The sequence below is a fragment of the Conger conger genome, chromosome 9 (genome assembly GCF_963514075.1).
Source record: "Conger conger chromosome 9, fConCon1.1, whole genome shotgun sequence".
Taxonomy (NCBI): Eukaryota; Metazoa; Chordata; class Actinopteri; order Anguilliformes; family Congridae; genus Conger; species Conger conger.
Window position 1 is genome coordinate 15,762,350 of NC_083768.1, and position 68,779 is coordinate 15,831,128.

Sequence of the window (68,779 nt, forward strand, 5' to 3'; positions counted from 1 at the left end):
TTCGCCCAATACAGCGTTGGGAAAATATTAACTGGGATTAGATATCGAGAGAATCTGTACTGGGTTGCTCAGTAGTCGCCTTGAAGTGAATCGCATCGGATGCGCTCGGGATACATCGGTGATATCCGGCTCTTCAGTCTGTGCTCAGCTGAGTTCATTTTAAAGTGGCATATTATCAGGTTGTCAAATAGATAATGTTTTTCATTCCACATTGTATTTGGATCTGCGTAAATAAAGAAAAATAAAGAAAAGGAAATAGCATGTGCATATATAATGTAATTACTTTGCCGAGCAATAGTAAAATACATTGCAAGACACATTTAATGTGCGGTAATATGCGGGCAACATCACGCACCAGAATGCATTCGTTAGGCTGTATTTTGCGTTGTTGTGTTAAAAAGCCTATGGAATTGTATATAGAACAGTAAACTATAAGTACGAATAAATAGTTACTGCATTATGTCGATACATTTATCTAGGTTATACCAATACTGTAACGTCTCTTTTTCATTTGCCCTTGCTTTTGATCAGTTGGAGGAGAGTGGTTTGTTTTTTGCAGGAGCCCTTCAACGAGGGCGAGTCAATTACCCGCCTGAGAGGCAGTTAATTAATTACCACAATAAGAATTTTTCTTGTTCCGTAAATCGGAAGAATTCGCAAATTAAATGAAATGCTAAACAATGCTGTGGGAACTACGTTTTGATATTTCTCGATTTCACGTCTTTATTCTCAATCGTTACACAATCAGTAGGCCTAATGGCAGTGTTTTCCATTGCTATTTATGATTGCTTTGGTAGGAGCTGCTAACTATCTTGCTAGCTATAATAACTCACTTTAAATGGGCTGGTTTAAAATTATTCCACATTTGTTAGCAGTGCCTAGCGAATGAATTTAACATAATATCATGTAAACCTTTGTTTGGATGGTAGCATGTCAAGAGGACAGTTCAACCTACCTCAACCAAAATTATCATTATTTCTTAATCTTTGTCTTGGGAATATGAGGAGAGATGTGGTTGGAGTTATGCAAGTAAAAGCCTGGCCCTGTGAAACGACAGACTCTGCCTTTACATAATTTATTGACTTAAGGCTGACGAATATGGCTCACATTTTACCAACACATACAGCTGAGTGTTTCATGGAGCTGTTTTGTGTTCCCCTAAAATGACCAAGCATTGGCTGAGGTCACACATTTTGGGAATCCCTGATGTACAGTTGTAGACTAAAAGTAGTGTACTGGAACATATCATGAAATAGACAGTCAGTCTATGTCAGCATTTAATCATGTTTAAATGTGTGTCTTGGTCTTAAATGTACAGGACTGAGGCAAGGTATGTGTTTGGTTCTGTACATGTTTGGTTCTGTACATGATGCCTATAATCAATTGCTCTTAAATCAATCGACACAATGCACATGTTGCCACAGTGAAACAATGTGACTTTGTTAATTGCAACATATCCATTTATAGCCAAAATAACATCAGACACTGCTGTTGTAGGCTACCCTTGAGCAAGGTATTTAACCTGAACTGCTTACAGTAATATTAGTAGATTGTATGTCAAATGGTGCATGTGAAAATAAGACGGTATTGTTTCAACACCGCTCTCCACATATCAGTACAGTACAGGTACCTGTTCCTCGCAGTTGAGGAGTTCCCTCCCCCCTTCTCACACACACACAAACACACCTTTGAGGAACAGAGAAATGTACAGAGACAGTGTCATATTTAGAATTTGCTGGAAAAACACATCATACAGACTAACACTGTTACTATATGTGGAGACAGTGAATGGCACATCATTTGTAGATCCTGTGAAAGGCACTTTGCACTATAAATGAGTCAGACAACTGAGAGAATGGTTGAGAGAGGGAGAAGCAATATGTAAGGCAAGTCATGCAGATGGTGAATTAAAAATGCAGATATCGGTTGTATAGGTGTGGTTACCACTCTGCTGACAGATCATGGGAATCAGCAAGCTTGCTGTTTACCCATCTCTTATGTCAATTGTGACTAAACTGAATGGCACATGACAGTTTATAAAGGAAAATTGAAAATTACCAATATTACCAATAATATTACCAGTAATGTACATTTACAGCCAGTCATTTCTTAGCTCAAATGTATTTCTTGGGACACTGCTAGTGTTAGGTTCTGTGTTTTTTGTTGTCTCATTTTTATCTAAGTGGTTAGCATTTCCGTGTTTTATTACCCTCTCTGCTCACTGTAGTCTATCTGTCAGTTCATTCATTCCCTGTCATTCGTTTCACCTGTCTCCCACTTCCTGATTGTTTCCACACCTGATTGTAATTCCCTCTCGTTACCTATGTATAAAAAAAAAAACCCTCTGTTTGTGCAGTTAGCTGCCAGATTGTCATGAGCCTTAGCAATACTCGCCAATGTTATTTTCTGATTGACTCCTGTTTTGTTTAAGACCTCCGTCTCTGGACTTACCCTTTTGTTCTGATTTGATCTATTTTGGATTTTCCTTTTGTTCGGACTGCCCGTGTGTTATCAACCCTTTGCTTGTAGCATCGGCCATGTACTGGATTATCACTGCTGAACCTGTTTGGTTGTGTACCGACCCTTTGCCTGGACTCTTTTTTGAACTGACTGATCTGTCACTACTCTTTGCTGGATATCGACCCCTAGCTGTCTGACCTGTGCTGAATTTAATGAAGACTTTAACGTTAACTTCTGTGGTCTCGCTCTTGGGTTCAGTGTTCTGATTCCTGACAGCTAATTAAAATGTCCATTCATCATGAGTGTACTTGTAAATGTATTGCATTCTTTGTTTGTTTTTGGACTAAAGATGGATATCTCGGCTTTTAATGAGTCCTGAAATAAATCCTGACCCTCCCAATGCTGTGGAGGGGAGTCCGGAACAGTCTGGGAGCATACTGGCTAATTGCTGTAAAGCACTCTTGCCATTTTATTGTTATGTTCAAGATTGAATATGTGGCTGCTTGTTCTGTTTATATTTCTACATATTACACTTGACAGCAGAATAATTGACAGCAGAGAGCTTTTCCATTTTTAGAATGATGTTTTTATTGACCTGGGGAGACTGTTTCCTTTTGATAATTCAATGAAATAGGTTTTCACTTCATTGAATTGTAATTTTATACACTAAAATGTAATGAAAAATAAATCTGATCATTGTTCATGTCCACTTTCCTGATGGGCATAGCCATAAAGATTACAATAAGATTCATGGTCACTCAAAAGCGACTCATACCATATAAGACACATTTTGAACTACCCGTTACCATAGCTGTTGTAGTAAATCTTGACTTAATATGTACTTCGATTTATAACCTTTCTTTTTCTGCCTGCAGCAAGCTGATTTATTATTGGATCAATCTATGTTCTGGTTCATTCACCCCAATTTCTTACCATATGTTTGTCTTGTGTAATGGATGTACAGGGTGCAGTCTACAAGTCTATATTCAATTTCAGCTATCACAAATTCACCTTATGGCCATTTCATAAAAAACATTGGACATGGAAAATAATCAGTAGCTTCAACATGCAAATAAAAAACAGGGAGTGATTTATTGCAAGATGAAAATAATATGACATTGGCAGAATTCCTTCTACGTCTCCTAGCCGTTTTCACACATTCTGTTTCAGTGAGATTCACCCTCTGACTACTTTCTTCCATTATGGCACCATTCTTAGTTTGATATTTGCGCTGATGGTGAGTCATTTTGTGTTCCTCTCACCCGTGTTTATTCTGACCCCATTTAACTTGTGATGTCACTCATCCATCATGCTCATAGAGCAGTGATATCACTCACATCATGCTCACTGGTTGGTTGGGCTTCAGAGTGAACAAAAGGCTTGGTGAACAAAATATGGTGGTGGAACAAGAGAAATGGAAAGAAACCTTTCTTTATGTGGTTTGACACTGTCTCTCTTGACTCTTCCCCAGTTAATATAGCTGGTTAATATAGCTGGCTGAAATGTGTTTTTGGATTTTGGGTCATTGGTTGACTTCAGTCTATTAATCAAAGGCTGATAACCTGGCTGCTCGTTTCAGTTTACTGCAATCCATGGCAGCAGCATAGCTATATTGGCATATATTGGCAAATACTGGCATAGTTGGGCCTGCATAAAACTAGGTGGGTCAGAACTACCTGGACAAGCATTCACAATTGGTTGTCATGGTTCAGCCAAGGTAAATTGGTGTACCATGATACAGTGGCTTCAGAATTGCTTCAGCTGGCCAAACCATGTTGAGTACGGAGCTGGGCTGAACTGGTCAACCAGCTACAAGCTATTACAAAACCAAACTTGAGCTGATTTTTTCAGCAGGGAGGATCAGAGATTACACATTTCCTGTGTCAGAATCATAAAAGGAGCAGTTTTATATTAATTTTATATGTGAATTTAGATTTAAGTAATAATAATAAAAATAATAATAATAATAATAATAATAATAATAATAATAATACATTTTATTTGAAGTGGCGCCTTTCTAGACACTCAAGGTCATCTTACATTGGGCAAAATACAAAATAAACATGGTAAAAACATGCAACATATCCAATTAAAAAGAATTTACAATGAACATACAATTCATATCAAACAAACAGACAGCAGACAGAGATACAAGAACATGTAAGGGAAGGAAACAGTCAGGGATATGCAAGTGAGAAGTTTTTTGAAAGATGACAGTGACTCTGTATGGCGGATGTGTATGGGTAGAGAGTTCCAGAGCCTGGGTGCTGTAGAGCTGAATGCTTGAGCACCCATAGTAGAGAGTCGGGTGGTGGGGATAGACAAGAGGCCAGCTGAGGAGGGACGGAGAGTGCGAGTTGGGGTGTAGTTGTGAAGAAGGTCAGAGAGATAGGGGGGTGCAAGGGTGTTCAAAGCCTTGTATGTGAGTAGGAGGATCTTGAAATCAATGCGCTGTTGCACTGGTAACCAGTGTAGCTGAGTGAGGATGGGTGTGATGTGGTCATGAGATTTTGTGCAGGTGAGGATTCGGGAAGCAGAATTTTGTATAATTTGAAGTTTGTTTGTGAGTTTGGTGGGGAGTCCTGAGAGGATGCTGTTGCAGTAATCCAGCCGGGAGGTGACAAAGGCATGGATTAGAGTTTCAGCACTGGTGTGGGAGAGTGAGGGGCGGAGTCGGGAGATATTGCGTAAGTGAAAAAAAAGCAGTCCTTGAGATGTTTTTTATGTGGTGACCAAAGGATAAAGTATTGTCCAGTATGATGCCATGGCTTTTGACTTGTGTTGACAGGGGGACAGGGAAACCATCAATGGTTGTCAGGAAGCTGGGTTTTTTGGACAATGTGGATTTTGAACCAATGAGCATGATTTCAGTTTTATTGCGTTGAAGGAGGTTTGTAATCATCCAGGTTTTAATGTCATGAAGACAGCTGAGGAGGGACGGGGGACAGGGGACGGGGGCAAGGGGACAGAGGGCCTGGTTGAGATATAGAGTTGCGTATCGTCTGCATAACAGTGGAAGTTGATGTGATGGTAACGCATGATACGGCCAAGGGGGAGGAGGTAAATGATGAACATGAATAAATGAATAAAAATGAATCTAGCCTACCTCTCGGCGGACTGAATAGTTGCAAATAACAAAAAGAGGAGACGTGTATAGATTGGCTACTTCACTGGTGAGCTGGGTTTGCGATAGATTAGTCTTGGTGGCTAACCATGAAGCTAGTGGCTAGCTAGCATTCGGTAACATTAAAGTATTTAGCTGCCGTTATTAGCTAGCTAACTAAATTCCATTTCGTACATCAGCTGGTGGGCCAAGATAACTGGGTCACACTGCCCAGCACTACTGCTTATATATTTTGGAGATTCTACTGTCTCATTTCCTCTCCTGAACAGGAAGCTTATGTCTAGCTTGCTGGACTTTCAGAAGACGAGAGATGTCTAATAAAAATAAAAGCAACAATGAGTTGATGTGTTTGTGAATATGCGTGCTTAAATGATACAGAATTGTGCTTCCTTCCAGGCAGGCTAGAGATGGAATGAAATCCACTGATGTTAGCAGTGGCTAGTGTCACCAGCTATATGGCTTGTGTGGAAAGTGACTACTAAAGCAGATGTTTTACAAATCATATTAAGGCCCGGACACACCAAACCGACGGCCGACGGTGGCGCCCTGTCGGCCGAGTCTTTCCGGTGTGTCCCGCACGCCGACACTCCGTCGCCGTGTTTTGGAGGGCTCCGACGCCCCCGAAGCCGTCGATGAGAGAGAGCTCTCTGATTGGCTGTCCAGCTAGCGAATCAGTGCACGAGAAGAGAAATGGAAGCGACGAAAGCAAGCCATTCCAAAGTTACTATCACTACCAGACATAATTTTCGATTAGTATTACTAAATAGCGAGAGAACAAGGAAATTGCTGCAAACTGTTTGTTGTGAGCGAGACAATGGCTGCTTCTAGATCCAACGCAATGCAAACGCATTCCCCGGTCTTCCGGTTTCCATTTTTTGAAAGACAAGAGTTATTACCTCTCACACAGGCGCAGAACGTACGTGCAACTCGGCCGTCGGCGGGCCGTCGTTGCGGTGTGTTTGGCACAGCCAACATTAACGACGCGTATCGACGCAAGGCGATCTTTTTCGGCGCTCCGCGGCCGACCGTCGGTTTGGTGTGTCCGGGCCTTTAGACTGCGGTTTACATTACATTGCTATCACAACATAGTCTGCAACGGCCATAACCATTACATTGCTATCACAACATTACATTACATTACATTACATGGCATTTAGCAGACGCTCTTATCCAGAGCGATGTACAACAAAGTGCAAATCAAACACAAGAACAAGTGCAAAGAGGACCTGAGAGGACAGTACAGTTCCGAGTCCTAGTGTAAACATACAGAAAATCAGAACCCTTGAAGAGTACAATCATCTTTCAAACTAGCATACCACAGTTGGCAGCTAGAATACAACAATATAACAGCCAATAAAAAACAACAATACCTATACAAGTAACAATATCTATACAATCTATACATAAGTGCCATTACAGTCTAATCATGGTGGTGAGTTGGGGAGGGAAAGGTGTAGCCTGAAGAGATGGGTCTTCAGTCTGCGCTTGAAGGAGGACAGAGACTCTGCAGTTCTGACATCCACTGGGAGGTCATTCCACCACCGTGGGACCAGGACAGACAGCAGTCATGAGCGTGAAGTGCAGGTGTGGCGAGGAGGAGGCGCCAGACGGCACGAAGTGGCAGAACGGAGGGGTCTTGTTGGTGTATAGGACTTGATAAGGGATTGAATATATACAGGGGCTGATCGTTTAATTGCCTGGTATGCGAGCACCAAAGTTTTAACTTTGATGCAAACCATAACAGGCAGCCAGTGGAGGTTGCGGAGCAGGGGGGTGACATGTGAATGTCTGGGAACATTGAATACCAGACGGGCTGCAGCATTCTGGATGAGTTGTAGGGGTCTGATGGCAGATGCTGGAAGGCCAGCCAGCAGAGAATTGCAATAGTCCAGGCGGGACAGGACCATTGCTTGAACAAGGAGCTGAGTGGAGTAGGTGGTGAGAAAGGGTCGGATTCTCCGGATGTTGTTCAGGAAGAATCTGCACGCCCGGGTCACCGTAGCGATGTTCTCGGAGAAGGATAGCCTGTTGTCCATCACCACTCCAAGGTTTCTTGCACTAGGGGATGAGGTCACTGTGGTATGCCCCAGTGAGATGGAGAAATCATAGAAAGGAGAGGTTAAAGCAGAGATGAAGATTACCTCCGTCTTACCTGGGTTGAGCTTTAGATGGTGGTTGCCCATCCAGCTCTGGATGTCTCTCAGGCAGGCGGAGATACGGGTAGAGACCTGTGTGTCTGATGGGGGGAAGGAGAAAAAGAGTTGGGTGTCATCGGCATAACAATGATAGGAGATGCCATGAGCAGAGATAACAGGGCCAAGGGATCTCGTGTAGATGGAGAAGAGGAGGGGTCCGAGGACTGAGCCCTGGGGGACTCCTGTAACAAGGGGGCGAGGGGTTGACACTCCTCCAGCCCAGGACACCTGGGAGGACCGGCCAGAGAGGCTAAGAGGATGGAGTGGTTGACCGTGTCGAACGCCGCAGAGAGATCAAGAAGGATCAGGACAGAGGAGAGAGAGGTTGCTCGTGCAGCCTGAAGGGACTCATTAACAGAGAGGAGTGCAGTCTCCGTCGAGTGGCCAGGTCTGAAGCCGGACTGGTGGGGGTCCAGCAGGTTATTCTGTGAGAGGAAGGAAGAGAGTTGGTTGGAGGCGGCTCGTTCAATGGATTTGGATAGAAAAGGAAGGAGAGATACCGGACGGTAGTTTTGAATGCAGGAGGGGTCTAGAGTGGGTTTCTTTAGGAGCGGGGTGATGTAGGCCCTCTTGAATGATGAGGGAAAGCAGCCAGAGGACAGAGAGGAGTTAACAAGGGAGGTGACAAATGGGAGGATGTCAGGCGTGATTGCCTGAAAGAGGTTTGAGGGGATGGGGTCCAGGGCACAAGTAGTAGGGCGGTGGGAGAGCAGGAGGTGAGACACATCAGCATCTGTAAGGGGACAGAAAGAGGAGAAACAGGGGGCAGACACAGAAAGGGAGGCAGGCATAGAAGTGGTGGTGGTCGCGAAGGTGCTGCAGATATCTGCAACCTTCCCGTCAAAAAATACCACAAAGTCATCAGCAGTGAGCAAGGACTGAGATGGTGGGGGAGGTGTGCTGAGGAGAGAGGAGAAAATGGAGAACAGTTGACGAGGGTTAGAAGTGGAATTCTGGATTTTTGTTTGGAAGTAATTTATTTTGGCAGTGGTGATAGCGGAGGAGAATTCCACCAGGAGAGACTGGTAGGAAGACAGGTCCGATGGGTCTTTTGATTTCCTCCACTTCCTCTCAGCTGCACGTAGGCTGGCCCTGGAGGAACGTAGAAGGTCAGAAACCCATGGGCTGGGAGGGGATAGACAACATAGTCTGCAACGACCATAACCATCTACAGCAGGGGTCTCCAACCCTGGTCCTGGAGAGCTACTGGGTCTGCTGGTTTTTGTTTTCACCTTAAAATCAGCACCTGTTGAGACCCAGGTAACCAGGTGAGGTGAGTTAATTAATTAAATTAGAGCAGTTGATTATAGTTAATTGCAGGGTAAGAACGAAAACCAGCAGACCCAGTAGCTCTCCAGGACCAGGATTGGAGACCACTGATCTACAGGGTGTCCGCCGGTGAAAAATGAATAGAAATTATTTTCTGAACCCTCCTAGATCAACGATAACGTTTTACGAAGACTCAAAAGGTATGCCTTACTTTTCTAGGCGTGTTTCCCGGACTATCCCTTAGGAGGTGGATTAAAGGTAGGCTACAATAGGTAAGGTTTGTGTGTTAAAACATTGTTACAAGACCATTCCATTGTAAATCCCTTCCTATCACTGAAAAAGGCTCACTGACATGTTGACTCACCCTCTGCCAGTGTTTATAGTCCTTAAATTTGGGTTTCAAAGTGCACATTTATAGGGCCATCAAATGTATCAAAACATTGGACAGCAATTAAAGCTCAACTGCCACAGCCAATGGCATTCTGGGGGCGTATTCTGATTGTTCGTGTAGCTGCCAAAATTGCACTCCAGACAAGCAATCATTGAAACTCTGTGTACTATTGCTTATTATCCAAGCAAAGACTACATATCTAGTTATAAAACAATACCAGTTTGTTATCGGTAGCAACAAACAAATTAGCTTTAGTTAGTTTAGTTACTTAGTTAGCTTGACGGATTTACAATTATCCTCTTACGATAAAATATAGGCAATACGAACATAGTAGCAATTGCACAAGCGGATATTTGTACATTCAGGAAGCTAACTAGTAATCTCTCATTTGCTTGTTATAGTAAACTGGTATTGTTTTCTAACTAGATAAGCAATAGTATCCAGAGTTTCAGTGATCACTTGTCCGGAGTGCAATTTGGGCAGCTATATGTTCCTTTTGTCTCTTCACGTGTTCAATCATCCATATACCTTTATTTCTCTCAAACTGTAAGTTGCAGTTGCATCATTTGTGGTAGACTATCATATCTTAGTTATATATCCAGCTAGTTACACAGCCAAATAACTTGCTTGCTCACAATATAGTTGGTTGGCTAAAGTGAAAACTATGAATAGTGTTGTGTAGCACACCAAGTCAAGATCTCATAAAGTCACTTGTTTGGGGAACATTTTCTTACTAGAACACTACGAAAAAACGGCAGGCTCTATTGCGTTTGTCACTATCAGCTTTCCGAAACAGTGCACGAGAACACTGAACAGTATAATAACGATTTATATTACACGTATTTGTCATGTCATCTTTGTCATGGTGCCTTAAATGCCATTGCAATCATAGTTGATTTGCTAGAAGCCCCATCTTATTACTGGTGTAATTCACTATTTTCTCTGGTTGGCACCAACACGCCAAACGCACCAACACGAAAACAACATAAGCTATTGCGGAAAAATCACTTTGGGAAATATCATTTAAAAGGCAATTAGGCAACTTGTTCAATAAAGTGCAACATGCATCTATCGTAATGTACCGTTTTATTCTTTGCATGAAAACACGGCTAATAATGTGCTATTTTAGTAACATTATTACCCAACTACAACTGTGGAATTATTAGTGTACATATTGCTTAAAGGTACAATAGATAATTTCGGACTTCTAACGCTCAATATAGGAATAGCAGCAACAAACACCTTTAAACCACAACACTGTTTATCCCGCCCCCTTCTCTGTAAATGCGCGGACGTTGAAACGCCATTGGCTGTGGCAATTAGAACCTATTTTCAACCAATGATCTTGAATTATTGTACGGTTATGGGGCCGTCAACAGTACATCAACAGTACATTTTGAAACCCGAATTTAAGCACTATAAACACAGGCAGATGGTGAGTCAACATGTCAGTGAGCCTTTTGCAATGATAGGAAGAGATTTAAAATGGTCTTGTAACAATGTTTTAACACAAAAATCTTACCTATTGTACAGATTGAGATGAAACTTAGAGCAGTTTACTGCGCTTAACAAAACACAAGTAGTTATTACACAATTCCAAACGCCAGAGGGCGGACGAGTGCTTCCTCACCGTGGGCGTGGCATACTGCGGAGAGAGAGGTGGAGAAACAGCCCTTGACGTAAGGCAGTTGTAAAATTTCTCGTTTGCTAAATATTGGACAAGCCTCCACAGTCTGTATTTATAGATCCAGCCCACGGTTGGTAAGTTATGTCTGTAAATATATATATATTCCGAGTGTGTTTAAATTATATGATTCATCCTTCTCACTTTGTGGAACCAAGGAATATCCAAGTTACTAGTGGCATTTAGCCAAAAAGCTAACTACTTAGCTAGTATTGTACGGTGACGCTGGCTAGCGAACGTATTAAACTAGGGCTTAAGCTTCGCTAAGGTAGCTGGTGTAACTGGGCCTCCTGTTCGTTAGCTTCGTTAACGTTAACCACATTAGCTAGATTGGTGGGCGTTGGTATACTTACAGAAATTGAGTTGCGCTATGCTAATAACTGACTGATTGCAGGGTTTGTTGATGTTACCGTTACTGTTACTGTAAAGAACAGCGTGGATATTGTAGCCCTTTGTAGCCCTTGTATACAATTTGTAGCCCTTGAAGCCAATGTGTCGTCTTGCTAGCCTACCGCTAACTACTTTGTTCGATATTAGCTAGCTAGCTAGTTAACTAACTTACACAGCGTAGCTAGCTAGCCATGAGATAAATATGGCTATGGTGTTGGCAAATTATAGTTGAGGTGGTTTTAGAAAATACAACGAATCGCATAGATGACAAGCTATTACCAATGTCTCCCACAGCTACTTTAACTGTATATACTGGTTAGCCTACATCTGTTAAACTATTGACAGAGAGTCAGGCACGAAGTCATGTTATCTGCTTAATTAGACTTTAAAAAATAACATTATTTCAATTTAACCGAAATTCAACGATAACCCATTTACACGCTGTGAATTGAGAAAAGCCATGTGGATGTTATTCAACTCCATTCTTGATACGCGCTTCAGTTAGTTAATGTCAGTCTACTTGTGGGTAATACCCACCGAGACAGGTAAGAACGCTAAGGCTAAAATCAAAGTTAATCAAACCAAAAGAACGCTACTGGCGGGCGCATTGGAAAAAATGGGCGTGTATGCGGACTAATGCAGAAGGATAATTAATAATATCGGGTCGGACCTTGTTATTTGAAGTGAATAAATGGCTACCTTTTATGTTTACATCAGCATCAAATGTATTCCACGGATTACACATTTCCAGTTTACCAATGAGATTGATAAACGTGTTTACCTTCCCCAGAACACAGATGGACAGGTGTGTTTATGTAGTGATCTTGCTGTAAGTACGCCATGTATGGTGTCACTGGCTAGCTGGATTTATTTAGTAGTTGGTTGTGCTTTGGAATTGTGGAATCAACCTGGTAACCCTGGGAAAGTTATGGTGTGTTCAGACTAGTAATTCAAACCCCTATTTAGAATGTGTCCGTACTAAGTAAAATGTATCCACAACATCAAGCATCTCCTTCTGTAGACGACCGGGGCCTGTACATCAGACAATTGTGCATTGATTTAAGCTCGCTTTATCAGCTACTGTGTCAACAAGCTACTGTGTCAACGTTAGAGTAGTGCATGCATGCACATTCCTGATTTCCTGTGCGTGTTGAAGTTTTCTGACATTACGTGCTGCACATGGGAAGAGACCTTCAGCAGGGCGTAACAAAAATTGCATCGTGTGAATTGCACATAAAATATAGTGCCTTAATTTATTATTTAAATTATGTTTTCTTTAAATTAACACTTTTTTTGAACCCCTCGTCATATGGCTGATATAACACTGGCATGTACATGACATAGCAGCTGTTCAAGTAAGGTGTTACTGAACAAATTGTTCAGTTATGCTCTCCTATCTAGTAGAGTATCTCTTGTGAATGGAAACGCCACTTTATATAATTGAAAGAGATGGTTTGAAATGTTGTTGTTGGGAATACATTGATTTAATTAATACACAAAAAACTCTGCATGGTAATGTCTGATTTGTTCTGCTGTGGAATGGGTTTATTGATCTCGCTTTTGCTGCTCTGGCAATTGACCTGGGTTCGTCTTAAACTTCTTTTGGAAGAAGGGAAAGCCAAGCCCATCAATAAAATGGTGGGAAATAAAAAGCAGCTACATGACTGCCATGAGTCACTGTCGACTTTGACCTGCACATCGTGAGATGTAGTGCTGGTGGCAGCATCTTGGCTCTTGGTGAGGATCTCTACATTTATATTTTCTTATGACGCTTCTCCATGCATTAATACCTATACTATACATGACAAAACTTTGTATATATACTCCCCAAAATGCACTGTGCTTGTGCTTGACCAGTCCGTACAGAAGGTAGCCCAATTTGAAATTCATACAGAATTGGAGGCATTCCGTTAGGACTGCAGTGATTGTCAATGCAAAACAGAGCATCCTTTCATATTGATAACAAACTAATAGAATCGACCCTCCAAACACAAATTTCTCTACCAGCGAAAGGGCCCCCAAAACAGCACAGGACTGAGCGATACACTGTGGGGGGGGGAAAAAACAAAATCACCCTGTGAACTCGGACTTACGAACGGCCAATGTGCTCCTCCACTGCACAGACAGTCAGAGACCTGGACACTTCATCGCGTGGAGAATAGCCTGAGACACCGTGCACAGGCACTAATTCCTCTCTAGGCCCGGCTGCTTTGTTTCGGTTTAGCTGTGGGACAAATTGACTGTGGCCTTCATCTGCATTCTACACCACTCCTGCTTAAAATGGCTTTGAAGAGAATGAACTTGAAATGTTTGACCAGGCCCTTGTGGTTTGAGAATGCCCATTAAGACTTTTACATTTGTTTAATTTAATGAAATTACAGTTATGTGCAGTCAATTAGTACAGCAGGTTGACAGACTGCGGACCAAATGCAACCTTACACAGATGTTCTTTAACTTATATTCTGAATTAGGTGTGGGGAGAGTGGGGTCAAATCCATCTAATATTGTGACTCTGTCCTGGTGTGAGTGTGTGGACCATCCCTACTAGTGACAGACTAATACAGTAGTACATTATGAAGCCATATGTTTTGTGTCATATGTTTGCATCTACAGTACTTTTGTTCATAGTGTTTCATAAGTAGTGCAGGGAAAATATTTGGCCTGCGTACACCAATTTAATTGGTCCCCCAGGAAATATTTGAAGATCCAGCGTAACTCCCTTTTGGTGTTGGTGCCTGTACACAGTCCTATTTATATTGACACATTTGTACATTTTGCAGTTGCTGCCCTGAGTGAAAATGTTCTACACCTGCGGGCCAAATGAGGCAATGGTGGTGTCGGGTAAGACTTCCTATTGTGTGTCAGTATCGCCGCATCGTTAAGACGGTTGAGATTTTACAATTGCTGATAACTGATGCATCAAAGTTGCATAACAAAAGAAGTTTCCTTCCCTGCGAAAAACCGTTGTTTTCATCACTGCAATTTGGTAATGGTGCTGCATTTTTTTTTTCCTGTGTAAGATTTAGACCTAAATGCCATGGATCTTAACATGTATTTCAATGATTGTTGCTGCCAGACAGGGTGGATTGAGTATTTCTGTAACTGCTGATCTCCTGGAATTGTCAGGCACAACAGTCTGTATAGTTTGCAGAGAATGGTGTGAAAAACAGAAAACATCTAGTGAGCAGCAGTTTTGCGGGCAAAAACGCCTTTTTAATCAGAGAGGTCAGAGGAGAAGGGCCTGTTATGCAAATAACCATGCATAACAACAATGGTATGCAGAAGAGCATCTCTGATTTTAGATTTGAGCTAATCTCAGTCTAAATGGACTATATTGGGTGTCTCGGTGGCGCAGCCTGCAGAGCACTGACCGCATGCTCATTGTGAGCCGCGACGTCAACGGTTCGAATCCGACCGTCTGACAATTTGTCGCATGTCTTTCCCTCTCTCTCGCCCCCATTCTTCCTGTCTCTATATACTGTCCAATAAAGCTGAAAAAATATCTTTAAAAAAAAAGAAAAAAAATGGACTATATTCTGTCATTCTGTCACTGTGGTGTAGTGTCACAATTAAGAATAACAGAGATTGGTTGTGTCTTGGTGTCACCAAGCCTTAAAACAAAACATAAAATGACACCTTACTGAGCACAATAAACAAAACCAAGCATCTTGAGTTTGCCAAACCTCATTGGAATTATGACTGGGAGAGAGTGCTATGGTCAGATGAGACCCATGGAAAATCTAAGCAGATTACGTGTAATGGAGTTGGTGTACTTGGTTTACAGGTCATTTTCTTCAGGTCTTAGCATAGCCCATATATCTGAATGCATATTGTTTTTTGGCTTCTCTCTCAGGGGTCTGCCGCTCCCCTCCTCTGATGATCGCTGGAGGCCGGGTGTTTGTAATACCCTGTATTCAGCGGATCCAGAGGTACGCGGGTCACCACATATCCTTCGACATGTGAATGTGTTCATGTTTGTGTGTGAAAGCATCCGTGTGTGCACACGTGTGTGTGTTTGTGTTCAGTCCATTAACCCTTTCCCTTTCTTTCCTTCAGGATCTCCCTGAACACCCTGACTCTGAACGTGAAGAGCGATAAAGTGTACACCCGACACGGAGTGCCCATCTCTGTCACTGGCATTGCCCAGGTCTCATCCATTTCCTCTTTTCTTAAGGCATTAGCCGTCAATCAGCATGTATTCTGTGATATCTTATCATTATATTACATTACATTACATTAATGGCATTTGGCAAAGTGCATACCCATAACCAGGGATAATTATTTTTATTTTAAACATTACATTACATTATTGGCATTTGGCAGACGCTCTTATCCAGAGCGACGTACAGTGGATTAGACTAAGCAGGAGACAATCCTCTCCCGGAGCAATGCAGGGTTAAGGGCCTTGCTGAAGGGCCCAACGGCTGTGCGGATCTTACTGCATTTACACTAGGATTTGAACCCCTGACCTTGCCTGTCCCAGTCATTTACCTTAACCACTACGCTACAAGCCGCCCCAAACAAACAAACAACAAAGCAAAAGTGACCAAACTTAACTAGCCAAACACTGCTTACCTGGCCAAACTAAAAATACCAATACACAAAAAAGTAAATCACAGAAAGACAACAATTAAGGTTCACAGGGAGGTAGGGAGGGACGGGGAGAGGTTTGCGCTTGAAGGTGGGAAGAGATTCTACAGTTCTGACCTCAATGGGGAGTTCATTCCACCACCGTGGAGCCAGAACAGATAGTCAGTGTTAATGTACTTTGTGTGTGCTGTTGATGTTCTCAGTGTTAATGTCCTACAGTGTGAGGTAGGTCAGTGTGTATGCTGTATATGTTCTCAGTGTTGATATTCTGAAGTGTGTGTCAGTGTTAATGTCCTACAGTGTGAGGTAGGTCAGTGTGTCTGACCTGCTGTGACCTCTCCTCTCCAGATGAAGATCCAGGGGCAGAATAAGGAGATGCTGGCAGCTGCTTGCCAGATGTTCATGGGGAAGTCAGAGCATGAGATCGCCCAGATCGCCCTGGAAACGCTGGAGGGCCACCAGAGAGCCATCATTGCCCACCTCACTGTGGAGGCATGTGACTACACCAGCTGATGAACAACTAGACCGGACACTACACCACACTGAAGCATAACTACACACTGAGACACAATACCACACCGAAGCATAACTACACACTGAGAGACTACACCATACTGAAGCATATCTACACACTGAGACACAACACCCTACTGAAGCATATCTACACACTGAGACACAACACCCTACTGAAGCATATCTACACACTGAGACACAACACCCTACTGAAGCATATCTACACACTGAGACACTACACCCTACTGAAGCATATCTACACACTGAGACACTACACCCTACTGAAGCATATCTACACACTGAGACACTACACCCTACTGAAGCATATCTACACACTGAGACACTACACCCTACTGAATCATATCTACACACTGAGACACTACACCCTACTGAATCATATCTACACACTGAGACACTACACCCTACTGAATCATATCTACACACTGAGACACAACACCCTACTGAAGCATATCTACACACTGTAACTGTACACTGAGACACTACACTCCACTAGGGTTGCACTGTGTGCTGATAATACCATACACCCTGGTATTACTTTCTTTTCCACAATATCCCATTTTCAACACCAGTTCACCACATTTGCCCCCATCCAAAAACTCTCAAACAGACCTTTCTCGTGCATGTACGGCCAACTCAGAAGTTTACAAACAGAAGCTTAATATGACCTTCATAAAGTTGTCGTTTGCACCTCTGCGACAAACGGCACCTCTGCGACCTCCTCGTTCTTTTCAGCATGTTTTTTCATTAAGTATGTTCATAAACTAGTGGAGCCAGCTTGCCTGCTCATGTTTTTACCTCTTCCCCTCCCCCAGGAGATCTATAAGGACCGCAAGAAGTTTTCGGAGCAGGTGTTCAAAGTGGCCTCATCTGACCTGGTCAACATGGGCATCAGTGTTGTCAGCTACACGCTGAAGGATGTTCATGATGACCAGGTGGGTCCATGTCTTCCCACTGTCTCTGCATGGCCATTGGGTGTTGGGTTGAATGAACCATCTCTCACACTTCTGGGAGTGTGTGTTTTGTTGGGTGAGAGTGTATGCATGGTGTGTGTTTTTTTTGGGTGAGAGTATGCATGGTCTGTGTTTTGTTGGGTGAGAGTATGCATGGTCTGTGTTTTGTTGGGTGAGAGTGTATGCATGGTGTGTATTTTGTCGGGTGACAGTGCGTGTTTGGTGTGTGTTTGACTGGGTTAAGTGCATGTTTGGTGTGTGTTTGACTGGGTGAGATTGCGTGTTTGGTGTGTGTTTCACTGGGTTAAGTGCATGTTTGGTGTGTGTTCGACTGGGTTAAGTACATGTTTGGTATGTGTTTGACTGGGTTAAGAGTGCATGCGTGGTGTGTGTGTTGCAAGGTGAGCAGGCATGGTCAGTGTGTGTAGCTGAACTCTCTCTCTGTGTCAGGATTATCTGAACTCCCTGGGCAAGGCTCGAACAGCGCAGGTTCAGAAAGATGCCCGGATAGGGGAGGCCCAGAACAAGAGGGACGCCGTCATCAGGGTGAGTCTTCTCCTCTTCTCCCTCCCACATCTCTCCCTCTCTTTACCTCTCCACCCTCCACATCTCCAGCCTTTGGACTGTGTGAACACACAGACACACATGCATATGCACAGACATGTAGACACACGTTTGCTCTTCCTCCCTCTCAATCACTTCTCTCTCTCTCTCTTTGTGTGAGCAGGAAGCCCATGCAATGCAGGAGAAGATCTCTGCTCAGTATTTGAATGAGATCGAAATGGCCAAAGCTCAGAGGGACTTTGAGCTGAAGAAAGCTGCCTATGACATAGAGGTGCACACCAAGCAGGCTGAGTCTGAGATGGCCTACCAGCTGCAGGTACGATAAACTGCACAATGTTAAGACAAAAACTGCACAACGTTAAGACAAAAACCGCACAACGTTAAGACAAAAACCGCACAACGTTAAGACAAAAACCGCACAACGTTAAGACAAACAGCACAACGTTAAGACAAACCGCACAACGTTAAGACAAACCGTACAACGTTAAGACAAACCGCACAACGTTAAGACAAACCGCACAACGTTAAGACAAAAACCGCACAACGTTAAGACAAAATCCGCACAACGTTAAGACAAACAGCACAACGTTAAGACAAACAGCACAACGTTAAGACAAACAGCACAACGTTAAGACAAACAGCACAACGTTAAGACAAACCGCACAACGCTAAGACAAACCGCACAACGTTAAGACACAGCAACGAGACACATGCAGCACAGCAATACAGCACAAAACTGCTATAAAACACATGCAGCCCTGCCCCCTATAATTTGTTTTCTGATTTAGACAATTCCAAAAACCAATGACCATTTTGGTTTAATAAAAAAATCATAAATTTGAAATTGTCCTATTCTTTGAATTGAGATGGTGGTATTGAAGAGGTCCATTTTCTGGTCATTAAATTTGTCTCTTCCTTGGCTCAGTGGTTTCTTATTGGTTGTTATTACTCCAGCCCCATTACTTGTGTGCCAAATTAAAATGATTCTCTTGTAAGTGGTGAAACTTTTCACTTCGCTTAACATTGAGTCAGCACTGTCTGAACTTTAGGTGTTAGCAAAGCCAGCCGTTTACTTTAGTTGTGTATTTGGTGTTACTTTAGCCGCTAGTGCACGGCTAAAGTAACGGACCTTGATGCAGGCATCAGTTTGTTATAGTACACATTACAGTACACATACAGTGCACGTTACTGTACCCAGGGCTAGACAGGGTTCGATTCCCGGTCCTGCCAAAGCTGAGTTTGGCCAGCTCTCGTGGAGCGGCATAATTGGCTCGCTGATAATTAGCTCCGAGGGAGGGACTCCACAGGGGTTATCAGGATCTCTGCGCACAATATTTGTTAACTGTTGGTGGTGGTTGTGGTTGTGTGGTCTTTAATATGGCTGGGATAATTTTGGCACAAACTGCGCTCCATGGTTTTTTGCTTGATCTAGCCCCGGGTGCCTGTACCACAGTGTGCAACAGTGTGACTCTCTGTCGCCTCCAGGTGGCGAAGACGAAGCAGCGCATCGAGGAGGAGAAGATGCAGGTGCAGGTGGTGGAGCGCTCCCAGCAGATCATGCTCCAGGAGCAGGAGATCACCCGCAAGGAGAAGGAGCTGGAGGCCAAGGTGAAGAAGCCGGCGGAGGCCGAGAGATACCGGCTGGAGAGGCTGGCTGAGGCAGAGCGGTGAGTTCTCCCCCTCCCTACGTCTGGCTAAAGCCCTCCTCTCCCCCTCCCTACGTCTGCCTAAAGCCCTCCTCTCCCCCTCCCTACGTCTGCCTAAAGCCCTCCTCTCCCCCCTCCCTACGTCTGCCTAAAGCCCTCCTCTCCCCCCCTCCCTACGTCTGCCTAAAGCCCACCTCTCCCCCTCCCTACGTCTGCCTAAAGCCCACCTCTCCCCCTCCCTACGTCTGCCTAAAGCCCACCTCTCCCCCTCCCTACGTCTGCCTAAAGCCCTCCTCTCCCCCTCCCCCCGTCTGCCGAAAGCCCTCCTCTTCCCCTCCCTACGTCTGCCTAAAGCCCTCCTCTCCTCCCTCCCTACGTCTGCCTAAAGCCCTCCTCTCCCCCCTCCCTACGTCTGCCTAAAGCCCTCCTCTCCCCCCTCCCTACGTCTGCCTAAAGCCCTCCTCTCCCCCTCCCTACGTCTGCCTAAAGCCCTCCTCTCCCCCTCCCTACGTCTGCCTAAAGCCCTCCTCTCCCCCTCCCTACGTCTGCCTAAAGCCCTCCTCTCCCCCCTCCCTACGTCTGCCTAAAGCCCTCCTCTCCTCCCTCCCTACATCTGCCTAAAGCCCTCCTCTCCTCCCTCCCTACATCTGCCTAAAGCCCACCTCTCCCCCCTCCCTACGTCTTCCTAAAGCCCACCTCTCCCCCTCCCTACGTCTGCCTAAAGCCCTCCTCTCCCCCCTCCCTACGTCTGCCTAAAGCCCTCCTCTCCCCCTCCCTACGAGGAGGTGCCGCAGCACGTCTGCCTTTTCTCTTCTTCATGTAAACTATACACTTCTCTTATAGGGACGACTGTTGTAAATTCATTTAAAATATAAACCTTCTCTTCAATGGATGAGTGTTGAAAGCTAGTGTAAACTATACCCTTTCACTTCTAGGGACGAGTGTTTAAAACTAGTGCAAACTACACTTTCACTTCTTAAGAGTGACGGTTCTCTGTCCCTACAGGATCCAGCTCATCATGGAGGCTGAGGCAGAGGCCGAGTCCATCAGAGTGAGTGCCCTCCGTCCCCCTGGTGCTAGGCCAGCAGCCGGCCTCTCTCTGAGCGGGCTGTGCTCCCAACCGTCTCTCCATTTCCCCTGCCTCACTCTCTGTCCTTGTCCCTCCGCCTTGGATTTCTCATTTAAACATTTTTTGACGGCAGCGTTACTCAAGATAGGTTTGTACGCGTTCTGTCCCCCATCTTTTTTTCTAATGCTTCCTCTCTCCCTCTTGCTCTGTCTGTGGCGTCTCCCTCAGGTGAAGGGCGAGGCAGAGGCCTTTGCTGTGGAGGCTAAGGGCCGGGCGGATGCGGAGCAGATGGCTAAGAAGGCGGAGGCGTTCCAGCAGTACCAGGAGGGGGCGATGGTGGACATGCTGCTGGAGAAGCTGCCCCTGGTGAGAGGCCCTCCACACAGGGCGGCTGTGGGCCCGTGGGACCGCGGGTGCGGAAGGGCTCTGACCGCGTGTCCCTCCCGTCCTCTCGTAGATCGCCGAGGAGATCAGCAAGCCCCTCTCCGCCGCTCAGAAGGTCACCATGGTGTCCAGCGGGGGCTCGGAGGTGGGCGCGGCCAAGCTGACCGGAGAGGTGCTGGACATCATGACCCGCCTGCCCGACGCCGTGCAGAAACTGACCGGAATCAGCATCGCTCAGGTGAGACCGCACGGAGACTGACCGGAGTCAGTATCGCGCAGGTGAGACTGTACAGAGACTCGACAGGGGCAAACACCTCAATGTCTCCCTCTAGTGTACCCCAGTGCAGCGTTAAATGCGTCTCTTTGTGTGTTTAGGCGACGACGCGTATGGGCTGAAGAAGACCGCGGGCAGACCCCAGCGAACGAACATCAGCGCGTTTCACCACTACCCTGTCTGTCTGTATGTGCGACTGTGAATGCATGTGATTAGAATCACAGCCTACCCTTAAAGCATAGCTCTGTGCTCCTTCAAAAACACTTCCCCCTGTCTGTCTGTATGTGCGACTATGACCGCATGTGATTACAATCACAGCTTACCCTTAAACCTAAGCTCTGTACAAAAACACTTCCCCCTCTCTGTATGTGTGTGCACGTTTCCCTGTCTGTCTGTCTGTTTCTACACCCCTTCTAAAGAATTGCCTCTATCCACTGCCTTGCTATCTAACTAACCCAAAGTGCATCTTATATTCAGATCATGTGAACGCACTATCAACATTTCTGTCTGATATCCCACTTCTACACTCATCGTCTTGATCAGCAAAGGAAGAAGTGACCAGTTCAAATCCCACCTGTAATGTAATTTTCCATTCACAACCTCTGTTCATTTTCTACGGGTTTGACTGGAATCGAGAAATGGCTTGCGTAGATGAGGGCTAGAAACACAATAGATGCATATCTGTCCGTGAATTTCCTGTTTTCTGAGCCTTTTTTTGTTTCATTTTTTTAAACTGCAAATCTAACGAAGGAACTGTCGTGCTCAGGCTGAGGACATGGTTGATTATGTTTTAAAAAATATATATATTTATCTTTTAAAATTATTTTTCCTGATTTCTTAGGTCATTCTCTGCATTCTGTGTGGAGACTCTTTCCCTACAGACATTGTAATCATGTTTTTGTGTTGCTTAGTTACATTTTGAACGTGTCGGTTGCTTATTTTTTTCTTGCCATTTCCCTTTCCCCTCATTCTCTGCTGCTATGCTGTCTCATGGTGCCGACCACAACCGCATGCTAGCCGGCTGTGTCTGAGGGACTTATGATATGGTCTTATTCTGTAAAAATCAGAGGGACTGCATTTTTATACCAGGAATGTGAACATGTTAGCGACAAGCGGTTCTTGAAGCAGGCAAGAGGTCATGCTGGAAAGAGAGGGAAGGAAGTTTAATGAACAGAGGACCAACAGGTGTTTGTAGTGAAGGCTAAAAAGAGAGCAAGAAGAAGAGTGAATATGGAATGTGTGATGGTACTGGAATAACTGTGCTGGCTATTTTAATCTCTTTCATAATGAAGGTCAGGTGCTAGCTACTTGGTCACTGATGCAGACAACTGTTGCGCTCTCCCGTCGCACATTAAGCATTTTAATCACTGTCCACCAGATGGCAGCAGCACGATCTAACCGCGAGGGGTAGTAATTTCCAATGCTCCACAGCACGGCTTGAGTGTGTGCTGCCACCAAATGAGAGAAGTAACACTGGTTACTTGAAATAATTTCCGCAGGGTACCTCAGATAAACATTTCATTTCACCTTGCCATGTTCACAGTCAAGTGCCTGGACCCAGTAACCAAACTCATTATGTCCTCTCGTACTAATATTAAAAACTAATATAGTGAAGTAGTCTGTTTATAGATGTCAACGGTGTGATTTTGAATTCTGTGTCTTAGTTTGTGTGCTTTGTGACTCACCTTCCTGCATGCTTTTATAATTACTATTCTTGTTTGTGCATTAAAAACATTCAAAATGAAAAGAGGGAAAATAAATGACTTATCTGGAGATAATACAAAACCTACCAGGAATATTCAAACTTCACCTTTTGGAATTACTACTGAACTTACAGTAGGTATGGCAATCGGGAAAGAAGAAAAATGATGTAGAGTACGGTGTATTTAACAATCAACTGACTGTTAGGCTTGATTGATTACAATAAGCTGACTGACAGTTTCTCAGTTCACCAGGATGATCTATTTCATTATGCAGTTAAGATGTATGTATTCTAGATATGAATCACCTTTGACCACGTGTCACCGTTATTTGCGTTTGGTGTTACTGTAACTATCTTCAAATGGAAACTAAAATAGACAAGAAAACTAGTTACTCTGCTACTGTTACTAGTTACATAGCTATACCGAGTAGCACTAGGCTAATGGTTTTGGGCTTGTGGCATTCAATTTGTAATTTTGAGATGTTAAATCGGAATTTGAAAGCTATTTCATCAGTTCTAGTATCCATATTTTCACTTTATAAATTGTATTGCACTCGCTTTTGTTTGTGTTGTTAGCTTGATTGATTTTTTTTTTTTGTACTTGGATGACTTGCCAAATTGGAATTTGCCTTTGTGTAGTATTGAATCTGTTTTTAGTGCACTGGGATATCGAATATTATTACATGTGTGTATTTTTAGGAAATATTACCATCTAATTGCATACAATACACAATCTCCATGGTAACTGAATTACTGCTCTGTAGTCTGATGTCTTTCTTTTCGTGTGCGCATGTATGTGATGCAGTGTGGCATTTAGATTGATTAGTCCACCATAGAATATCTACTTTGAGCACTTTACTTTTCTCAAAGTCCAAGTGAGATCACTCGATTTCTTACATGGAAATCACTCGCAAAAACATATCCGCACCAACTACGCAAGCTGTGCTGCTGCAGTGATGCTTATGAAAACATCATGGGGTTCTAAGGTCAGTTCAAAATGGAAATATGATTTTCCCTATCACGTATTGGAATTTTCATTATCTGAACCACTGTGCTTAAGAGCTATTCCGGTTTCTGTGATATTTGATACTGCTTCTCACACTGCACAGTATATCAACCAGCCAGTGAAAACAACTAATGTTGCCAAGCTGTAATCTGGTCACAGTTAAAATAGACACCCAAAAATGCAGAAGACGGACTCGCACGACAAGGAACAACTTGAAATGTTCAATTAAAAAAATAAGCTATTGATAAGCAGTATACAGTGCATGTTTTACAGAGGAGCAGATACACTCCACACAATCCAGCCTCGTGCTGGTCCGGACCCAGCCAAAAGGGGGGCATCCGCTGCCCCTGCCAGTGTCAATCCTACCTGGAAGCTCACAAGCCCCTACTCTCCCTGCCCTCGTGTTGACTTCTGGGAATCCTCCAATGCCATCTTATCCTGTGCCAGCACTGGCAGAAGCCATCATTTCATGGCTATTTCACAGCCATCGCAGTACAGCACCACCTGCCTGTAATGTGAGAATAGGATTTCCCTGTTAGTGCGAGCAGTCCTCTGGGTTCCACACGGCGTGGTCCCGGGCTGACCTGTGGGGGCTGCTGCTGTCCCAACACGCCCCTCCGCCAAGGAGCCCTGTCCAGTCCGGGATTAGACGGATTCCCTCTGTATTGGGTTTCAGAGGTCAGAGGCCCAGGGACTGCTCCCCTGCATGTGTGTGTGTGTGTGTGTGCCAGTTAATATAGTTCCACATATTTTATACTTTTGGGTTTTTGAATCATTGCTGAATTTTCCCCTACTTATCCTTTCAGATACCTTTAGTTTCCTCCACTGTCCATAATTGGTTGTCATGGAAAAAGAATAGGATAAACAAGGTTTTTACCCGATTGCTTGTCATTTTGGTTTACAGCATGAAAATTCTCATCACACTCTACTGTCAAATGTTTCCTAACTCGATAACTAAACTAATACAGTTTGACAGAACCCCACATGATTAAACCATAATGTTATATAGCAGTTCTTCATTACTGAGATTTTATATATATATATATAAAAGAAATCTCCTCCACTTCCAGCTCTGTCTGCTCATCTCATGGGCTTTCAGCTTTGCCTGTGTGGTGCAATGTGTGGTGTGACCATTAAGTGAGTATCACCGCAGTACAGTTAAACCCCACTCTATTAATACACACATCACAGCTACATTCACAGGTCACAAGGCTCTCTCGTGTCCATGGCAACGTGTTCGTATGCTGTGACCCTAGACTCCGCCCCTTGTCTGCACTGGACATTGTGAGAGGATCTTCTGCTCCTAGCAGCTCAGATCTGGTCTAATTGGGGGCGATAAAAAGGATACTGTCAGGATTACCCAAACCCTGCCAGACCCCCTCACAGCTGTACGTCTGTCAGCGGTTGTGAACTCTAATCTGCTTTGTGGCATGCTGGAAAGACCCTGCCCTCACGCGTCTCTTGGCTCCGTCCACACACTGCAGTAGCAGTGCCTGTGCTCCCAGCACACAGAGCTCATTTTAGAAGAAAACATTCACAGATTGGGTGAGGCACAGGGCCTCTGCTCAATTGGGATTGAGTTCCCTGGTGAAGTGACAACACAGGACTACCAAACCCAGGAGACAGACAGCATTTCCCAGAAGGCTAACATGACTTTTCCATGACCCCTACTTCCATCTAGTGGACATATTAAGCAAAAAACTAAACTTCAAATGTTCCCTACAGTAACTAATTATGTTGACTGAATGGTGATAAATATATAAAGAATACTTCCTGGCTTTATTATGCACAGTAAGATTTGTATTGATTGGACTGGAGTGTGAGAAGTCAATGCACCTAAAAACAGGCAGGCTTTGTTGCCAACATCATTTGCCAAACAATGTGAATAGCACAATCACACCACAAAAGAGAACAGACGTGGCTAAATGAAGGTGTTGGATCCGTCAAACTATGCCACACTGAAGCTATTTGAGAGCACTGAGCAGTCCAACGATGAACTACGGCCTGTAGCGTAGTGGTTAAGGTAAAGGACTGGGAGACGCAAGGTCGGTGGTTCAAATCCCAAATCTGCACAGCCGTTGGGCCCTTGAGCAAGGCCCTTAACCATGCATTGCTCCAGGGGAGGATTGTCTCCTGCTTAGTCTAATCAACTGTACGTCGCTCTGGATAAGAGCGTCTGCCAAATGCCAATAATGTAATGTAATGTAACAAATACAGTCAATGTTGCAGGTCTGTTTCTGCATGACTTTTTATTGTCCTGCCAGGAGAAACAGCTGCTTTAGGCGTGTCAGTCTATACAGCATGGAGAATCCATGAGAGTACTGCGGTTTATAAGTAATAACAGTAATAAGAGCAATAATATTAATAACAGTAATAAGAATACTGAGAACCATGTTATATGGAAAGACACTTAATGAAATACTACAAGAATTATACCTAACAAGAATCAGCCAATTACAACCTCACAAAGTTCAAAAGGGCTTACTGGGGTTGTAGCTGGCAGACCTCGAGATACATGTCAATGATTCAGTTATTTTAGATATGTTTTTGTTTTTTTTTTAGAAGCAAAATCCTCCCATTTTTTGAAGGTTTTTTCTTAGATATATACACATATTTTACAATAAAGACTAGTTACCTCCACCAGATGAAGATAATGATGAATATGCAACTACAGTATGACAGCTGTAATAATTCTGTCAGTATAAGTAAGAGCTCAAAGGAAATTCATGGATAGTACCTGATAACCAAAAATTGTCAGTGTTGTTATCATAATCACCATCAGCCTCCACCTGTTTGAGCACCATCATCAATATAGCTCTTCAGAAAAGAGGTAAAAATATAAAATGACAGATTACAATAAAACGTAGAAGAGCTTTCTTATCCTCACCCATTCTCTTCCCAATTCCTCTCTCACACGTCTGACAGACAGTAGAAAAATACAAATGAAATATTTGAGGCAAATAATGAAAAGGTGAGAGAGAGAAAGAAGAATAACACAAAGTCCAGGTTCTGCTCTCCTTCTCTCCCCCGTCAGGGTCTCAAGTCCTCTCTCCGTACGCTCCAGACCAGTTCCTCCTCCTGCATTCGGTGAATAAAGGGATTCAAATCCATAGGATTAAAAATCCATCTTCCCAACAATTCCGCAGATGTCATAGATTCCCATCATCAGCCTTTTTTAAGCCTGCTTGAGAAAATATTGTCAACACCCCCCCCCCCCCCACATATACAGCCTTCCCTTTGTTTACACAAGTCTCTGGCCCAGCCACGTGCAGCCCTGGCCCAGCCACGTGCAGCTCTATGAGTTCAGGTGCTCCACTTGAATGGCAGAGGTGGAGACGGTGAGACAGAGGTCCTTGTGGGCGGCCAGGTCAGCCACGCTGACGGGTTTGTACTGGATCTCCCCGGCGGACACCGTCTTGTACTGGTGCAGGTCGAAGGGGCAGGGCACGCTGTCGGACTGGGGGTAGGCGCCGGGGGTGCTGGCGCTGCCCTGGGTCTGGCCCTGCCTGCCGCCCCCCGCCCCGGCCTCCGGACGCTCTGCCCGGCCCTGCCCCCCTCCCTGCCCCCCTCCCCGCCCCCCTCGCGCCTGCTGTGCCTGCTGGGCCGCCACGGCTGCAGCCACCGTCAGCGCGTCAGGGCTGTGCTTCCGCATGTGCTTCATCAGGTACGTCTCCTGTGAGGGACAGAGACACAGTCACACACCTGCAGCACACACACACACACCTGCAGCGCAGCACACACACACACACACCTGCAGCACACACACACACACACACACACCTGCAGCACACACACACACACACAAACATGCATACACACACACACACACACACACCTGCAGCACACACACAAACATGCATACACACACACACAATTATGCATACACACACACACACACACATACACACACAAACACGCACACATATACATACACCCACACAAACACACACACAAACATGCATACACATATACACACACACACACACACACACACACACACACACACAAACATGCATACACACACATATACACACAAACATGCATACACATATACACACACACACACACACACACACACACACACAAATAACAAACGGAAACGGAACGGAAAGGACTAATGGATATGCAATGGGGTTGGACATGAGTAATACATTTTCCAAACTCCCAATAAACCAATCTGCTTACGCACTAAAACTACTGTCTGATTTCTATACTGATTAGGCCACTTAACTTCAGGATTTGGGAACTATTGTTTGGGAAACCTATAAACATGCACATAGGGTATGCCTGCACTCACAGAATATAAGTCTTGGATGTTTAATATTGTTCACATTTTTGCCTTTCAACAGTTTATCAATGAGCTATTTCTGTTCTTTATGGGCAATCTAAAATGGCTGTAAAAGTCTGCCTCTATAATAAAGGACACAAAAGACTCCTTGTATCCCACTGGGTTGTTGTCAGTACAGCACAATAGCTAGAGGATAGGTACGGGTTTATAACCTGAATGAAAGGATCAGGGTGGCAGTGAATAGGCGGAGCTCTGCAGGGAGGCAGGGGGAATGAGCCAATGAGGAGCTGTGAGCAGTGCGGCGCAGGGGGGGCGTACCGAGGTGTAGGAGCGGTTGCACAGACCGCAGGAGTACAGCTTGGCGTGCTTCACCGTGTGTGTGGACAGGTGCACCTCCAGGCTGGCCGAGTCCGTGTAGGCCCGGTGGCAGTTGTAGCACTTGAACGGCTTGTCCTTATTGTGTTGCCGACGATGAGACTGAGGGTGCGACGCAAATAAGAAAGCAAGAAACCACAAGCGTGAAAATCACCGATACAAAAGCGTCAGCATGCCAAGGGTACATTTTGTTGCTATTGGAGCGTATCAAGAGCAGGGCAGAAATAGCTGGCAGTTTGGAACTGCAGGTATCTGGACTTTAACATGTTTTATGAACCTGAACGTGAACAGATAAGATTACCTGAAGGTTGGAGAGCTGTGTGAATGCCTTCTCACAGCCAGGGTGCACACACTTATAAGGCCTCTCCCCAGTATGAATCCTACAGAGACACAACCCAGAATCACCATCTATAACCTGCAGATAGAGTGTGTACAATCCCCTCCAAAAGTATTGGAATTCCTTTATTTTTGTAATACACTTAATACTTTTGTTTAGATGCATTTCCCTGTAAATTGGCAGACAGAATGTTTTTGTAGCTGAATTCATCCTGCTGCTACCATCATGAGTTAGATCATCAATAAAGTGAGGCCACTCCAGAAGCAGCCATGCAAGCCAAGCCATGACATTTCCTCCACCATGCTTCCCAGATGAGCTTGCATATTTTGGATGATGAGCAGATCCATTCTTTCTCCACACTTTGGCCATTCCCTCACTTTGATAGAGGTTAATCTGACTCATCAGTCCATAACACTTTGTTCCAGAACTTTTGTGGCTCATCGCTGAACTTCTTTGCAAACTATAATCTTGCCTTCAGATTCTTACTACTGATGAGTAGTTTGCATCTTGTGGCATCTATATTGCTGCTCTTCTTCGAACGGTTGATTGAGATACCTTCACTGCTGCTTTTTGGAGATTGTTTGTGATGTCACTGGCTGATGTTTTGGGGTTTTTCTTCACAGCTCTCACAATGTTTCTGTCATCAACTGCTGTTGTTTTCTTTGGTTGACCTGTTTGATGTCTGCTGTACAAGCTGTACCCAATACTTGTGAAATGGCTCTAGGCTGCGTTTCCCGAAGCCTTCTTAACGCTACGTCGTTCTTAAGTTATACCTTAACGTTTCAGCATGTTTCCAGAAACGTTCTTAGCTAAGTACGCCTTCTGTAAGTCGTCTGGACCACTCTTAGCTATACCTTATCGATGTTGTCAGCTCACTCCACTAGTGGCCACCACTGTTACGACCACAAGCTTCTGAAATCAGCTGTTGCTCTTAGTTACATCTCAAACTGTTAAGCAATATGTACACTAATAATTCTACAGTTGTAGTTGGCTAATAATATTACTAAAATACCACATGAATGGTTTTCATGCAAATAATAAAATTGTATATTTTGAAGGATGCATGTTGCACTTTATTGAACATGTTGCCAAATTAACCTTTAAAATGATATTTATGAACTGACGATTTCCCACTCTCTTTGTGGGCAGGAGTGATGTTTAACCATAGTTTTTCTTTGTTTTGTAGGACACCGCTTTTACTGAAAACGTCAGCTAATCAGAGAAAACAGTGAAATACACCAGTAATGTGATGGTGCTTCTGCCAAACCAACCCTGACTGCAAAGTCATTTAAGGCACCACGAAAAAGATATTAAAATAATGTAAATAAAGCATGACATGCCAAAGAAGGCGTATTGCTAGCTGGCATAGCGGGACGAGGTGTGATACCACAATCTGATTCTAAGCAACCGCCTAAGGGATAGTTTGGGGAATACGCCAAGAGAAGTAAACAACTTTAGTAAGGTATATCTTTCGAGTCTTCGTAAAACACGAAGAGACACCGTTAAGCTTTAAAACGGCTTGCTTTTCTCCCAAGGACTGCTCTCTGGTCTTCATGTTGGTTTACCTTTTCTAACACAAATTGTGGCTTCACAGACAAAAACCAAGGCTAAAACCAAGAGTAGACATTCAGAACAATTTATTGTTTAACCAATCAATCTAACAGGACACATCTGGGCAACAGTAAACACCTGTCAGTCACATGTTCCAATACTTTTGCTCACCTAAAAATTGGATGATCTGATAAACAACTTATAATATATGACCTTTTGTAACAAATCTCGATTAAAATATCAGGACATAAAAGATGAAATTCAGATCTGTCATCTCCTGTACATATTTTGACCTCAAACTCAATTGTCTTGGTGTATAGCAAAAACAAAGGAATTGACCTTGCTGTTCCAATACTTTTCGAAGGGACTGTATATAGTCTGCAGAGAAGTGTACAATATGTACTCTTACTGCAGATCATACATAGTTTGCAGAGAGTAGTGTTCACTATGTACTCTTACTGCAGATTATATATAGTTTGCAGAGAAAAGTGTTCACTATGTACTCTTACTGCAGATCATATATAGTTTGCAGAGAGTAGTGTTCACTATGTACTCTTACTGCAGATTATATATAGTTTGCAGAGAGAAGTGTTCACTATGTACTCTTACTGCAGTGAGCACAAATGCAGTATGCAGAGCAGTGTGCACTTTAGACTCAATATTTTGTTTTTCTATCTTACTTAGATTTATCTTTTACCGAAAAATTGGTAGAAAATATTCGTCATAAAACACTGTTCTCAGAGTCACTTAATGTTTACCGAGGACGTGATCAGCGTAGACAAACAAAAACCAATATCTGCAGGAAGCCTAGCCCACATATCATTTGTATGTGGACCCTTAAAGTGCAGTACTCTGTGAGAACCGGCAAGACTATTCATTAAAAGTTTGCCGTTAAGTGGAAGGAAAAAAAAGACACAAATACGCAGAATACAATGAGAGAGGAAGAGAGAAAGAGAGATGTATGAGAGACAGAGGGAGGGAGAAGTGTGGGTGTTGTTAGGTCAGTGTTCCCTGCTGGTGTTACCTGCCGTGCTGCTGTAAGTGGCTGAGCTGCCTGAAGGTTTTCTGGCAGTAGGAGCAGGTGTAGGGCTTGGCCCCGCTGTGGATGCGGATGTGCTGGGCCAGGTAGCTGGAGTTGGCGAAGGATTTGGAGCAGTGGGGGCACTTGTGCGGTTTGGACTCTGTGTGGTTTCTAACGAGAGAGAGAGAGAGAGAGAGAGAGAGAGAGAGAGAGAGAGAGGTGAAGCACCCGGGTCAAATCGGCCGTGAGCCCAACAACAAAACCTCCTGTGTCTATAGTCGTGACACGAAGGACACAAACACACAGCAAGCACATCCACCTCTCCATCTCTCTCTATGTCCCGTCCCCCCTACCTCCCTGGCTCCCTCCCTCCCTACCTACCGGCTGCTTTCAGATACGGAAGCTCCCGATTCCAGAATGTTCTACGGGCAGTATGGAAGGACAGACCTGCGCCTATTTGCCATTTGAAAGATGAAAACGAACGCTGTAACGTTCCAGACACGCAAGAGTGAAAGGTCCTGGAGGAGGTGCACTTGGGGAATGAGGCTGAGTTTCTTCAGGGACAGAATTTTTGAGGGAAACGGGAGAAAAACACAGAGGGTATGGAGGGAAAAACAGGGATGAAATATGTGAAGCGACAGATGCCACAGCAGACGCTGCTAATCAATTTATTTTCTCGCTGTAAGACGTGAGATGTGAAGAGAGATGGGAGGAGGGCAGGAGTGGGGGAGGGGAAAGAGAGGGAGGAGAGGAAATGGAAAACTTGCATTCTGATCTCACAAGCGCTTCTCTGTGTATTTCTCCAATATTTAGAATGGACACTCCGGCTATGTTTGAATATTTGTGTCTTTGTGTTTGTATACATTAGTGTCAGAAGTGGCATCGAGGGAGGAAGGGAGGGGGGAGAAACAGAGAGAGAGAGAGAGAGAGAGAGAGAGAGACAGAGAGAGAGAGAGAGATGCTGAACTGAAACACAGAACACAGACTGACAGGAGCAGAGAAGACGTTCCATGCAAAAAACTAATTGTTTCTAAGAGCCGATTATATACAACACCACACAAATGTGTACTCTTAATAGTTTCAACTTAATGAATAAAAAATGCATTTGTGTGTGTATTTGCATAACACATATGCTTATGCAAATACACAAATATTTTAAAATGAAGCAGAAAGAACAGAAAGTATAAGTCTTATTTATCTTAGGGATGTGACATTTTAGCATTTTCTTCAGATGACGACTAACTTGCATCTAACTTGAGCACTATCCTTAAAGGCGTTTCTACAGCAGCAGACCCTCTCAAAGCGTCACAGAGCCTGCGTCGCACAGTGCTCTTTGATAAGATAAAAGCTTGGTTTGAACGGTTATCAAGTACAGATCTAGCCTTTCTGCAATCCCCAGTGGCACTTTGGACAGAGGGAGGGGGGTATCGGGGTTGGGGGTAGGAGCAGTTGTGGAGCAGTGAAGGGGGGTGGGAGACATAGACTGGACCATAGCTTTGACCCTTTACTATCGCAACATCAGATTTTCAGATTATGTTTTTTTGTTTTGTTTTTTTATGATTAAGAATGTTCCAGCCAGTAACCGTTTACTCAAGTAAACAGTCCCACCCCTAATATATGTAGTAATAGCTATATGTAGCAATAACAACGCACATTGAAAGTTAATGTCTTGATAAGTCAAAACAATCAATTGCACATTTCATGTGTACATTCATTTTACACATGTAGAAATTCCGGACCTTCCAAAAGCAACTTGTAAGAACACCACACAACCCACATCCTGTGCAGAGTAACACTCCACTCACGCAATACACAGGCACACAGAAATCTCCAGTTACACTCCACACACAAACGCACTCCACACAGTCACTACCACCACCTACTACAAACACACACACACAATTCACATGCGCACACACACATACACACAGGCACAAACATACACACACACACACACACACACAATTCACATGCACACATACATACATACACATAGGTGCACACACACAATTCACATGCATACGCACAAGTGCAGGCAAAAACACAAACACAATACACATGCAAACACACACACACACACACACACACACACACAAACCACCCACAAACAAACACGTACACACGCACAAACCTACGCACATATGCATGCACACACACACACACACACACATACCTGTACACACACACACACTCCTGTACACACACACACACACACACACACACACACACACACACACACGCACACGCACACGCACAAACAAACAGACGCAGCCGTGCAAAGGGAGAAAAAGGGGCACAGAATCACGGCCTCAGCAGGCACAAAGGCAAACCCTCCCTCAGAGCTTGCGTTAACACATAATTACAGTGGGCTCCACAATTATTGACAGCCTTGTTAAATATGCACAAGAACTGCTGTAAAGTAAAGAATCATAGTTATTGACATAACCTTTATTTTCCAACTTGCGGAAAGTAATGCGCTCTATTAATGATTCGATGGAATCAACTAAAGTCTAAGTCTGGTTGTGGTTTTTACTTCACCATTTCTGTGTGGATTTTGATGTATGCTTGGAGTCATTGCCCTGCTGGACAATCTACCTACTACTAAGACTCAGGTTCTTACCAGAGGCAACCAGATTTTCTGCTGGTACTTTGTTGAATTCATTGTGCCATTGATCTTAAATAATGCCCCTGGACCACTGGCAGCAAAACATCAATGACCCACCACCATATTTGAGGGTAGGCATGAAGTGCTTCTTCTTGTATACAAACACGCAAACACGTTGATAGTGTGTATGGCCAAAGTATTCAATTTTGGTCTCATCTGACCATAGCACTCTTCCAGTCCTAATTCCAATGGGGTTTGGCAAACTCAAGATGCTTGGTCTTGTTTATTGTGGGTTTTCTGGTATGGAGGTGCCATTTTATGTTCTGTTTTTTTACTTGGTGACCCCAAGACACAACCGATCTCTGCTATTCTTAAACTGCAACCCTTGGGTTACTTATGGCCTCCCTCAATATCTCCGTTATGGGGATGATACGCAATCGCATCCTCTTCATGTCAAGTTTGCAACCACTCCATATGTTTTATGCCTTTTTATTATTGCACTTACAGTGCTAAGCGGTATGTTTAACCGTTTATATATGTTTTTGTACCCTTTACCCTACTCAGTTAACATCTGTGTATTCAGAATTGAGTGAAACTGGAAGTGATGGAATGACACAATATAGTTCCTTTAGACTGAGATTAACTAAATTAAAGTAAAATTGTATTGCCAATTTCAATTTGCTTGATTTTATTTACAATAATTATGTTCCAATCATTTTGGTACCGATGGTTTTCAGAAAAAAATAAATGTATTGAAATGAAAGTATGTAGTTTTCCCATATGTTTGAACATTAAATATGCCAATAATAATAATGGTGGCAATAATTCTGGAGCCCACTGTATGAATTTGTCATGCAAACAAAGAGAGAAAAGAAATATACTGCGTTCTATGACAGCAGAAATTCAAGGTCTTTTTTTCTTTTCTTTTTTAAACAAAGGACAATGACCCAAACATGAATCACAGGAAAATAATTACTCCTGTTTCTTTGAGCCAATCATCTTCCGTGTATGAGATTTGTAATATTCAGAATTTTTAAACAGCTGTTGATTTCATTGCAAATTTTGAAGAGAAAGCGCTAAAATTTTTTATTTCAAGTCGAAATGTCTGTAGCTTAAGATAATGCAATTGAATTGTTTTCTGTGCGTGTTATCTTTGTATTGTAGCCAATTAAAACTCTGGAACATCAAAAACGTTACTGCCTGTGGTAAAAAAGAAGGCTATTATTACTGCGGTAAGGCTGTCCTGTAAAAAGTGCATTCCGAATTACCTCCTCCACAAAAAGCTGTCAAAGCCAATTAAAAAGCGACATTTTTCATTCCTGCTGTGGCACTGTTGCTATAATCATCAGGCGATCAGGTGCCATCTTGTACGATAACAGGTTATTCATGTTTGTCACTGTTGGCCTTTTACAGTTGTATTTATATTGCTGATTACTTTCTGCCTGTGCGAGGGCATGCTGCATATTTACTGTGTTATTATTTTGGGTTTATTATGGCACGAATAGTAAGCCTGTTTTTTCAGGACGCAAGTGAATTTGTGTAAAATACAGATTTTGAAATGTCCTGCGTTCCTGGTTGACTAGCGCGAGCTCTGTCCCTGCGCGAGACTCTCCCGTGCCACTTGGGGTTTGTTTGCGCACACTCCTGGCAGACGGGCCTCCTACCGTGTGTGCTGCTGTAAGTGGCTGAGCTGCCTGAAGGTTTTCTGGCAGTAGGAGCAGGTGTAGGGCTTGGCCCCGCTGTGGATGCGGATGTGCTGGGCCAGGTAGCTGGAGTTGGCGAAGGATTTGGAGCAGTGGGGGCACTTATGCGGTTTGGCCTCTGTGTGTGACTTGGCGTGGATCTGCATGTCTGACTTGCTGAAGAAGGTCACCGCACACATCCTGCACCTGTGGGAGGGGGGGGGAGGCAGTGAGCGGGACTCCTTGGGTTAGAGGAGGAAACTAGTGTCACCAGTAGGCTTAGGCGAAGGTTTGCAAACAGAGCGAAATGCAGCCCAATGACCAATGAAAACCGATGGAGAAATGAAACTAGACAGAAACAAACTGAGAGAATGAGAGAGAGGAAGAAGTGAGGGGGTAGTGAGGATGTGTGTGTTCAGTAAAAGTCAAGGCCATCAGTGTGATGGAAAGAAAAGGCCGCAGGGATGCAGCCAGCGTGCCAATGATTTATTTGTTGTCTGTCTTGAACAGAGGCTTGTGCACCTTGGCACATGTGTCGTGCTGTGTGACAATGGGTGCAGGTTGTTCCCCTTCAAAATATTTTTCTCCTACCGGTATGATTTGCTTCCGTCTTTATTGCCATGGTCTTCATCGTTAGAGAGGTCGTAAGGGTCTGCTGGGTGGTGCTGCAACAACGAATCAATGAATAAATAATAAATACCGAATGAAGGCTTTTCACAGTAATATTAATAATCATAATTTGTCATTTAGCTTAGACTAAGCAGGGGACAATCCCCCTGGAGCAATGCAGGGTTAAGGGCCTTGCTCAAGGGCCAAACAGCTGAGCAGATCTTATCGTAGCTACACCGGGGCTTGAACCAGCAACTTTCCGGGTCCCACACCTGTCCTCCCGCTGCCAGGTGTGCCAGGATCAATGCATCACTTCCTGCAGGGAGGGTGTGACCAGCGATGGGACCGGCCCGAGCTAGCTCTGACTTCTTCTTTCTGCCCCTCTTTGAGGGTGTGGGCATGACAACGGCCGGGGAAACACTGGCATCTTCTTTCTTGTCTGAAACAAGGAGGGGGGAAAAAGGTAAAATAAGGAAGGATAAAAATAAGTGATTGGAATGAGCCCAGGTTCTGGTACTCATTCAACATGGACTCCATTTCCCATGATCACCTTCACCCAATACTGTAAGTCATGCCAAACATATGGATTATTTCATTCAAACACAGTAAGCTCTCAAGTTCAGTTGACATTAGCCTCCAGGCTATTTGAGCCAACTGCAGAGAAGAAAGCTGAGCCACCACCTTCTCCAAACCCAATCACAAGAGCTTTGTGCTACACATGATCAATTTCATCAATGCACACTTTCCGCAGCAGTAAATTCCTGATACCAAAGCATATCGACTGACAATCTGAGTCTCCCAACAAGTTGTGCCTTCAGCCTCTCCTTCAGCGCTCCTGCCTGGAACAGCCCCTCTGAGGCTGGTTAGTGCACCGATCTGTGACATCCCATGTGGTGTAATTTCCTCCCGCCTGAATCAAGGCTTCTGCTGTAGCATCAGCATCTGCAGTGCCTGACACTCAAGAGCCCAGCCTGCGAGCGAGAGCCCGCCGCACAGGCCTGCAGCCAGCGCTAAAACATGGATCTTAACGCAGGACATTATAGCGTGCTAAAGTGAAACGGTTTTGGCACAGGAACGGTCAGTTAACACATCGTCGTGTTTTGCAAAGGTGTCCTGCTGAGAGCAAACTGTCAAGCTTACACAACACGTACCATGCTCAAGAATTACAGGCGTGACATTCCACGGCATGATCGGTCTCAACAATCTTGCCAGATTTTTAAACACAAGGTGTCATTTGCACCTTCAAACTAAATCTCTTAGTCTAAATTCCTTGCGTACCATTGAAACTGTGGTAAAACATCAACTGAATGGTTACTATAGTTATACTATATGTGTACAATAGCTGAGGCAAGTACAGTACAGCCATTTCATCAGTGCAAGTTCAGTCAACTGCTTCCTCAACTTCCACACCTGCAGGGTTTTTCCTCTTCTTTGCATCCCTTCTCTCTACTTTTTATTAATATCGGTAGTTTTTTCAATCTCATTTAATCACAGGTTATAGAGGTTGGCAAGGCAGGGAATATGGGCATGCGGTGGATTGCGGTGTGGTGTCTGTGGAGAAGAAGTGTTTGATAGTCAGCGACAGGGGTTAAGGCGTGTAATTAGAATTGCAATGGGGGACATTGGAGATTACTCTCATTGCTGTGATTTATTCTTGGTATTATTGTAGTTGTTACTCCTGTTATCATTTTGTTATTTAAAAAAGAAATAATGTTACTTTCTTCTTTTTTTTGTATTGTACTTATTGTACGGACATGTATTATACAATGTTTATATACTTGCACATTTCTGTTAAAAGTTGGGTTGGTGGAACTTCCACGAAAGCAGCCTATTCTTTGGAGGGACCTGTCTTGGGATCAATATTGTGAAGGTTCTTTTGGAACTGTTGCTCCTTGTTTCTTCTTTTCTTCCATTTTGAAAGCCCAATCAAACTCATAGGTTCATCTCATCGCTGCAGTAGGAGAGTGTGTGCTACCTATGAGTCCACCAGCCCAGCTTCGCAGGCATTGTATCCAAGCACTTTGCTTCATGTGAAGTTGGCACGGGCAGAATACAGACCGCAGCCACTTGATTTATCACACCAATTGCCGGTATGAAATGAGGCGAGGCTACAGCTGATTAGGTATCACACAATCACATCGCCGAGAGCTTGGGACACATTGCAGATCCAGTGTGCAGCTGGCTGAAACACCCTGCAACCTCCCATCAAAATAAAAACATCTGAATTAGAATCTTTTTAGTTGAGTGAATTTATATCAAACGTGTTTGTCTCGAATTTTTCCATCTGAATAAATGAGCTATTGAAAAAGTTTAAAAGAGAAAGATGAAATACCAGAACTGATAGTGTGCCAACTTGGAAAGCACATTTTTATTAGTGTTAATGTACAATGTGTACTGTATGTTTAGGTGTGTTTTCAAGTTCTGCTTAAAATAGCTCCAAGCCAAATAAGAGTATGATTTTTGATAGGCCAAAGTTTTTCAAGATTATATTCCCAGGTACAATTTCCTGTGAATAACTTTGAACTATGATGTCATGTTTTTTTTTGTTTTCAGATCATAAACAGGATACAGGAGCATAGTGGTAAAAAGGAAATTAAACTGTTGACAGATGTGAAAAACGTGCTAATGTTCAGCTAACCCCCCAGAGCTTTACCTGCCACATCTGCCCTCCTGCCTAGCTACTGAAGACAGGTATTGGCATGTATGAACAGCTCATATACATACATTGTTTGTTTCATGAAGTATGTAGACAGACATGTAGTAGATATCATTGCCTGGTTCAGGGAGAGCACCTATCTATATTTCTACACGAATACATTACTGTACAACAATATGCATGAAAAATCAAACACCGGTGTTGATAACTAAAACTTTCACCTCACAATTTTACTTTATTTTTTTCCCCAAACAAAATATTTTCATATAAATATGAAAATTCTCATAAACTCACTAAATCCTCCAAAAAATCTCCAACATATTGCTTCTGGTTGCATTCTTGTTGCTGGAATTCCAAAGAAATGAAATCTACAATATTATATTACCAACGCCTTCCAAAATATTTATCTTGCTGCTTTTGTACAAAAATTGGGGCACCCCTGGTTAAAATGTCTGTTACAATGAATATGTATGTGATCGAAAGCAAACCTGAACTCTAAATGGTACAAAGTTGAGACCTTTCTGGAAAAATGTTAAAGCAAGATTACTTTTTATTTTAATATTTTACTGTTTATAAACTATAAAAAAAAAGAAAAGGGCCCTGTGCAAAAGTTTGGGACCCCTTTTGGATTATTGTTACCTTTTTAAAAAGATGATTACTTTTGCCCAGACTCAGGTGATTTACTAATTCCAGGGCTGAACTTTTTATTCTGAAGTAACTCCATGCCTTCTAAAGCAAACACAGGTCTAGCTGTTCAGAGGACAACAATACAAAAAACCTACTTGACACAGTTGCCAGAAAGAATGACCTCAACACAAAATTGTGTCTGAAGTATGCAGAAGAAGGTATGTTTGGCGAAAAAAGAACACCTTGCCAACTGTGAAGCATGAAGGTGGATCCATTATGCTTTGGGGCAGCTGGGGGTATAGGAAATATTGTGCAAGTGGAAGGAATTAATTCCACCAAATATCAAGATATTCTAGAGGCTAATGTTCAAAGGTCAGTCTAGACATTGAAGTTGAAGAGAGGTTGGGTTTTCCAGCAAGACAATGATCCAAAGCATACCTCAAAATCAACCATGAACTACCTCCAGGAAAGACAGGTGAAGGTTTTGGAATGGCCACCACAGTCCCCAGACTAGAATATTATTGAAAATCTGGGGAGAGATCTCAAACGTACCATACATCGGAGGACAAAGAATATTTCTGGAAGCCATGAAGAATGGGGAAAATGACAAAAACAAGAATTGAAAGACTCTTAGCTGGTGACAGGAAGCACTGTACAAGTACTAACTGACAGGGTTCCCAAACTTTTGCGCAGGGCCTTTTTTTAATGAATTTAAAAATGCAAAAAAACTTGCTTTAGAATTTCAATAAATGTGTCGTGTGTCACATTAACATTGTACCATCTAGAGGTCAGGTTCACTGCTGCTCACTTAAGATATAAACTGTAAAAGGCTTTTTGACCAGGGGTGCCCAAATTTTTCGCACACTACTATATGATTGTACAATCCTTTAATGTATTCCTATATTTCTTTCGACCAAATGATCTATTTCCAGGTAAAATCTCCTGCAAAGAGCTTTGAACTATGATGTCAAGTAGGAAATCAACGAAGGAAAAGGAAAATAAACCACAGAAAAACTAAAGTAGAAAAATATAGTGCACAATCTTGTGGGTTTTATGAATGCAGTGGGCTACACACGCATGCCTTTCACCCCACCCAGCATTATGCATATAAGAGCACAGCTGCAATTCCAAGGTTTGCCTCAGAGTGCTCTATTATTTGCTTGACTGTGAAAATGGCCGGTGAAATCCTTTCAGAGTGATTTGTTTTCTGCTTCACAGTGCTGCGTAATATACTATTTCCCCCCCACAAAACGCGTTTGCCACCAAAATGTTTTTGTGCGACTCCATGTTGTTATTTTTCATATTACCTCGAAACTTCAGTGAAAGAAAGTTATTTACTGCATTGCAATCAGTTCCACTGAAGAGTGTGTAATAATACGCTACACCTGTATTCCAAAAATATACCTCTGCTCTCTGGGGGTTTTTTGCTGCATTTTGGCATGCTGTATTTAGCATTCTCAGTGGATCTTTAAAGCAACAGTTTAACTCCTGAGATTAGCATACATAATACATCCTTTTACAGACCCCAGCAGAGTAGCCTTGCCATGACACCAACTATTCCAGCTAGTGTAAACAATGGCCACTGTTGCTATGCTGTAAATACTGTGTGTCTGTGTTATGTGATGGTGTGTGTGTGTTGGGGGGGTACTCACTGTGGCTGTAGAGGTAGAGAGAGGAGGGACGGCCTGTCTCTGACAGAAATGGAGAGAAGAGAACACGCTCAACACTCCGCACTCATTCCCACCTCACCTTCCCAGTGAGGTTGGCCGTGGGTTACAGCTGGTGTTAGTGACCCATTTGGTAGCCTCACCATCGGCACAAAGTTGGGTTACAGCTGGTGTTAGTGAGCCATTTGGCTAGCCTTACCATCGGCACAAAGTTGGGTTACAGCTGGTGTTAGTGAGCCATTTGGCTAGCCTTACCATCGGCACAAAGTTGGGTTACAGTCGGTGTTAGTGAGCCATTTGGCTAGACTTACCATCGGCACAAAGTTGGGTTACAGCTGGTGCTAGCAAGCCATTTGGCTAGCCTCACCATTGGCACAAAGTTGGGTTACAGCTGGTGTTAGCAAGCCATTTGGTTAGCTTCACCATCGGTACAAAGTTTGGTTACAGCTGGTGTTAGTACTCCATGTAGCCTCATTAAGGGTAAGCAGTTAGGTTACAGCTGGTGTCAAGGCAGCATGCAGTTATTATAGGAACTAGGGATGTGACAAATCAGTGGTTTTTGTATACGGTTTACCATCCCCATTTTGAAAACGCTTAACTGTGTAACCAATACTGCTTATGACCACTAGGGGTCGTATCTAGTAGCCTACTGACAAAAAAAATTATTTCATTTTCAAACTTTATTTTTGGCCATCTTAAAGTTGTTTAATTTAAATGTCATCATTGTAAGTCAGATAATAGCATAATTGCCAAATTGCCATAGTGCTCACAGATGTCCAGCAGTCTAATTAAAGCCGTGTAGGCTACATCGCGTGTCATTTTTTTTAAATGCATCGGTTATAATGATCATTCTTTGTGTTTCCATCCCTGTTCCCTGTGGCTTCTGCCTGACAGCCTTGATTGCATTAAATATGCCCAATCGGCTGCTATTGAGAACTTTGTCACAGACAGGGTTGTGCACCCACAATGCCGTGGTCATGTTAATGTCCAATATTCGCGTGATATACAGTAACGTGCTAACACCGTATTGTGGTGGCGACAGAATAAATCTGGTAATTTTGTCAGGGAATCCGACTGAAACGCTGTAATATAAAAATTGGATTTTGTACAGATACCATAGTCGCTTGATCTAATGGTTTTACTTCATGCACATGGTTTCTATATGGCTTATGTTTGTATGTAACAGTAAACTTTGCCAATCTATTTCATTTCATACTGTGCAGGGCAATCTTTGTGGTGACAGGATTAATATGGTCTTTTTAAAGTAGGGAATTTTCGCTTTCAATATCCGATGGATATGATAGGCTACTGGTCTAAGGACTTTTCTTTTATGCCAACAATTCTACTTTATTTTAGAAATACGGTAGTTAAACTACACGGTACTGGAAAATGTAGGTAAGCTAGCTCTGTCCAACATTAGATATGCAGAACACAACAGAAAAAAAACGTTAGATACGTTTATTGAACATTATATGAAAATATATTTGGCTAAGTACGCAGCCAGAATCTTTCTTATAATTGTCCGACCAATTTGTGGGTTTTGTCACTGGTGGTGAAAGCGCATTTATATTAAACTGAGCTTACCATTTCAGTAAACGTGTACAACCATTTAAATGTTTAACCTTTCACACCCCTAATAGGAACACAGAAGTGTTATATTTGCTGTTGGAAGGTGAGATTCGAACACAAAGTGTGATTTTAGAAAATCGCAAGGCAGGGAACAGCGAATTTTGTGCCGCCACCTCAGGCTATGGCTACAATTAAAAGTAAAAGCAATCGATACTTTCTTTGTAGCTCGTTCTGAAGTGTTGAAAGAACACAGTCGACCAAACAGAAAAAAACGAGCTACTGCTCCTGGCAGGCCGTCAGGCTGCTTCCCTCCAATTACCTCATTTATCCTGCCTGCTCATTTTGTCTGGGAGGATGAAAATGTTAATGCTACTGTGTTTGTCTTCTTCCAAGTCCCATTTGCTGCTTGTTATGAAAAACGGCTGCTGGATCCTGCTGTTCCAAGGGAAAAATGTCCTTGCCAATCACGATCCACCTCACTGGCTGAACTTGTGAATCTCTACACCACACTCAAATCGAAGATACATTTCTAAAATTGTGTGAACTCAATTTATAGGTGCTTGCAAGATCAGTTATCGTTGCTCATAAACGCCTTACACACTAAAGACAGAGTACGGATTCAGCATACTTGCACTGGATTTTTAAAAAGGATCACATTGCGATTCAAATTGCGATTCATAGTGTCTATAAGCAGAACTGAAATCTGCAGTCGTCGGTGCACGACAGAAGGTTACGGCTGCTTTCATTGGGTGGTCAGCCCAATGAAAGACTCTTAGCACAGTTACCATGGTTACCAGTGTTGTCCTGGTATTGCAGGTGACAGTGAGAGTGGCGTAAAAGTCAGTAAATGGGAGGGTTATGTCACGATATGCACACTCCCTAAAGTTGGCATTAATATCAGTTATTGCTAGTGCCAGCAAGCTGTAGTATTAACATACAGTACACAGTGATACGCTGGTTGGTATCAGACTGCTACAGGGCTACTGCACTGCAGATGCAGGGAAATAGACCTTCAACAGTGGATGCCACTAAATCACAATGCAGCATACCAAAGTGGGCGTGACCTGTGCTAAGCTCACAGTCAGTAGTACAGCACAGGGATTTACCTGCGTTCGACGGGTGCAGTGCAGACACTATCATGGTGGTTGTGGGAGGCCCGGAAACAAAAGACTGTGACGAAGAGGGAGGAGAGACCAGTGTGCCCTGGGGGGTGGTTATCACCAGTCCCGCTGAGAGAGGAGAGAGAGGAGATCTGTGACACATACCACAGGTACAAATATGGAGACTGATTCAGAACACTTAGCTACATTAACTGTGAGGGAGGGTGGCACAGACTAATGTGTCAGGAGGAAAGATTTGAGAATGCACTTAAGTTCAAGCGATAATGGGCTTGAGACACATTCCAAAGGCAGTCAAATAAAAGTTAAATACAATTAAAAAATTAAAAGTGAGAAACAGTTTGTCTATAATTGCATTAAGAGAGCGCACGCACACACAAGACCTGGGTCAAATGTGTAATTGTTTTGGAATCAAATACTTTTGTGCTCACTTTTTTCAAGAGTATATTTTATAGGTTTCAATACACCAGACAAGCTCAGTAAAGAATAGAATCCAAAAGAATTATGTATTTGACCCGGGTCTGAAACACACACACACACACACACACACACACACACACACGGCCCCTCTAAAAAGCCCACAGACCTGCGGTCATAATGCCTGTGGACGGGACAGGCACTACGGTGATGTTCTGGGAAGTGTGCGGTGGGTGCAGGTGCCCTCCGCCCGCCAGTGAGCCTCCTCCTCCTCCTTCCTGCTTGGGCGCCCGTGACCCTGCCGCCCCAGCGTCCATGGTGACGGGGCCTGGCACGGTGAGCACTGCCGTGGGGTAGTGGGAGGAGGAGTGAGGGAAGGAGGGGTTCTTGTCAGGGCCCAGTTGCTCCTTCATCTTGTTCAGGAACATGGCGTTCTCAATCTGGAGTGCAGGGAACGAGTGTGGGTGGCCGGGTGCACGGGTTAAGACCCAATAACAAAGGGACAGAAGGAAACAGAGAGGGGGATATGGGACAAACGGAGAGAAATTAAAGAGCAGCAGGACAAACACACACACACACACACACACACACACACACAGACAGGTCAGATGACAAGGAGCAATTATTCAAAAGACTGGCCATAGTTCGCTCTTCTCAAATAACATGAAAATAACTGTGGGAGCCACCAAAGTAAAGTATTTCATAGTTCGAAGAAATAATCATTATGTATTCTTATTTACCAGTGGTGATGTCCATACCTGTCCTTGCACTGTTGGAACGGGAGACCAAAAGTATGATGAGTTAAAATGGGAATCTTCCATCATTCCTACAATTGAAAAATGAAATGCATCAACACCGTAAAGGACATTAACAACAGTCTAAATGTGTCTATCTTAACCTATATGGGGCAATTGTTCTGGTCTATCACCACAGGAGAACTAGTAGTGGTGAGTGAGATCTTACGTAATACAAAAGTATTATGTAAATGTAATTAATTATGATGGTGATTATTATTCTCGTTTGCTCAGTATGTTCATCCAGGTCGCTCAAATAGATAGCTATTAATAGAGTGGTGTGTGTGTGTGTGTGTGTGTGTGCGCGCGCGCGCGAGCGAGCAAACCAATACTCACTTTTCACTTTTATCGTATTTAACATTTGACTCTCTTTGGAATACGTCTGCAGCTCATTAGCAAACGTTTTAACTTATATTAATTTTCAAACTGCCACTCTTTAACACATTAGCCTGCTACACACTTATGTGTTTTAGCTCAAATATCCAACAGCTAGTTAACCAACCATTAACTTGTGTGAATCAGCGCATGAAGTAGTAATGTAATGTAATGTAATTACTGGAAGAAACAGTTGTAGTCATTTTTAGTCAGTAACATATGGAGATATATTTCACAACAACGTAAGGAAACAATGGTTAAGTCACTCAGAACATTTCCTAGCTATCCATAACAACACACTATTTTAACTACATTTGGCGATAACGACAGATAGCGGGCGAATTCATGATGAGATCATCACTCAATAGGGGTTTAAGATAGCAAATAAGCATTCTCCAGTTATGATTGAGTAGCAATGCCCGCAGCTGTAAAATAGAGCGAATATAGGCCAATGTTAGCTAGCAGCTTAGTCTAAATGTTACCAACACACAAACGAAATTAATTAATGTGTAACTAGTAAGCTTGTCAAAGCGAAGCATCTTAGGTAGCTAGCTTTTGGAACGTTTTGGGTAGCTAGTATATTTATAGTCTGGAATATAGCCAACTAACGTGTGTCAGACTGCGATCTATAGCGATAAGAATGTTTGTTTTATGCAACGTTAGGGGACATCAAGCATCATCTTGTCTATACAAAATAATTAGCTAGCTAAACAGCTAGGCTACTCATCTAACGTTAGTTAGCAAGCTATTGAACAGAGGGGCGTAGCGGGAGATACCGAACTACAAAGCTAGCTAGGTAAACACCTAGGTGTTAGCTAACTTATACATCTTATTTGTGCAACATAGACATTAGCTAGCCAGTCAAGAAGCTAGTTAAATTTGTTGGAGAATTACACAGCTAGCCTTTCTGCCTCCAATATTTTTAGTTTAACTCAACATAACTTATATACATGCATAGCTAACTAGCTAGCTAAATAAACTTCCTCTTGAAAACAATATGCTCCCTGCGCCTCCATCTCTTCCCACGTTCGGCTCTGTGAAAAAAAAAAAAAAAAAAAGAAGGAGAAAAAAAAAAAAAACTCGGGGATAAAAAAAAAAAAAAAAAACGAACAGCGAAAAAAAAACAGTCGACGCCAAAGCCCCGGTGTGAGGCGCAGCCTCAAGCAGACTTCCGGCTGTCGAGACACAGAAGAGACGCGGCTCAAGCGAGTCACAGAAATTAACACAGAAAAAAATTAACCAAGTGGGAAATAAGTGGAAGTTACCGATGCTGGCGACTTTCTCTCCTTCCCGGGGCTCCCTCGGGCCGGGACAGTTCGGAAACTCCGTCCAAATCCACCCGAACCCAGAAATTCACCGAGTTTTTTTTCTCTCTATTTTTTTCTCTTCACTTGCGGGGCTGCCCGACTCGTCAGCGCCCCACTTCCGGCGAATAAGGTCAAGAAACAAAAGCATACTGGTTAACGCTGAAGCGACTTCCGGTGAATTGGGTCGAACCTTCTCCCGTCTATGGTTCGGAACGGCATCGTTTTGACTTTGTTGCAAAGCTTTAAATGGCAGTTCCACCTACCGCTTTTTGTAAATTAAAATATGATGTTTTATTAAAAGCTACACCCTAACACAAAGACTGCATCTATTGCCATTGCTGTGTTGTATCAGGCGCCCGTATTTGTTTGGAATTGTTTGGAAACAGGAGTTAGCATATGAAACTGGGTCACTTTGATGGCAAAGCAGGGATGATTTTGGAAAAAAATGACCAATAGCTTCACCTCACTGTACTGAAATGAATGTGCATGGCCGTCAGGGGGCGACACATAATTAAAAACGCATCAATGGCAGTAATGTGGTTTTAACGTGCACTTGCACATCAGTAATAATTTAATATTAAAGCGATCGCAATATGGGTCTTCATTTTATTTCATTGGTAATTTTATTTTGAATGACGTCAAATTACATAGCAATTACATAGCCCCCCACCCCCGCATTTCAGGGGCATGACAATGGTTTGGATAAATGGCTTCATAGGCATTTCTGATTAGTCGTGTGTGCTCAATTGCTTATTTAGTGCCGGTAAAGGACAGCTTTCTAGTCTTGATTCTTGGCTTTTGATTGCCTTTGGAGTGTTTTCTGTCAACGTGACGAACACAGCTGTGCCAATTACAGTCAAGTAAGCCATTATGAAGCTGAGAAATACGAGAAGAGGCATTGCCTAAACCTTAAGCTTACCAAAATCAACTGATTGGAACATAATTAATAAGAAAGAGAGCACTGGTGAGCGCATTAATTGCAAAGGGCCTGGTAGGCCAAGGGACACCTCTGACGTTGATGATCAGAGACATTCTTCAGGAGGCAGGTGTGTGTCTCAGTGACTGTCTGCAGAAGTCTTCACAAACTACACAAACTACAGAGCAACAAGCAAAACTACTGGCAAAAACAAGATGACCAGTTATGGCTTGCTAAGAAATACCTAAAAGAGCCCGCAGAGATCTGAAAAAAGGACAGATGAGATTAAACATTGACTTGTATCAGAGTGAAGATGAAAGCAATGTGTGCTGGTCAAAAGGAACAGCCAAACCCCCCCCCCCCCAGAAGGGAAATAGTCAGAAATTGCACTCCAACTCCAATCGCACTCCAAGAGGTGGTGATTAACCATCTACTAATCGAAATTGTAGGTTTCTGTCCATGTGATTAAAACATTTTTATTTGAAAATCACCAACATGCTTTTAAACACATACCAGTTCAACAGTTCAGAAGAAAGGGACTGGTCATGATCCAAAAACACCCCTCCCTAGTTGTGTAATGGTTTAGGCATGTACTGCCTAAGGCTGTCACTGGGTCACTCATCTTCACTCATGATGTGACAGCTGATGGCAGCAGAAAGATGAATTCTGAAGTGTACAGAAACTTATCTTATCTGGTCAGATCCAACCAAATGCCTTCAAATCCACTGACAGCACTTCACCTTGCAGAGTTTTTCAGGGGCAAAAAATCGAAAGTTCTTGACTGGCCAAGTCATTCACCCTACTTAAATAAAATTTAACTTGCGTTTCACTTGTTGAAGACAAGACTGAACACAAAAATCTCCCGAAAACAAACAGGGACTGCAGATGGCTGCAGTAAAGGCCTGGCATAGAACACCAGGAAAGATACCCAGTGTCTGATGATGTATATGGGAGGCAACTACAGGCAGTCATGGTATGTAAAGGATTTGAATCCAAGTACTAAATATGACAACTTTAAGATTATGTTAATTTGTCCCATTCTTTTGGTCCCCTAAATGCATGGTTATTTGTATTATTGTCACCTTCCAGTCAGCTTCTTTCCTCTGATCTCATTAACAATGGTTTTTTGCCCATATAACTGCTGCTCACTGGATGTTTTTTGTTTTACGCACCTTTCTCTGCAAACTCCAGAAACTGGTGGGTGAAAATCCCAGCATAATGCATATTGTAATTCCTGTACACTGATATGGATGTAAATACCCTCAGATTATAGCTGACAGTCTGTACTTTAACCTCATATTCATCGTTTCTTTTCAAATCAAAAGTGCTGAAGTTAAAACACTCTAGTAGTATCTACTCTATAACTGTGTGCTACTGTGAATACAATACAGCTTATTATATCAGATAAATTATGGAAATGTTTTAAAAAATTAACATAAAACAGTCAGAGGCATTTTGAATATTTCACAGGCAATTAAGCAAGGACAGCAAGGGCAGCAATAGGTAGAAACACATTTTACTGCCAAACTTATTTATACCACCGAGGTGATAGACTGATCAGTATAGCCGTCTTCTAACGTAGCTTAATACTGAGAAAGTAACACAATGAATTTTCCCCAGCTGCTTCTCAAACGATGTAGTCATTAGGTTTCTGATTACATTAGTAGTGTAGTTGTCAGAAGTATAGAGAACATCCAGTGGATGTTATTAACTGCGCTTCAGATTGCAAAGATGCTTCCCCAGCATCAATGAACCTCCTGAACTTTCTCAGATTAATAGTGTACTGAGATGCTCATTGCTCCAGTAGGACTGGTGTTCGGCTGAAATTTTAGAAGGGTTATATCAATTCCAGTTCATATTCATTTCAGTGGTCTACAGGGAGAGGCCATTAAGCACATACTGTAGTGTAGCTTTCCCAGTGGAAAATAAAAGCAGCATCAAAAGACTGCACTGATGAAGGGAGGGAGCGGAAAGGGAGATGATATGTGACAGACTGAGTGAGCGTAATTGGAGGTAGACATAGCGAGAATGACTGATTATTTTCTTTGTCAATATTTCTTTACATGCATGAAATAAACATGGCAAACTGAGAACTTCTGTCATAATCATTTATCTTGTTTGTCTGTTGACTTTACCATCTCTGAAATTCTTGCTCATCCGCCCGTGTTTGTTTCTTTCTCTCTCTCTCTTCCCACACTCTGTAAATGAATGCATGCTGTACGTACTCCTTTTCTCTGCCTTGTGAATAATCCCCTCTCCACACTTAAAGAGGCCACGTGTGCTTGTTTGTGAAAATTAAGCAGTGAAATAATTGTGGTTTGTTTTGAAAATGTCATTTATGATTGTCCGTATGTCCGATTGTCCGTATGTCCGATTGTCCGTATTGTCCGATTGTCCGTATGATTGTTGTGCATTCATGCTGTATATTAATATTTATGTTTTGGTAGAGCCAAATCCCTATTCAAAAATAGTATTAGTGTAGTGGTATTCAAAAAATGTTTACCTCACTATCTGGTAACTCTCCATTTAAAAAATGGTACCGGGGACTTTATAGATATACTTAATTGCCAATATGGGTTATATCATCTGCTCTCTAACACAATAAACAAGCCCTTAAAAACTAAGTTCTGCCAATTAGAACATTAGTAATCCTCCAGTCCATTTCTGTCATAAATTCGATTTCTCTGTCTGTATCTGTCACATTTAATTACACCCGTTAAAAAAGCATAATTAGCATTTAAATCTCTCCCACTTTTTCTCCCTCCCTCTCACACTCCTCATGTCTCTGTTTCCAAGGCAACTAATGCTTTTTCCCTCTCCCTCTCTACCTCTCCTTTCTCTCCCTCACTCCCTCCTTCTGCTGCGAGAGGTAGGCATGTTAGCATATATCGTGTCCGTGCATGTGTGTGTCTTTGGTCATGCGTAAATGACAGAATTTATTGGACCTGTATTTGAACAGCCTTGACAAGTGAAATTTGCGTGTCTCCTAAGTGAAGAAGCAGCATGCATGTGTGGTCATGCTTAATGCCTTTTTCAGGTGTGTTTATCTGGATCAACCGTGTGTGAAAAGTGTTTAACATTTATTTTTCACATTTGTAAATTGTAAAACTGTTGGTTTTTGTGAGTGTGATTCTGTTTGTACATGTGGACTCCTTCACTGCTCTTTTCCTCTCTCTGTGCCAGCCTTTCACTTCCTCGATCAGCCGCTGTCTGAGTAAACCTGTCTCTTTCTTATTCTCAATCAGGAGAGATGGTAGAAAGAGCAGCTTTGCTGTGAACAGCTGAAGCGATGGGGAGATGGTAAGCTGGCGAGCGATAGCAGTAGCCAGGCTAACACACGCGTGCACTGACCCTCCCCCTGTTGAATACACCCCAGCCCATCCACTGGACTTAATTAACCCCTCTCTTTCTGTCTCAGCTCCCTCTCTCCTGTTACCCGAATGGCTGCCCTCTGCTGTCTCCTGGTTGCAGTGGCGATTCGCCCCATATCATGTGATGAGGGTCAGAAAAGTGCAACGAAGCAAGGGGGTGAAAGGGAGCAGGTGAAAGCAACACAGAGAGGCTCACTCTCACCTCAGCTGTCTGTCACAACTCAGGCCACTCCCACCCCGCTCTGGGTGGTCGTTTGGGGTCCGACAGAGATGAACGAAGATGAGACAAGCCTCTTTGTGTCTGGCCAACAAATGGATCATTATCAAAAGGCGACAAAGTCTTGGAAACAACACAAGAGTGCTCCAACCAGTGGACCACAAGAGACCTTACTGGGAGAGAGAGAGAGAGACACTCAGGAAGCTGGAGAAGGACAAGTCAATGAGGAGGCACCAGAGGAAGGTAGGTGTAAATGACAATGGCTGGTTCATCAAAACATATTTAAGTCTGACTTTTTCAATACAATATACAGTTTGTGTCATACATTTTGGTGATTGCAAACCGTGCATGTGAAGAAAACAAAACGGTAAAATGATCCAGGTTAAATCAACTCGGACAGATATATGGTCTCACTCTGTTCCTGAATGGACTCTCTCATACAGTTGAATTAACACCTGACATTTCAGCGAAGAATTATGAGTCAAGAGGAATTTCGATTGAATGCAGACCTACGTGAATTTGTGGTGTCTGCTGTAATCGAATGAACAAACCAAATTCTGACTGAGGGAATTACAGCCCCCATTTTACTCTGAGCCTGTGGAAAGTTAACCTTTTGGAATAACAATAGAAAATGTGTTTCACTTTTAACTGGGACAGGTTACACTGACTTCTATCTCTTCCAGTTGACCCTCAGTTCTATGTCACAGTGACGATATCCTCAGTGTTAATTGTGTCGGCAATCATCATAACTGCTAAACTCTGGTAAGTGTTATCTGTGAATATTACCGTCAGTGAGGCTGGTGTGAAAACAACAGCAATCTGCTGTCATTATATGAATCCTGTATTGCCTGTGTGTAGAGGGTCTGTACTGTGTAATCCTATCTCTTGCTATAAGTATGTACTGTACATATGTGCATATTGCGGTTTAGTTTCCACTTCAAAACAATATCCAGTAAACACTAAATATTGAAAGGGAAACTGTGATCAGGCAGTATCATGTACATGTCACTTATGCAAAACGAATTTTTAATAAACGTATATTTATTTATTTATAGTAATTGGAATGCATCTTAAAATGAGCAAATATTTGGAAAATCTAAAAAGAGAATTTGGAAAATGCTCTGCAAAACCTTCCTTTGCCTTTTCCCTTGCGACAGTTATGATCACAGAAGTTCCTGGCACCCCCCGCCTCTTTCCCATGCTATGGCTCCCTCTCTTTCTCTGTCTCTCCCTTGTTCCCTCGCTCCAGAGGGAAGCAGACAGACACTACAGAGCACTCCCTCTGTCAGAGACAGGTGAGAGATGCAGTGCTGCTACGCTGGAAGTTGGCAGAGAGGGGGGAGTGTGTGTCCGTGTGTGTATATGTGTTTGTGTATTATTTCTTGCCCTTAGAGAGCCATATGAATTCATTGTTGCATTGTTTCATTGTTACCACTTAATTGGTCTGTCACAAACCACTTATTATACAGTTATCTCAAAACATAACGTTTCTTGGATTATAGTTGTAAAGTGAAATTACATTTCTGCCAGGCTGTTGCTCTCCACGATTGGTGTTTATTTGCCATTGGTGTGGTAGCATGAGTGGCTCATGAATAGCTTGGCTTTATATTCGATATGTATCTAATGTACATTTGTGTAACAGCAGTGAATACAGTAAATAATTTTCATTGAATCTTCAGGAAAGTGTCTAGCTGGTCATAAGTCTAGCACAACATAAGTGATTGATTGATCAAACACTTCAGATAAAACAACAATGTAATGATTTGAAAATTCAACTGTCTCAATGTGAAAACAAGTAACGGTTAGTAATTTTTCTGTGCTTTTCTGGTGACCAGGCTGAAAACATGGCTCTAGAAACTGCATCTTGGTTCTGTCAAGTCAGATTTTCCTCTTGCCAGAAGCAATGTCTAAAGTTCACTGAACTTGAGCTCCTAATTTCTACTGGTGCTTCAGTTCATATTATAGTGCTATATTTTACACTTTTTTTGCACTTTCTTGTATGAATTCCGTATATCTCCTTCAGTACAGCTTTGTGCTGGACAAAAGGTTAATTGCAGGGTTGTGTCATTCAAGGAGCCTTTGATTCAACTGCCACTGTAACTTTCTGAATTTATACTTCTGTTCATTTAACCTTATTAAAAGCACTATTAAGTAAGTTGCCCTGGATAACAGCACATTACTGTGAATGCAAATGTAATGTAGTTCATTATTTTGAAGTGTAATATCAACAAACACTTTTCTGTCCTCTGTAGAATGCCTGAGGTGATCCTCTAAGAAGACTCAGAAGACTGTTTTCAAATTAAATGATTACATTTCTACTTTGTATTTTGATTGTGTGAAATAGCAATTGTACATTATTTTGTTTTTTAAACTGTGTGACAAATAGGTGTTCATACAGTGATTGAATTTGTAAAGATAATCTCAGCTCATCCTGACTCGGTCTGTACTGCATATATCTGGATTAACTGATTACATCTATTTTTGATGCCTTTGTATTATCCCATATCCCTCAGTATTGCTGTGTAGAATATGCCAACTTCTGTTTATGTACCCAGTGACTTCCCTTTTTGGGGACCAAGCCACACTTGAAATGTTTATTTTTAAAATGTATTATTACGCCATCCAAAGACTTGTTTTCAAGAAGCACTTTCAGTTCCTTAAGTGTGCGCGTTAATGTCCAGCAATCATCCCATTGCAACTAATTACCCGCCAAACTGGATAAGTAAGTGTTGAAAAGGAAGTCATTCCAAGCAACAGTATTGCTACTATATTTTCAAAGTTTGTAAAAGTAATTTGGATTCCATTATTAATATGAGGCTTACTTGCCAAACAGATGCCTTTACTTTACATATTCATTCTATCTGACTGCTAACCAAAAAAGTTTTGTAGTTTGAAAGCTTTCTTATGGCGCACTCATTCAGAAACACTTTCTATACTCAACAGTGCTGAATGTTCAAAGCGGCCCAGTAATTTCTGTAAAACCATTGCAAAGTAGGTGTAATCTAGAGCTGTCTCCTTCATGTGGCATGTCTGAAGTCCAATTATTTGCCAGCAAAGCAAGCAAGCATAAGCAACCAAAGCATTGCGGGTTATCTACTGTGTTGTGAAGCATGTTAATTGAATGACTCCAAACTCCAATTCTAGCATGCTCTAGCTAGAGATGTTTTCTATAAACAAAGAAACAGTTGCACACAATGTTTTCTGGTGGATGTTCATTCAGCAGTAGCAGTCTAAGGCACTCTCTCAATTGAATCAACACTATACACATTAACATGCAAGCAGGTGTACTATTATTTCATATATGTAGTGTTTATAAAAAATGTTTATTATATCAAAACACAATTCATTCTTCTATGTTTGAAGTGGTGGGTAATTCATTTATTTATGCATTCATTTATTATATATGATATTTATATTTATATATATATTTATATTATACATATATTATTTATTATATTATTTTTATTTATTTTTTTTTGGGGGGGGGGGTCACTACTACATAATGCTTTATAGTGTTCATATCAGTCATTGTTTGGGCTTTGTGCTGGTTGTCATATGTGTGTTTTTGTATTGTAAGACGTAATGTGAATGTGATGATATGGTCCAGAGTGAATGGCACATGCAATAAAACTATTCCTCTGTGTCTTGAGACTACCTGTGCTTGGAATTTACTGTAGTGGAGCTTGGAAGAACAGAGCAATCTGGTGTAAATTCAGAGTTACCACAAAAGATTTGAAGATTAAATTCTGCCATTTTACCTAGCTGGATATACATACAAGACGCAGAATTAAATTGTTTTTGGAAGGCAATTGTTTGAATGTTTGTTATATCCTACAAAGCACTTTCCCAGTGTTCCATTTACCACTCAGTGAATGTTTTCTGGTGTCCTTTGTTTTAAATCAATACAAACAGCAACCCAAAAAAGCCTGCTTACAAGCTGGGTACACAATATTTCTTGGTAAAAGATAAAGCAGGCACAGACAGGGTAAAATAAGCCTAATGCTTTTCCCATGTAATTGTCTTGGCAGGGAGATGAAATTATATGTCACAAAAAGCAAGATACATAATAGAACAGGGAGTGTGATGAAATAGTCAGGGGAAAAAATGCACAATAACGGATAAAATGACTCATTCCATGGCTTTTTCCACGCATAACATTCTTTAACTGAAGGGATAACTAATACAAAAGTACGGCTTACACAGGAACGTATGCTGCACTGTAATAACACCCACAGCAATGTGTAGCTGTGAGAGTTTGTTCACAGCTTCCATCTGTTCAGGGCACAGAGACCTGAATCACTGTGAGTGAGAGAGTGAGAGAGGGAGAGAGGGAGAGGGGGGGGGGTACAGAAGGAAAAGCTGTGAGTATACTGTGAGTATAGAAGGAATAGCCAATGCCACTGCTGTGTCCTATCTGCAGTAATGGCGCTGCCGCTGAAGCATAGCACCCAGAACTGCTTTTCCATGGCTCACATGCAACCAACTGATATTTAACTGCCTTGACTCTACTATTGTTGGCTGGGCATTTTAAGTGGTCTTATGCTGTACATGATTCTATAAGATCAATTTTAATTGAAGAAAATAATCAGGTCAGCACTGGTCCTGTGATATTTTTTGACCATGGCTTAGACCTGAAATATATCATTATAGTCATTACTTGCTTTTTGTTTAGTATTATTCACTTTGTTTTACCCAACGTAAAATTTACTCAAAATAGGGCAGCCTGTAGCATAGTGGTTAAGGTACATGACTGGGACCCACAAGGTCGGTCCCAATCCTGGTGTAGCCACAATAAGATCCGCACAGCCATTGGGCCCTTGAGCAAGGCCCTTAACCCTGCATTGCTCCAGGGCAGGATTGTCTCCTGCTTAGTCTGATCAACTGTATGTTGCTCTGGATAAGAGCGTCTGCCAAATGCCATTAATGTAATGTAATGTTATAAGTTTTATTGATATTATAAATCCCACTAATGTGTATCATTGGCAATAATTAATGTGTATCTTGTCATACTGATGAGGTGTATCAGAATCAGTAGCTGATTAATCCATCTTTCGTTTGACATTGACTTAATTTTTTCACCATTACAATCTGGAACACAAAATGGAGGATGTACAGTACTGTGCAAAAGTCTTTGGCAAACTACATTTTTATATGTGCCTTTTGCACAGTAGTGTAGATTAACACAAAACAAAAACAATGCCAAGCAAAACTATTAAGAGCGTATTAAGCCAGATGACATACTTTTGGTCTCTTAATGTTAATAGATTTTTCAGCCATTTTGGAACTAAATGAGCATGTCATTACTTCTTAAGAATGCACTGTGCAGTATTCTACAATACACAATAACTGGTAGTATTACCATTATTTGAAGGGTGCATTTCCACGCTGTAAGCTGTAAGAAGTTGGCACACAGTGTAAATCAGATGTTCCCAAACTGTGCGTTGGGACCCCATGTTGGGTTGCTCGATTTCAGCATGGGGTCACCTGAAAATTTTTTCATGTCATTTCTGTCTCTTTAAAATATGTAAATGTAGGCCAATACATGCTTAACATTACAACAACACAACTATAATAAAGAAATGAGGCAGGAGAGGTTGTGGTATATTTCCAGTATAGTTGTGGCTAAAGGGTGTTGTTAGGCACAAGATGTGTTTGGGTGGGGTGTTGGGGTTGTGTAAGTTTGTGAACATTAATTTGGGGTCACAGAAAAATGGTGTAATGTGACACAGTCACAAGGCTTTCCTGCATCTTTATTGGATGGAGCCTGAGAATGGGTGGAGTTGGGAGGTGGAGTGTGTGTGTGTGTGTGGGGGTGGACAGAAGAGGAAGTTAAAGAGAAGCAGATGAAGAACATGAATTAAATAGGGTAAAGATCAAAATGTTGATCAACATGAAATTTATCCCAAAAGCATGCCCGTTTCTGGGTTGGGAAATCTGTTTACCAAGCCATTAAATAGAAGAACGAACCCACAAGGGGATATGACGTGTAATGAATTGGAAGTTTATCACAAATAAAATTTATTGTACAAACTGATAAACTGGGTTTTTTTAATGAAAAACAAACAGGAATATGAGTCCTACTTACTCAGAGAGTTATTGCTTTATTTTTTTGGCTGGCCATGAACTGGCAAGTCAATATGGATCCTGATTGCTGTACCATCAGGAGATGAAGACTGGAACCAATATAACCTCTGCTTTTCATCTATTTTCATCTAAATCCTGCTGGTCAAAGCATGGGTAAACATTGATTTACATCTAAACATGTGAATAAGTGCTAAAATATTTGGAGAGAATCTAATGCCTGTCAATAGCAAAAAGAATTCTGTTTCATAATGCCAGTTTGCATGGTCTTTATAATGGCAGTGTGAAAGCTAGTCAGTATAAAACCCAGATACTTTTATTTCACTTCAAAGTGAATATTCTACTTCAGTAAAATATTAAAAAAATATTAGGAAATTCTAAAAATGCCAACTGTTGACGAAGAAAGAATATTGAGATAATATTAAAGAGGAAAGATACTTCCCCAAATACTGTAGTTGTTTTTACTCCCTCAGTCTCCATCTATTTCTATGTCACATAGTGAGCTGCTACATAAAGTCCAACAGAGCACAAAAATGCTGCAATGACTCCAGCTCTGCCGTGCTGTTCCTAATTAAACGTACTTCCATTAAACCCCTGGATCAAAAACAGTACAGGTGCACTAAAATATTGTCTCTCTACTGTGTAGCATGTATAATCATATTGCATCTCAAAAATGAAATTGCAGAATTGTACCCTGGGAAGATATTGTCAGCGCTCTCACTCACCAGTGTCTGAAATGCAGTGGATATTTATGTTGCTTGTTTTACTAGAAGAAAGGAGACTTGAGTGTTATTATTCTGAATCCACTCTTGTGTATTATCTCCCTCGTACTGCGCGTCAGTCTGATATGGATGATGGACAGAAATAGCAATATGGGTGGTGCAATCAAAAAATCTGATCTCCTTTGATTGTATGCCACCTGTGGCAGCATTTCTTCCTGTTTTTAAATTACAGTATGAAGGCTGCTCTCAGTCCATCTCTTCTTGTGATTCTGGCTCTAGTGTTGTCTCTAAGCTTGCATCTGGCTCTGGACTTTGCTCCAAGTCCACATCTGATTTTCATTCTACAGGGACTCAAATTTTCTACCAGGCAATAATCTGCCTGCTGTCTGAGATAAATAGATAGAACAATAGAGTAACCCTTTATTACAACAGACAGGACAAACGGAGAAAATAAAGACAGGCACTAATGTAATACTGGTGTACATAACATTAGATACAGTGCTGTGCAAAAGTCTAGATTTTCTTAAATTTGGTCTTAGATGTTTTCTTTCTGCATTAGTGTAACAATCTAAAAGCAAAAGCTCTGAGATTTCTAGAACCTCTACTCCCTGTCTGCCCTTTTGGTCTTACTCTGCAGGAGTGCCCTGTGGCCCCAGAGCCAAAGGGGTTTACAATCCCCTACAAATGAGTGAATCACAGGAATTTCAACAGCCTATGAAAGCACAAGTACAGACCTGAGGACAGTGAGAGAGAGAGAATGAGAGACAGAAAGAGAGAGAGAAAGAGAGAGAGAGAGGGAGAGAGAGAGAATGCATGGTTGAATCCAAAGAGGTTATAATGAATAAAAAATGGCCTTATTATAGAAAATTTGCTCTAACTAGACTTAGCTCACTTTGTGATCTAGCGCTCATCTGGTTGTCATTGCATTCAATTATGATTCATATTATTACTATTTTAGTGCTATTCCTGTCTGTTTTATATCTTGCCAATTTTCACTACCCAAAAGGCAGTGATTGATCTGCATTTTATTATTTATTTTTTTTAACTTTCTCGTAGTTTTTTCTCCTGACCCGCAGTTTTTCAATGTCTATGTTTCTGCCTGTTCAGATTCACTGTAGAACTTGTCCTTGCTGTTCAAGGGGCATCCTTGCATTTAATTTGTCTGAGATGATGAACGAGGTGGTTCGATTCCTTTTACGCAAAATCTTTTCCCCGGTAGCAGCAATAAGGGCAAAATCAATAAAAATAAATTAATAATAAGCAATAAAAGCAAAAGCAATAAAAGGAGGTCGTTATTTTCTGAGTGAGAATGTACTGCAGAGATAAAAATGAAATACATACACAGGCTCCACCAGAATATATCAGACGTGTGTGTGTGTGTGTGTGTGTATGCTTGTGTGTGTGTTTATGTCAGTGTGTGCATGTGTGTGTGTGTGTGTGTAAGGGGAACAGAGGAGTGAAAGATAGGTAGGTAACTCTAAACAAACAATTAAAATGAAAACACCGGGTTTAGATGTTAGCAGCCTGCCATGGAGAATGGGCCGAAACATAAGTGAAACAAGAACAGAATGACTGCATGGCTCACAGCTGCCCAGGACAGCAGGGTGCAGGGAGGGGTGCGACTGGGCCAGGTCCCTCTTCTTAAGATTGAGAGAATTGTGCGGCACTGTATATCACAGTACAGATGATTAACTCATACCAGAGTTGGTCCAAAGATCGCTGACGTGACCTTGAACCACAATCACATGCATTGGCCTGTTTGTCCAGTTGTCACGCTGTAAGTTTAGTCAGTCCGCACGACTGAAAATCTGCCTCCGTCCCATCTGACAAGGATGAGTGTAAGACTGCGAGTTCACTGTGAATTTTGATTCTCTTTTTTCATTAATTATATGCGCTCGGTAATTATTTTGGTTCACAGTGGGATATTCTAATCAAGCTGCCGCAGCAGAAGTTAGTATGCTGAGCAGTGTATTAAGTAACAAATACAATACCCTGTAACGTAGGACATGCCTTTAATATTTAGATGTGAACACTACAGCTTAAGCATATGGAAATTCCTTGTCTTTACCTGTTCCAGATTAACTTTTGCTTAATGAAAAGCCATGTGAAAAAAAATGTAGTTAAAATCATCCCTGGCCTTTAGGATAATGTCAGTTCCACTATGCAATCCATGCTAATTAGACAACAAGATCAAATTAGATTCATATATACAAGCTTTACCCTTGACGTGAAATAGTTGTGATCATCAAAACACTACGAAAATGTGGCATGTCTGAAGGTTATCCCTAGAAATGATGGAAAAACCCTGCTTTGTGCTTGGGAAGTTGTTTTTATTTATGGCCAAAAGTCATATGTGTAACCACAGATATGAATTTGAAATACGTATTTGAAATACAAAATGGAGAAAGAAATCTCCATGTAATTTGTATCAAAGTAGTTTAGTAGTTTAGAGCAGTGTATTTTTGTATTTTGAAATACTCCAAAATTCTTTTCCCACAAATTCTCAAAACTCATTAACCTCCTTTCCACTGTCGGCCAAACCTAGTGCCTGAACTTTATTCCTGGGTTCCTGGGCCTGTGCTGGGCTAGGCTTAAACAGGGCTCATCTAAGAACTTGCATGACATTATGCGGCACTGCTTCCACATTTTTTATGCTCAAACAACCCATCAGCCGTCCTTTTAAACCTTCACAAAATATAGCTATCTAATCTAATCTAGCTATCAAAGCTAACTAATCAGCAAACTAGCTAGCTTTGTAGCAAAACACAAAACACAGCTCACCAGCTCGCTATGTTAGCAAATATTTTTTTAAAGTTAGCTGTACTCTGATTTACCTCAGAGAGAAGATACCTAACTGGCTAGCTAGGTAATGTGACGGGCTGGGGACAACCTGTAGTGTAGTGGTTAAGGTAAATGCCTGGGACACGGAAGGGCGGTGGTTCTAATCCCGGTGTAGCCACAAAAAGATCCGCACAGCCGTTGGGCCCTTGAGCGAGGTCCTTAACCCTGCATTGCTCCAGGGTAGGATTATCTAATCATTACTGTATGTTGCCAAATGCCAATAATATAATATAATATTTTATATATATATATATATATATATGTTAGCTAACACTAAAATGAGGACAGATGTTTTTGTAGAGAGATCTTTTTTTCGGCAAGTTCTGTGGCAATTTTGTTTATTCTCATGGCCAACTGGAGTAAGTTAGCTAGCACTGTTTTTGACGGCACGGATGGTGCAGTGGGTAGCAGGTGGTGGCTTCATCCATATCCTCTTCTTGGCTTTCAGAATCTCCACAGGTTAAGAAGAAGCAAAGTAAAATGCACAACCTATCAGCTCCATTGTTATTTTTTTGGCTTTGGGCACAGCTGAGCTGAATCTCAGATGAAACGTGACAAAACTATAGCCCCAGCACTTTGGTTCCAGGCCTGCATTCCTGGCCTTATGTTCCTAGGATTTTGGCCTACAGTTGTGCTATTTGGGCAGTATGAACCAGTGCACCAATCCAGAAACTTGTGACATTTTTCATCAAGTTTAAATTGCTCATAAGTGGAGTACTATGAGCTGCAATGCCTTTTAGCAGTCTGTTGTAAGAAAACGGTCAGCAAGAATGCCTTTTCAGGCCTTCACTGAATCCGTCTTCAGATCTTTGTTTTGGGGGTTTCCATCTTCCATCTCCCGTTCAGCTAGTGAATTACTCGATTGGATTTAAATCAGGTGACTGACTTGGCCAGTCAAAAACTTCCCATTGATGAATGCTTTGGCTGTGTAGGCACTGTGTTTGGGGTTTGGGCATAGTCTTGCTGTAGGACGAGGTGCTGGCCATCCTACTGCTTCCATCCTCTATTACATTATCAATAAAGACAAGTGAGCCTGTTCCAGAAGCAGCCATATATGCCCAAGCCATGACACACACTACCTTCTTCGTATTTCATTAATTAAGGGGGTGCTTTAGACCATGGGCTGGTCCTTCCTTTGGCCACACTTTTGGTTTTTCTCATTTTTGGTAAAGGTGGTCTCATCTACTATAAAACTTTGTTCCACTCCTTCTGGCTTGTTTGAACTGTTGGCAAATTCTAATCTGGCCTTTTTTCTTGCTGCTGATGAGAGGTTTGCAGCTTGCAGTGTAGCCTCTGCTGTGTTGTCTTTTGTGTATGGTGGCTGATGATATTTCCACCCCTGCGCTCTGGAGACTGCTGGTGATGTCACTGTTTGTTGTTTTAGAGTTTTTCTTCGAAACTCTCATGATTCATCTGTCATGAATTGCAGTTGCCTGTGTTTCTGTCCACCTGTCACGGACAGGCAATCGAAACCAACCACAGACTCACAAATGGCAAAATTGCTGGAGAGTATGCCAAGCACTAAGCAGGGCACATAACAATCTGGCAGGAAACAGGAGGAAACAGACAGACTATATACACAGGTAACGAGACACAATGGGATTCAGTTGAGTGTGATTACACATTAGGAAACTCGTAACAAGTGTGGGGGGTGTGACTGGGAAACTGGGCTCTGGGCAAATGGAAAAACACAAAATGGAGAACGGACATAAGACACATAGAAAATTAGAAACAAGCAAACAAACTATGAAACAGGGACATGACAGGCAGTCCTGGCAGGATGTTCTGGTCAACCGTGTAGCAAAGGGCAGGATGTCTACATTGGCCAGCCCGGCTCTTCATCCCGGACATGTAGCATAACAGACGGGCCCAATTGACCAAAACCTGGGCTGCTGCTACCCCTCCCTGAAGGGGGCGGCAGTGAAAAGGTAAGAATCCAGTGGTAGCGAGTTGTGGGTGTACTCCACCCACGGAAGAGCCTGAGACCAGAGTACAGGTGTCTTCTCTGCTACGCAACACAGACCCTTCCCCGGGTCCTAGTTAAGCTGCTCAGTCTGCCTGTCAGCCTCTAGGTGGAAGCCTGATGAGAGATTGGCCTCGATGAGGGCACAGAACGCTCTCCAGAACCAGCTGGAGAACTGTGGGTCTCAGTAAGAGACCACCTCACAGGGTAGGCCATGAAGTCGGAAAACGTCGGACACTAGGATCTCTGTGGTTTCTCTCGCGGAAGGTAATTTTGGCAGCCAATTAGGTGGAGTACCTTCAGGACCTGAGTCCACCGCAGACGGCTTCTTCCATAGTCCTTACAATATTGAACTTGGCTGCGGCCACCAGACAGCGGGGGCACAGAACAGGAACCTCCTCTCCTCTCAGGGGAGGACTAAAGATAGGTCAGGTTTGACATTGTTGGATCCTGGTTGGTAGGTTAAAGTAAAGTTGAAACAGTTGAAGAACAGGGACCATTTGGCTTCGCAAGGATTGAATTGTTGAGCAGAACTGAGGTATTCATAGTTGTGATGGTCCATCCAGACCACAAATGGAAGTGCTGTTCTCTCCAGCCAGTGGTGGCATTCCTCAAATGCCAATTTTATGGACAACAGCTCATGGTCTCCAATGCTCCATAGACAGGCAGCAGGAGAAGAAGGCACGTGGGTGAATCTTGTAGTCAGAAGCTCATTGAGATAACATGGCACCGGCTTCAATATCCAAAGCATCCACCTCCACAACAAATTGTTGTTCTGGGTCAGGCAGGATAAGTACCATTGCGCAGGTGAGCTTGGTGAGGGGGTGGAGACAGAGCTGTAATTCCTGATAAATTGTCAGTAAAAGTTAGCAAATCCCAGGAACCATTGCAGCTGTTTACGGCTTGTAGCTTTGGGCCACTCCCGAACCGCGTAAACCTTCTGCGGGTCCATTTCAAGTTTCCCTTCTGAAATCACGAAAACAGGGGCACAAGACATAACACCACCAGTGGTTTCTTTCATGGTGCTGTATGTCTGCTGACTCCACATCTCCACAGATGAAAACAAAGGCTACATCTCTCACTTACTCATTGCTCTTTTATGAGTTAACAGTCCATGCAAAATGAAACACCCGAGCAATAGTGGCCGGCACTCTGTACCAAAACATCTATAGCTGTAAAATAATTCAAGCTCATTGGTTGAAAATTGGTTCTAATTGGTTCTAATCGTTCACAGAGAAGGTGGGATAAACAGTGTTGTGGTTTGAATGTTAGAAGTCCGAAATTAACTATTGTACCTTTAATAGGTCAGTTGTTTCAGAAATGAATTGAACCTCACTGCGCTAGACTGTTACATATACTAAATGTGTATGCTTTACGTAATAGCAAAGCCTTGGTGAAATCACATAATCATTTTAGACACAACAAAACGGAATTTAATTCAGAAATCATACAGAACAATTAACACAAGTTAATAATTTATCCTATTTATCCTTTACCCTTTTAAGACCTTTCAGATGATTTTTTAATTTTTGAATTGCCTTTTTTAAATCTAACTGTGAATTTTATTGCTTTTCTGAATTGGAATATGCGGTTTTAAAACAGCACAGATACAGAATGCTCTAATGATTGCTTATGCAAATGTATGGACTTTTTAGTTGAAATAAGACTTAGCAAATAGAGGGCACACACATAGGCATATGAATCAAATGCACCTCAATGGATGGATTAAGAAATTCAGTCTCCAAATGTAATAACTCGTGATTATACGTGTCTGCCCTTTAGACAATCTTTTCTCGCTATAGTTTACTTTGTCCTTTCTATGTAAGATGGTAGTCACATACTATTGCACAATGAAGAGAAGTTGTATGGGAAATGCTGTGCTCTGATTATCATCGGTGACATCACTGCTTATAATGCTGGAACCAATTGTAAACATTGTTAAGCTGCCGGCACAGCACGTACGTCTCCTCTTATTATGATCAGTTTTTATGAACTCTAATGACTCCCCAGTTGCTCAGAATTGTCACTGCAGTGAGTGGCCAACTGCCTAAGGAGGTTGTACCCGATTGGCTGACCTTAGAGCAAAATTTAGAATAGCTGCCAAAGAACAAAGACCCCCCCATGTGCATAAGCATGGAATTCTCCCATGTGATTAAACCTCATAAAGATATTGTGATGACTTTTTTGAGTGTTTTCCATTTGTGGCCGGCATATAAACCAGGCATCCATTAGTGGGTGTAAGCGCCCCTTTAGCTTTGTAATCACAGTTTCCTGAAGACAACAGACCAGGCTAGGGAAACCGGCTAGGGAGTAATGTACTGTACTGTATTATGTCATTCTATGCTGGATAAGGAGAATGATGATTTTCATAGTGCTCAAAATACTCAAAAAGCTTCATTCTCCTTTGCACAGGCACAAGTGAGAAATGCAGATACTCAGCCCCTGCTTGGGCTCTGTGCAGACACATGATTTGTTGTTACCTCTGTGGCATTGGACATCTACAGGATGTCAGAGAAGCCACCAAGGCTCACCGATCTCCAGCAAGGCAAAGACAGTGGTACTGTAGCTCAGCAGGGAAAGCTACTGTAACGCCTGCCTCCAGCCAAGTCACTTCACACACACTTCCTGAACACACCCACTCTGAACTCTGACACTTTGGAGATGCTCCCTGCATCTCCTGAATATTGATAGCACTGGACTCTTAATTGGTATGGGTATTTAAACCCCTTGTTTTTTGTTCCTCATTGTGAGATATTGACTTCTTCTGACTTAACCATGTTACGGTGCGCAGCATTGTATTCTGTGGTCTCGGTTATTCAAAGTTTTGTTGTATTGTACATGTTTTTATTGAATTACCTTTTTTTTTTTTTAATCCAAAGTTTTTGGATTGTTTGTTGGATTGTTTCGCTTACTCTTTGTTTTTGGATATCCTATTGGTTTTTGGATAACCCTTTGTTCTTCTGACCTCTGTATTTTGGATTGTGACTTGTACCTTGGCTATATCTCTAATATACTCTGTTACTCTGCACTTGGATCCTGTGAGTCTCCTTATTACAGATACAGCATACTGATCACTGAGGCTTTAAAAAGAACATATGATAATTTGATCAGAAACAAAAACAAATGGAGAGCAATGGTTTGGAAAAAATAGAGAATGGTTTTGTTGGCTGAGCATTTGTAAATGCTCCATTGCTTTGCACTTATGCAGGGGCTCACTTTAAAAAGTAATTATTAAAATAGTTATTTACAAAACAAAAGTTGGTTATTTTTCATCAATATTTAAAGCACTTAGAAAAATGATTGAAGTTAAAATTATATTAAAATAATCAGTTTGCATACAGCTACACAGTGTGAAATTAACAAACTTTATACGTATACTCATCATACACATCTATATCAGAGTTTATTTTAAATATTTACTGCGTATATGATTTCCTGGTCTCAAAATCTGCTTTTGATTCTGTTAAAATGAATTTGCATTGTCTTCAATAAACTGGTTTTTAAGATGACTAGTGTTAAGAGGAACAGGAATAAAACAACTAAGCCAGCTGCAGTTGAGAAATATGCCTTGCTTCAGTTGCCAAATGTCTCTTGAAAAAGATTTATGATGCTCCTTTAAGATAAAACAGGAGCAGCCGAATATTGTGTAAGTGTTTATTACATGTCAAACAGTTGAATTTACAATGCTTTCCTTTGGATAGATTTTTAAATTGTTGGAGGAATTTCCTGTTCCTATTGCAATGAGTCAGACACTAAAGTGATCTGCAGAGACTCATGTGACTTTTGCATTGCAACTGCTATCATGATAGGCTCTCACATACTGGACCCTTGAGGATCTTAAATCTCTTATACTGGTTTAACATGCAATACTTGTGTAAATCCAGAACTCGGAGATGTGTTGACCTCAGTGATGCACTTTAAAATAAAATGAAAAAGCAAACTAATGCAACTGGTGTCCATTAGTCTATTAGTCACACTGAAACTCCTTAATTCCCACCGCCCAACCACCTGTCCTCTTGACCCCATCCCCTCTCCCCTCCTACAATCTATATCTGATGACATTCTCCCTTTTCTCTCCTCTCTAATCAACACCTCCCTCTCTTCCGGCACCATGCCCTCTTCCCTGAAGAGGGCCAGAGTCACTCCCCTCCTCAAAAAACCTACTCTTGATCCCTCTGCCCTGAACAACTACCGGCCTGTCTCTCTTCTTCCCTTTCTCGCTAAAACCCTGGAACGGGCGGTCTGCTCCCAACTGTCCACTTATCTTCTCCACAACAATCTCCATGACCCCAACCAGTCTGGCTTCAAGAGTGGCCACTCCACTGAAACCGCCCTGCTCGCGGTCACTGAGGCACTCCACTCTGCTAAAGCAAAATCCCTCTCCTCTGTCCTCATCTTCCTCGACCTGTCAGCCGCCTTCGATACAGTCAACCATGAGATTCTGCTCTCATCGCTGTCTGGGATGGGTGTCACAGGTTCTGCACTCGCTTGGTTTTCCTCCTACCTCTCTGGTCGCTCCTACCAGGTGACTTGGAGGGGCGCAGTCTCCGACCCTCAACCCCTACGAACTGGAGTCCCGCAGGGCTCGGTTCTTGGGCCTCTCCTCTTCTCGCTATACACCATGTCTCTTGGTTTTGTTATCTCTTCCCACGGCTTCTCTTATCACTCCTACGCTGATGACACCCAACTCTTCATTTCCTTCCCCCCCGACACCCAAATCACCACACAGATCTCTGCCTGCTTGGCTGATATCTCTGCGTGGATGACTTCCCATCACCTGAAGCTCAACCTTGCCAAAACTGAGCTTCTCTACATCCCTGCCAAGTCCTCTCCGTCAATTGACCTCTCACTGACTGTGGAGGACTTTGTAGTTTCCTCCTCCCGTACGGCAAAGAATCTTGGGGTGACTCTTGATAACTGCCTCTCCCTGGCTCCACAAGTATCCTCCACTGCCAGAACCTGCAGGTTCTTTCTGTATAATATACGCCGCATCCGTCATCTCCTGACGGAGAAAGCCACCCAGCTCCTAGTCCAGGCGCTCGTCATTTCCCGCCTGGATTACTGCAACTCCCTCCTAGCCGGTCTCCCAGCGTGTGCCATCAAGCCCCTCCAGCTGGTCCAGAATGCTGCAGCCCGCCTGATCACCAGTCAGCCCAGGTCGGCTCATGTCACCCCGCTTCTCATTGGCCTCCACTGGCTTCCTATTGCCGCACGCATCCGATTCAAGGCCCTAGTGTTGGCATTTCAGGCTGCTAAGGGGACTGCCCCACATTACATACAATCCCTGATCACTCCCTACTCCCCAGCTAGACAGCTCCGGTCTGCCAGCTCTGGTCGCCTTACGGTTCCCTCTCTACGGGCACCTGGCGGTCGAGCTGCACGTTCACGCCTGTTTTCCGTTCTGGTTCCTCAGTGGTGGAATGACTTGCCTACCACTG

At 42.6% G+C, this 68,779-nt stretch overlaps 3 protein-coding genes and 1 long non-coding RNA gene across 12 annotated transcripts in view; 2 read left to right on the forward strand and 2 right to left on the reverse strand.

Annotated features, from left to right (window-relative positions):
* Positions 1-41, reverse strand: part of LOC133136228 (uncharacterized) — a 15,198-nt gene extending 15,157 nt beyond the window's left edge. Inside the window, exon 1 of the long non-coding RNA XR_009709489.1 lies at positions 1-41. This exon is cut by the window's left edge and continues 95 nt beyond it. This is a non-coding gene — a long non-coding RNA (uncharacterized LOC133136228).
* An 11,022-nt stretch (positions 42-11,063) lies between these two features.
* LOC133136872 (flotillin-1) lies at positions 11,064-23,976 on the forward strand. 2 transcript variants are annotated; one of them, XM_061254698.1, is made up of 13 exons: positions 11,064-11,200; positions 14,294-14,354; positions 15,367-15,442; positions 15,570-15,660; positions 16,452-16,595; positions 17,450-17,569; positions 18,038-18,133; positions 18,315-18,467; positions 19,637-19,818; positions 20,803-20,848; positions 21,095-21,232; positions 21,324-21,529; positions 21,626-23,976. In XM_061254698.1, the coding sequence occupies exons 2-12, from the start codon at positions 14,312-14,314 to the stop codon at positions 21,507-21,509; spliced, it is 1,275 nt and encodes a 424-aa protein (XP_061110682.1). In that variant the 5' UTR covers positions 11,064-11,200; positions 14,294-14,311; the 3' UTR covers positions 21,510-21,529; positions 21,626-23,976. The 2 variants fall into 2 exon arrangements, with proteins under 2 accessions (XP_061110682.1, XP_061110683.1); XM_061254699.1 differs by having other exon boundaries at positions 21,324-21,488.
* A 2,486-nt stretch (positions 23,977-26,462) lies between these two features.
* On the reverse strand, positions 26,463-47,440 carry znf384a (zinc finger protein 384 a). Of its 6 annotated transcripts, none has more exons than XM_061255216.1 (12): positions 47,189-47,440; positions 45,495-45,580; positions 44,924-45,194; positions 44,326-44,448; positions 41,636-41,674; positions 36,973-37,139; positions 36,683-36,756; positions 36,074-36,298; positions 31,808-31,975; positions 29,197-29,275; positions 28,839-28,997; positions 26,463-27,905 (listed from the first exon to the last, which is right to left on the reverse strand). In XM_061255216.1, the coding sequence occupies exons 2-12, from the start codon at positions 45,576-45,578 to the stop codon at positions 27,528-27,530; spliced, it is 1,767 nt and encodes a 588-aa protein (XP_061111200.1). In that variant the 5' UTR covers positions 45,579-45,580; positions 47,189-47,440; the 3' UTR covers positions 26,463-27,527. The 6 variants fall into 6 exon arrangements, with proteins under 6 accessions (XP_061111200.1, XP_061111201.1, XP_061111199.1 ...); XM_061255217.1 differs by having other exon boundaries at positions 45,513-45,580; positions 47,189-47,439; XM_061255215.1 differs by lacking the exon at positions 47,189-47,440 and adding an exon at positions 45,885-46,950 and having other exon boundaries at positions 45,513-45,580.
* Positions 47,441-49,114: 1,674 nt separating this feature from the next.
* Positions 49,115-55,206, forward strand: LOC133137490 (uncharacterized). 3 transcript variants are annotated; one of them, XM_061255804.1, is made up of 6 exons: positions 49,115-49,343; positions 51,392-51,446; positions 51,565-51,977; positions 52,418-52,496; positions 52,892-53,029; positions 53,987-55,206. In XM_061255804.1, the coding sequence occupies exons 2-6, from the start codon at positions 51,436-51,438 to the stop codon at positions 54,006-54,008; spliced, it is 663 nt and encodes a 220-aa protein (XP_061111788.1). In that variant the 5' UTR covers positions 49,115-49,343; positions 51,392-51,435; the 3' UTR covers positions 54,009-55,206. The 3 variants fall into 3 exon arrangements, with proteins under 3 accessions (XP_061111788.1, XP_061111785.1, XP_061111787.1); XM_061255801.1 differs by lacking the exon at positions 49,115-49,343 and adding an exon at positions 50,468-51,015; XM_061255803.1 differs by lacking the exon at positions 49,115-49,343 and adding an exon at positions 51,024-51,183.
* Positions 55,207-68,779: the final 13,573 nt, after the last annotated feature.

Coding starts and splice junctions, on each gene's coding strand:
- LOC133136872 (XM_061254698.1), top strand. CDS start 14,312: ATGTTCTACACCTGCGGGCCAAATGAGGCAATGGTGGTGTCGG. Junction 17,570..18,037: donor AGGATGTTCATGATGACCAG/GTGGGTCCATGT, acceptor TCTCTGTGTCAG/GATTATCTGAACTCCCTGGG. Junction 18,468..19,636: donor AGATGGCCTACCAGCTGCAG/GTACGATAAACT, acceptor TGTCGCCTCCAG/GTGGCGAAGACGAAGCAGCG.
- LOC133137490 (XM_061255804.1), top strand. Junction 52,497..52,891: donor ATCATAACTGCTAAACTCTG/GTAAGTGTTATC, acceptor CCCTTGCGACAG/TTATGATCACAGAAGTTCCT. Junction 53,030..53,986: donor ACTCCCTCTGTCAGAGACAG/GTGAGAGATGCA, acceptor TGTCCTCTGTAG/AATGCCTGAGGTGATCCTCT.
- znf384a (XM_061255214.1), bottom strand. CDS start 45,909: ATGTTAAATACGATAAAAGTGAAAA. Junction 36,299..36,682: donor GACGGAAGCAAATCATACCG/GTAGGAGAAAAA, acceptor CCCCTCCCACAG/GTGCAGGATGTGTGCGGTGA. Junction 29,276..31,807: donor CACTTACAGCAGCACGGCAG/GTAACACCAGCA, acceptor GTGTCTCTGTAG/GATTCATACTGGGGAGAGGC.